The sequence below is a fragment of the Physeter macrocephalus genome, chromosome 17, assembly GCF_002837175.3.
Source record: "Physeter macrocephalus isolate SW-GA chromosome 17, ASM283717v5, whole genome shotgun sequence".
NCBI lineage: Eukaryota > Metazoa > Chordata > Mammalia > Artiodactyla > Physeteridae > Physeter > Physeter macrocephalus.
Window position 1 is genome coordinate 29,396,638 of NC_041230.1, and position 58,918 is coordinate 29,455,555.

At 41.8% G+C, this 58,918-nt stretch overlaps 1 protein-coding gene across 1 annotated transcript; it reads right to left on the reverse strand.

Moving 5' to 3' along the window:
• Positions 1-6,166: 6,166 nt before the first annotated feature.
• On the reverse strand, positions 6,167-44,894 carry CSNK2A2 (casein kinase 2 alpha 2). The gene is made up of 12 exons (XM_024124889.3): positions 44,772-44,894; positions 43,838-43,949; positions 35,360-35,461; positions 33,457-33,507; positions 23,822-23,881; positions 18,861-18,944; positions 17,942-18,052; positions 17,020-17,121; positions 16,043-16,143; positions 14,003-14,151; positions 12,258-12,351; positions 6,167-6,583 (listed from the first exon to the last, which is right to left on the reverse strand). Exons 1-11 carry the CDS (start codon positions 44,873-44,875, stop codon positions 12,275-12,277), a joined length of 1,053 nt encoding a protein of 350 aa, XP_023980657.1. The 5' UTR covers positions 44,876-44,894; the 3' UTR covers positions 6,167-6,583; positions 12,258-12,274.
• Positions 44,895-58,918: the final 14,024 nt, after the last annotated feature.

Here is a 58,918-nt window from a genome sequence, read left to right on the forward strand (position 1 = left end):
CCCCTGCATCGGCAGGCGGACGCGCAACCGCTGCGCCACCAGGGAAGCCCTCATACCTTTTTTTTTAAAAAAAATAAATTTATTTATTTTATTTATTTCTGGCTGTGTTGGGTCTTTGTTGCTGCGCGCAGGCTTCCTCTGGTTGCGGCGAGCAGGGGTTACTCTTTGCTGCAGTGCGTGGGCTTCTCATTGCAGTGGCTTCTCTTGTTGTGGAGCACGGGCTCTAGGTGCACGGACTTCAGTAGTTGCGGCATGCGGGCTCAGTAGTTGTGGTGTGCAGGCTCAGTAGTTGTGGCGCACGGGCTTAGTCGCTCCGCGGCATGTGGGATCTTCCCGGACCAGGGATCGAACCCGTGTCCCCTGCATTGGCAGGCGGATTCTCAACCACTGCACCACCAGGGAAGCCCACATTCATACCTTCTTGATGGAAGTATAAATTGGTTCAGCCACTTTGGAAAACTGTTTGATAATGTCTACTGAATCTAGACATATATATACTCTGGAAAACTGTTTGATAATGTCTACTGAATCTAGACATATATATACTCTGTGACTGAGAAATTCTAATGCTGGGTACCAAACAGAAATGCTTGCTCATGTCTATAAAAGACATGTACAGAAATGTTCTTAGCAATGTCATTTATAATAGCCCTAAACTAGAAACAACTCAAATGTCCATCAACAATACATGGGGACTTCCGGGTGGCGCAGCGGTTAAGAATCCACCTGCCAATGCAGGGGACACGGGTTCGAGCCCTGGTCTGGGAAGATCCCACATGCTGTAGAGCAACTAAGCCCATGCGCCACAACTACTGAGCCTGCGCTCTACAGCCCGTGAGCCACAACTACTGAAGCCTGCGCACTCTAGGGCCCGCGTGCTGCAACTATTGACTGAGCCTGCGTGCTGCAACTACAGAAGCCTGAGCGCCTAGAGCCCATGCTCCACAACAAGAGAAGCCACCACACCACAACGAAGAATAGCCCCTGCGTGACAAAACTAGAGAAAGCCCGCGCGCAAAGACCCAAAGCAGCCAAAAAAAAAAAAAAGGGGGGGGGGCTTAGTTTATTAACCTGCAGTTTGGGTAGAACCATTGCAAGAAGCAGCAGGCAATTCTGTGCCCGGCCCAGAATCTCTGACCATGGACGAATCACAGTCCTGCGTTTAGATACGATATCTCACCTTGGAGGGATAAGTGTCAAAGTACACGCAGAGACTATAGGAAGTGAATCAAATTCATAATATCAGTAATCCATGTCAAACAGAGGAATAAGTATGATTATTGTGATATTTTGTTATTTAAGATATATGAAATAGTTAACTCATTTAGAGGATTAGAGGATATGGTACTTTGAATTTAATTTGAAATGCTTAAAGGAATTTGAAATTAGGTCTGCAATTTTAGTTTTAAAATGCTAAGAAAATTGAATTAAGTTTGTAAACAACGTTTGATTCATTAAATCTATGAGTTTAGACTTAGATATGTTAGCATTTGAATGCTTAGGAAGATTTCAGCTGATTTTAGGTCTTTCATATTAGCTATTGGAAGTGTTTGTGCAAATCAAACAGATTAAATATGTGGTTTACTTTGAAATTGTCTAAGGAAACTAGCAATGTTTATGGTTTAACCCATTAAGTTTTGAATTAATTGAGCATCAAAGATTAACCAAAATAAATGTTCAAATTTACATACAAAACCAACAAGTTTGTAGTTATAACAAGATTTGCAGACACAAGACAAATTAGATTTTTAAACGTACAGCTTTTTTCTTTTTTTAAAAATAAATTTATTTATTTATGGCTGCTTTGGGTCTTCGTTGCTGCGTGCAGGCTTTCTCTAGTTGCAGTGAGTGGGGGCTACTTTTCGTTGTGGTGCGTGGGTTTCTCATTGTGGTGGCTTCTCGTTGCAGAGCACGGGCTCTAGGCACACGGGCTAAGTAGTTGTGGCTCAAGGGCTTAGTTGCTCCACGGCATGTGGGATCTTCCTAGACCAGTGCTCGAAGCCGTGTCCCCTGCATTGGCAGGCAGATTCTCAACCACTGTGCCACCAGGGAAATCCCCAAACGTACAGCTTTAATAACTAAGATATTATATAAAACACCCAGAACTCCAAGAATCCCTTTTAGAGCACAAAAGTCCTGGTTACTTGCTAAAATCCAGTGGACAGCATCTGTTTATGTCAGTCTGAGACCAGAAACTCCAAGCACCTGGCCGCTAAAGGACACAAGGGACTTGCCACACACCGTAAGGCAGAGTATTCTTTTTTTTTTTTTTTTTTTTGGCGGTACGCGGGTCTCTCACTGTTGTGGCCTCTCCCTTTGCGGAGCACAGGCTCCGGACCCGCAGGCTCAGCGGCCATGGCTCACGGGACCAGCCGCTCCGCGGCATGTGGGATCCTCCTGGACCGGGGCACGAACCCGTGTCCCCTGCATCGGCAGGCGGACTCTCAACCACTGCGCCACCAGGAAAGCCCAAGGCAGAGATTACTCTTCACTCCTCCCTGCTGATGGGAATGGGGAGAGGTATAGGAATGAGGTGAGCGGTTGTGCCTAGAGAATCACCCCTTAGCTGGGAACAAAGATGGAAGACTGCCCAAATGACTGGGGTGCTCAGCTAGCAGATGGAGGACCACTGAATCCCAGCTCAGTGGTTATATCCAAAGACATCATTAAAAGAGCCAGTGGCGAGCAGATGAAACTCCTGCTAATCTGAGAGTGAAGTTCAAAGGGGACTGTGTTGGGACCCTGCATGTTATTGCTATTTTTTAAAATTTATTTTTAAACTTAAATACAGGAAAATGTACTCTTTTTGGTATAGTTTTTAAAAAAAATAAATTTATTTATTTATTATTTATTTTTGGCTGTGTTGGGTCTTCGTTGCTGCTCTCCGGCTTTCTATAGTTGCGGCGAACAGGGGCTACTCTTTGCTGCGGTGTGCGGGCTTCTCATTGCGGTGGCTTCTCTTGTTGCAGAGCACGGGTTCTAGGAGCTTGGGCTTCAGTAGTTGTGGCTTGAGGGCTCTAGAGCGCAGGCTCAGTAGTTGTGGCACGCGGGCTTAGCTGCTCCGCGGCATGTGGGATCTTCCCGGACCAGGGCTCGAACCCGTGTTCCCTACATTGGCAGGCGGATTCTTAACCACTGAGCCACTAGGGAAGTCCCTTTGGTATAGCTTTGAGAAAGGTACCAAGTCATATAACCACTGCCACATTTAGGATACAGAACAGCTCCATCACCCCCAAATTCCCTTATGCTATCCCTTTGTAGTCAAACCCCCCACCCCCCAACCTTAACCCTTGACAACTACGGGTCTGTTCTCCATCTCCACAGCTTTGCCTTTTCCTGAATGTCATATAAATAGAATCATCCAGCCTTTTGAGACTGGCTTCTTCACTTAGCACAATGCATTTGAGATGCACGTTATTTTAAAAGTTTGTAGAATATTCTGCAAAGAGTTGCTCATCCATTCCACCACCCAGACCATTCAGGCCAGGGATATTTTAAAACATTTACCAGCCCTCTGCATGGTTACTTTTGAAGGCATCCCCATAGCATTTCAAACATTAAAAGGCAGCCATTTTTCATATTTAAGATAACGTTTTTCCCCTGTAATTTTTCTGGAATTCTCAGTTCACAGGACTGGAGAGACATTTACTTACATTTATTAAATTTTTATTTTGCAACTTTCTTATGTTAGAGCCAACGCCCTTTTTTCAAGTCTCAAATATTCTGTAGGTCCCTGTAAAGCTCATAGACCTTGAACACCATGCCCCAAGTGCCTGACAGAGCCCCACAAGAATTCCATAGCGAAAGGCATCATGGTGCCAACCTACACCAGTGAGAGAAAGCAATGGAAGACTACTTTCTCTGAATTACAACAATGCCCTTCCTAAAAAAAGGAAAAAAGAAAAAAAAGCATATGGCACAGTAATTCTTTTTTTGAAAAGATTTTATGTCACAAACATACAGACTGTGTAAGAATGTATGTGCAAATTTGTTTATTGCAACAATACTGGTAAGCGTCTATCCATAAGGGATTGCTTCAACCGTGGTACATTACACAATGGAATGCTATACAGCCATGAAAAGGGGTGAGGTAGATCTATACATGATAACAGTAAAATTTTCCCAACTAAGTGAAAGCACAAGTTGCAGAAAAAGAATGTAAAATCTGACTACCTGTCAAATAAAAATAATTATAATTTAAAAATGTTAGTAAATGCATAGAAAATAGTCGAAAAATACATGCCAAATTTAACTGTGGTTTCCTCCAAGGGAGGAAAGAGTTTTTGGATGTGTGGGTATGTGGTTAGGGTGAGGCTGTCATTATTTACTTTTACGTAACATTTGAATTTTTTGCCATGAACATATATATAGTAGTACTTTGGCAATCAAGAAAAGTCAATAAATATTACTTTAAACAATCCCAATACAAGCAGGACTACTGAAAGATGTGAACTCATGTTCTGAATTTCCAAGCATATTGTGGATGAGCTTCAGACTGTTCTTGGGTTAGTGGGTTCCTTGTCTCCTTCTCTCAAGGCCAAAACAACCTAAGCAAAAACTCCTCCTTCACCTTCTTCCTGCAACTGAGCACTCTCCTACCCAACAATTATCATCCACAAAACCCAAGTTTATCTTGGTTGAGAGGTTTCTAGAAAATAAGACTTTCCCACTGGTTGAGAAGGGAAATTGGATAAAGCTAGTGTTTCCGTTCTGCATGGCATCTAAAGAACTCCCAAGCCAATCGACCGTGTATGTGCTCTGAAGAGACCCTCCCTGTCAGGGAAGGCCCTCGAACACCAGCGGGTCAACATGGTGATAACATGCTATGTAGATTGATACACACATATGAAGTACCACGTTCGTAAGAGTTTCAGGGACATGCTCATTAAAACAAGGTATTGAGATGCTGTCTCAGACACGTGGGAGACCAAAAGAAGTTTACAGAGCCTTGAGTCAAAAAGGGCCTCATGAGAGAGACCGCTTGAGAATACGAGGCCGGTGATGGAGCTGGAAAGGACCAAGTCCATCCATTCGGTGTCCTGTCAGCTGGTTGGGGGCCTGCGGGCCCTCACTCGCTGGTGTCTGGGGGCAGGCAAAGTCTTGAGCTCCCACACCTGAGGAATGGCTTGGATACAACAGGAGCTGGTCCAAGGGACACTGACGCCATGGTGGCCCTGAGGGACCTCTTTGCTTTCCCCCTATAATTGCTTCAAAAACTGTGAGCGTCCACACCTGGGTTCCCATAGTCACCTGTTCAGGACAAGCAGCAGAGAAGACAGGAGAAGGGATGTTGGGCAGACCAGTGGCTTTTGTGGAGAACTAGCGGGTGCCCCGTCTAGCTGCCCAGGTGTCGGGTCTGCCCGCCACTTCTGCTCTGCAGGCGGTGGGAGGACGCAGGCCTCAGCCAGACACAAGGCTGGGCAGCACCGGGTTGTTGCTTTCACCTCCCCGTGGCACAGCTGTCCTGGGAGAGGACTGAGGGCGCCAGGGAATCTCATTTGTAGAACAGGTTTCGTTTTCTCACTTAACAGACACAGCTGGTGCTTCTATTCCACCTTCTTTCACTTGTGAGTGGGCTGCTTCTCCTCCCATTCACGGGAGCTTCGGGATAATCTGAACCCCAGACCCAACCCCCTCCCCTGCCTCGGGGCAGCAGACTCAACCAGCCTCCAAGGTAAGATGCTTTTTCGGAAGGGGGCATGGCAGGGTGGTGGGCAGGATTGGGAGGTGGAATGGAACACGGTGATGCGCAAAGGGAAGGCAAAGAATGGGGCTAAGGCAGCTTCCTGAGTTCACTAGAGGTGACATTTACCTATCACCTAAAGGTTTGGTTGACTCACCTGCTTTGGAAGGAGGGGTCCAGGGAGACGAACACGTTCAAGGCGAGGCCGAGGCCTGGCTTTCCTGGCTCGCCAAGTCTGCTGGAATCACCTGCGGTCCCCCATTGCCAGGACTGGTTCACATACCTCTTCAACTTTTCATCTCTGTCAAGAGCGTCCTGGAAACGGCCCTCCTCACCTCTGGGACTGGCCCTCTTCCCTCTGGCTAGAACCTGGCTCAAATGCTCTTCTCTCTGTCCTCTGTGGCCACAAGTCTCATTTAATGGCCCCTTCCACACTGAAAACTCTCCATACATTTCTTTTAAAACCTTTTATTCAATAATATATACTTTTAAAATTATAATATGTAACCGCCCATCATGCCATATACGCCCCGTGCCCCCACTGGAGTCTGTGGTCAGCTAGTTAACATGGTCTGCTGGAAAAAACAGGCGGCCACGGGGACGAGCCCGGGGCGCGGGGGAGCAACAGTAACCAACAACCAGTTCGCATACCCTTCACATTTCCCATGCTTTCTGGGTCAGGAGGAAGTCAACAGGAAGCCAAAGGCGTGTGAACCTTTTACATTCAGAAGTGAGGTTTGATATACGGTGGTGGGCTGCCCTTCGGTTGGTCTAGTTCGTGCTCGCCAAACCTGCCACCGTTTTGTGTCTGCTCACGGAACGTGATCTCTCTACACACGTTAAGACGTTTGATTTGGTTCTTGTTCTGCTTATGGAAAAGTGGGAGGAACCGCAACAGACCTGGGGAGAGAGATGGGAGGAGGGGAAAGATGGCGTTAATCATTCTGACCCGGAGTGAGGACAGGCCTCCACTGGCGTGTGGCTCCCTTCTCTTGGGGAGCACTGGCAATGGTATACAAGCCTGACTTTCCCATGGCACTTTGTGGAAAACCAGGTAAGAACTGACTGGTTTCAGGTTTCAAATAGTACCCTTTTTCTTCCTCTTCTGATCACCACTTACAGAGGTAGTCTTGGTCCCAGCCTTACTGTGACCGAGTCCCTCCCCTTTTCTCGGGTTCAGGACGCTGATCTAGAAGCACCAAAGCCTCTTGTCTATTCGGTGTAAGCCAAGCTACAGGTTCAGCAGCCCAGCTCCAGATACCCATCAGACCTGAACCAACTTACTTATGTCTTGGGACCAAGAATCAGATGACTGTATTTACAGAGGGAAAAGGCCCAGTTCACTAATAAAGAGCAAAAACGGAGCTCAAATATTTTTAACTCCCCCCTGGAAGGAGCTGTCTAGCATGGCCTGAAAACCTCGTTCCTCCTTCCATGTCCAGCACGGCGGAGTGGGTTGTGAGATTCCAGCAGAACTCTAGAAGCAGCTCAGAATGGTGCCACCGCAGGGTACCGACAGAAAGGACAATGTAACTGGGAAGCCGTCACACAGAAACATTTCATGACCCAAACTTTCTTTGGGTACAGGAAGGGTTCTACTGCTTAGTATTCGAGAAAGGCTGCCTGGTACGTAAGGTTAAGAAATGACTCTTCAGCAGATGATTTTCAAGCATCCCATTCCACAGAGGGATCAGTGAGAAGCAAGCGCACTGATGAAAGACTCCACCATCTGCCAAACAATGGCGTGTGCCCGCTTGTGTTGCAAGAAATGGGGCTGGGGAGAGGTTTTCATAAATGCAGAACGCTCTGCCACAAGGTAAAGATGTGCAATGAAATGGTCAATCCCAAGCAGGAATGACAGGTTCTAAGCGGTACAATTCAAAAGCAAGTACCAAGAAACAATCCCCACGCCACCCTAGTCCCACCACTTCTGCTAAAGTAAAGTCTTCACACCAAGGTGATTGACTGCAACCACCCACCCACACACTTCACAGTTCAAGGTTTATTCCTCCTCTCCCCCAAGAGACAGGAAATACAAGTTTAAGGTCCTCATAGCAGCGGCTTGTCTCCCACTTGGGAAGGCTGGTGATTCTCAACATGCTGGTGATTATCAACATTTTTATTTATGAAAACAGGATTTAACATGGCATTTTTCTTTCCTCTAAAGGGCAGCAGCACATAAATCATACATCAGTCATCCAGTGATACAAAGAGGGGGTCAATTGTGTCTGAAGTAGTCATTAGTAAAGGATCACAACCCAGGCAGTGTTGCTTTTCTGCAAACAGAAGAAAATAGTCGGCTCCACGGTTCTTGAAGATTTATCCAAGCTTTCCACTGGGTGTCAAGATTTCTGTCCCAACCTCTTAGTCACCATTTACAGCAAGAAAAGCCAGCAAGTGAAAAACTGTTAATTTATTGATTCAATGAATTTTTTTTTAAAAAAAACAATCCCCAATACATGCAGTTCAGGATTAAGTATCACATTTGTAGCACATTGTTGATTCTCTACACAAAAGTATGCATCACCTGTATAATCCCATAACATCACTTCCCCCTGCCTCTACAATACCTGGTTGGGGTCATTTTCACTGACACATCCACGTAGCTCCAAAGCATATGTTATTACTGGTTTTCTTAAGCCAGATGTTTCCTCGCCACTTCCCCTCCCCCTCATCCCCACCCTGGGGTTAGTTTTAATGGCAAGATGTCACTCAGTCTTAGATATATTAAGCTCACTGACAAACTTTGGCTTCCTGTGTGCTCATATGGACCCTGCTTTTGCTTTCGGGTTTATATCTCAATGGCCTTGACTCTGATCAGTTACTATCCACTCCTGTTAATTTATAGGAGGGAAGATTGCTTTTTCCTGTGCGTGCTCATGCAGTAACACAGGTTCCTAAACGAATCATTAATCTGAACTGGCATTAAAGGAGACTGTCAACGGGGCTCTCTCAGATCCATTTCAATGCATATATAAAAATTCTTCCAATTGTTTGTGTCCCCAAATAATTTTGCTTCCATCCTCATCAAAGCAGCACCTGGGAGAAGCTAAGTCATTTCCCTGAGTAGACGCAGACTGAGACCCACGGCCATGGGCTGGCTCTCTCTGGGACTCAGCATCTGCCTCAAGAGCACCACCTTGCAGTCCCACTGGAACCAATCCTGGGGGCGTTCCAGAACTCAGGGCACGTTCCAGAACTTGAACTCTGTGCTCCCTTGCTTTCTTCCCTCAAGAAGTCATGTTCCCCCACCTCAAGATCTACCTTTCAACTCTTTTACTGATTCCCTTTCTTCTTTTAACAGCCCCCTCTCCTGTCCTCTCTCCCTGCCCCCAAGAATTATATATGCTCTTGCATCTCCTCTAATCAATCAGTTGGAGAGCACCTTCCTTCTCTGCAAGGGAATACATATGCTTTGAGCCTCGTGAGTACCAACGTGCTGGAGAATGCCTGTGAGGAGACCCAGCAGAGTGACTGATGTTCACGTGCCTCACAGAACTGGCTCTGGCACTCCTCTAAGTGGTAAGATGACCCGGGAATGCTTGCTCTGTGTTATACACTCATTGGCTTCTCCCACCTGGTCACTTACCACGGGGCTAGGATAGGACAGGGGCAGGCCAGATGATAGGATCACGGAGAGAGTGAACTGCAAGCAAACCTGATGAAAATATTTGCACTTCATCAGTTCTGCTCTTGCCGTGGGATTTCTCAGCTGAAGCAAAACCTGGCAGTTACGCTCACCTGTGGCCAATAACCTCTGATACACCGATCTGTATTTGGCACGGGAACCTTCTGTTCTCACCATACCGGGTCTATGTTCTTGAACACAGGCAGTACCTGAGATGACAGTGTAACACTACCCTGTTCCCCACATTTTTTTGCTTTTCTTTAGGAAATAATAGGTCCTTATCATAGGCACTTTTAACCTGTTACAAGGTAATAAAGCAAACAAAATGTCTAATGAAAATTACTGAGATGAATTTAAGAAATAATATGCTAACCGAAAAGGATATTGGGTGGGTAAATCTACCACAACTTTGTCTAAATATAAGATTAGACTCACTCACACACACACGCTCTCATCCCTCTTTTGGAACTCTCCAAGACTGCCTCCTAACCCAGGTAAATACTCTAAAATCTCAGGGGAGCTAGGTCCATCTGGACACAAAATGGTTTTGGAGACAGGTAAAAGAGGAAAGGTCTGGACGAGACTCAGTTCAGTTTGGGAAAGAACCACCCACAGTCAGTCAGCCAGAAGTTGGGTGTCAAGACCAGACTCAGAAAGGAGTGAGCATTTTAAACTCAGTTATGCTATATGTCTAAGGCATGAAGAGAGGTAAAAAGTATAGGTGGTGGAAAAGTAAACTGTACGCATAAAATGGAAGAATTACTCCTTTGCCAAGCTGCGGTCACAGAACCCAAGGACAGGCAGGTGAGCTGTGTTTGCACCTACTATACATCATGACCAGAGGAGAGACAGAAGTCAGTCACCTGACTCTTCTCCAGCTGCTTTCACTGCCTCTGGGGGGACCCAAGAGAAAGAAATGGGGTTACTACTTCACCAAGACCCTCCAGTAGGCTTCCTCTGCCTGGTCCAGACAGGCAATAAAAAAAAAAAAAAAAAAAAAAAAAGGGTGGGGGGAGGGAATGGGTGACAAAGGAGAAGATGGGTGGGGCAGGAAAGACACACAGTGGCACATCTCCCTGATAAATAATAACCAACAGTTCGGTGTTGCCTAGAAGGGCACATTAGAAGGCTTTTGATAATCCAAAACACTGAGTTTTGCTGCCTGACATATCAATATAGGTTCACCCAAGAGTTCCTGTCTTGTTTTTGATTTTCAGGTAGAACAAATGTATACAATAATATACAGAATGTGCAATGAAGGCAGGTAGCATTGGTATGAGAACCTTAACTGAATGCATTTCCTGGCTTTGGGATCTGTTTTATTTGACGTTCCCACTGACCAAACGACAAAAATAGAATCTACATTTAGAGATAGGACCTGCTACCAATACCAATACGATTTTATTGGGATATGGAATGTAAACAGATATTTTCAAACAACCTAACCTTATAAAAATGTATGGCATTATTAAATAGTAATAAAGAAATCCTAAAGTGTGATGTGGTGGTAGACACCTAGAGCTCCAGCCTAGTGGGAGAGGTCCCCACAGCTGTAGCACGGCCCTGCAGCTGGGGTCAGGGGACTGCTTGCAAACCGTGTTGATGACAAGTCCCCAGAGTGACATCAGCTCTATTTTTTTTTTATTTTCTTAAACAAAATATAGCTTCCTTTGCTAACATAAAGGCTAGCACAATGGATCCCAAGCTTTGATACTTGCCCCAGCAGCTCCACTCCTTTCCCCAAGTCCCTTGTACGCTACTCTCTCCGGTCGCTTGGGTTATCGGTGGGTGGCCCTGCCCACACAACTCCAGTCCCTGCAAGTGAGAAAGACTTATCTCTGCCAACACATTCATGTATTACCTATCAGAGCTTAAAAACGCAGATCACCCTGATTACGGAGGGAAACTGTTTCTCGTGGGGATAAAAAGGGGTAAAGCATGGGAGGGGAGTACTTGTTTCTTTCCCACCCAATCTGTCTTTCCTGAATAAATTCTAATAAAGATGCTTTTTTTCTCCCTCCCTGACCTCCCTGAAGACTGACTTTCCAGCTTTAGTTATGGTTGTGAACAAAAAGTCTTTGTTTCAGAGACGTGCATTAAAATAGGTGCACACACAGGGATGTGCTGGGAAATGAAGTTTTCCTTAAGAGGCTGGAAAAAAAAGCTACATAAAAAAATAGCAACAAGATTTTATGGTTAGGCAAATCAACGAAGGTTACACTGAGCTCCAAGTTATGCACTTAGCATCCAACTTTTGATGAGACAGATGGACCTGTCCATGGCATCAGAAGGTTTAAAGTGATGCCTCCTGACATCAGAGGGGACTCCTGTGAGAGTGACTGCAGTTTGCTTCCAAATGAATACACTTAGAAGAAAACTGCAGGGATGAGGTACATTTCCCAGAGAGCTCATGTCATTAAAAAAAAAAAAAAAAAATACATAAAACATGAATTTGTAAAAGAGCTTAGAAAAAAAATACTGTCACTGTTTTAGTATCTCCTTTTCGTGAATGAGGCTGGTGTGTCACTATAGACTGCTGACATTTTGCTAAAACTTGAGCCTGAATCTCACCAAAGGAAACCCAGACCACACTGGAATAGATAGGAAGTCAGATATTCAGAGCTTGTTGACTTGAACAGGTTAATTCAACAGTGGTCTCCTGTTAAATAAAGGTAATGTACAACAACTCCGAGTCTCTCATCTCCCATGCATTCCAAAGGGAAAGTCCCCTCAGATACCCAACTATGTGCATCGTCAGGCTGCCAAACAGCAGTTCCCTGTAGACTAGTGCTGGGGAGTTTCTTTCTTTTTGACAGACTTTTAGGTCTTTACTCTTCTTTGCGTTTAGAAGGAATGGCTAGAATTTCTTTTTATCACACTGTAGTTTTCCTTCAAGGTTTGTGTTTGGTTGGTTGGTTTTATTGGCAAGCATCAATGCCGCATTACCCGTCGCTTTCCAGTCTTCATCGGGCCGCCGTGAGACCACTGGAAAGTACAGCATTATCTGCACAAGGCTGGGACTGCTCCTTCACCACGGGGTCTGCAAGAAAACAGGAGGACAGTCAGCAGAGGCAGGGCTGGCCAGTGCCAGGGGAGAACACCATAAGAGACCCAACCTTCTTCCACAGTGAGATAGAGACACAGGCTGCCAGGAAGTCAGGGTCAGGAGGGCAACAGAAATTACAGACACTGAGAAATGATCAGGGGGAAATGTTCTCACAATCAACTCGTATACCTCTTCAGAGTACAAGTTCAACTGCTAAGACTCAGGGAAAAGAGAGGCACAGAAACACCCATTTCCCACTGTTCAAAATTTCTGCTGATTTTCTTATGTGTTGTTTTTCCTTGAATACTAACATCATATCCAACTCCCATTTCTGCAAAGTATGTGCGATAGCTAATAAACACTTCGGAGGAAAGGGTGAATAAAAAGAGCTAGTAGAAGAACTATCGATTTTAAGCAACAGTATAAAAATTTTTTATAGAAGTATAGTATGTATTCAGAAAAGTAGACAGATCATGATTTGCATAATATAAACATCAGTGTTTTTTTTTTTTTTTTGTGGTACGCGGGCCTCTCACTGTTGTGGCCTCTCCCTTGCGGAGCACAGGCCCTGGACGCGCAGGCTCAGCGGCCATGGCTCACAGGCCCAGCCGCTCTGCGGAACGTGGGATCCTCCCTCCCGGACCGGGGCACGAACCCGTGTCCCCTGCATCGGCAAGCGGACTCTCAACCACTGTGCCACCAGGGAAACCCCATCAGTGTTCTTAATTCAGTCAAACTCAGAGTGTAAAAATAGCTTTCTGTGACAGAAAGACATCCATTTACACTTGTCTGAGGTCTGGAAGAATGAAGGGTAACACCTTTTAAATCTGCTGTCTACTAATGCTTATGAGTTACCAGGCTCAAGACCACAGAGCAATGTATTCTTCAGGCAAGATTTAGTTAATCTCCAGAGAGGAAAAAAAGGAGAAGGAAAGAGCGTATTGGTCAAGCAAGAGATAGGCTGAACGTTCTCATCTCACTTCAGACAGAAAATTGAGACAGATCACTTAACCTCCCTCACTCTCAGTCTCCTCTGTGACTGGACTAAATGACCTCACACTGCCTATAATGAGAGGAAAGTCTGGGACATACTTTATCAGTGGGGAGAACCATATGCATGCAGACCGATAAGCAACCACATAAACTGAATATACACACATACTTTAAAGTGAGACCTAAGAAGTCTGTAATTCAGATAGGATTTTAGTGAGGTCCTTCCATACCTGCTTTCCTTTCCTCAAATTCCTGGTACTTATTTATCTTATTTCCTTCTTTAAAAATATGCTATGGTCACCTTACTACTGTCAACAAATCACTTTTTTTTTTTTGAGGGGGAAAAAAAAATCTTTGATTAGGTATCCACACAAATGTATATATTTGAAAACAAAGCTTTAGATACTTGTCATCTGTCAACTCAGGGTCATGGGCAATGGTCAAACAGACCAGACTCAAGGGAACTACAGCAGTGAACAAGCAAACACCTTTGAGCATCTAGAAACAGATCTGCAGAGCTGTTTCAAGAGTCGAAATAATGAGGCCAAATCCCAAGCATGATTCATCCAAATACCCAGAATTCTCTTGTCTGGCCTCAAAGATAAAGAGTAGAGGAATTTCCCTTTGACAAGTCAGGCCCCTGGAAACTCACAGAAGTATGGGTGCTCCATGGCCTCTTTGGCAGTCAGTCTCTGTTGATGGTCATATCGCAGAAGTTTGTCCAGAAGATCTAGGGCCTCAGGGCTGACGAGGTGTCTGTTCTCACTATGGATAAAATTTTCCCAGCGTTTCCGTGAATGTCTGAGAAGAAAAGGAAAGCTTTGGTATTCTGAGATTAAATTCAACAAGAATCCTTACATATTAGGGTTAAAGCCAACAAAGTCTTAGAACACTGTGTTGATTACAAGCTCATTAAATCTCATTCTTAATGTTACCTGTCCCACTCCCCCCCTAGTTATGATCACAGCATCCACAAACAAAACAGTGTTGTGACTGATACATAGAATTAATTATAATGTCTGCATCTGATTTAAAATTTGTAGAACCTTTCTAGATATTTTACGCCCCAGACTTTTAGTCAATTCTGGGTGAGACACGGAGGTAGCTGAGTAATCTTTATTGTTCAGCAGATATATTTAAAGAGCTAGCCTCAGAAACATGGAGGTTCCATAAAATTACTGTCTGAAAATTGTCAACACAACATCTACTTTTCAACACTATTGTAATGTATCTGAAAATATGCTTTAAAATTTGCTCCCTTACAGAAAATCCATTACACAGAACAAGAAGAAACTACAAATCTCTTATTCAAAGAAGAATCACAGCTTTCTAAGATTTTCCATTAAAATAAGCCATATGCTGTTCCAGAAAGCTTTTTTCTGTAGCATGATTTTGTCTTCCATTTTCTACTGATAAACAGGTTATCTCTTAGAGAAGAAAAATGATTAGAAGACACATGTAAACAATGCCCACATTTCTCAAGTTAAAAAATATATATGGGGAAAAAAGAGAATATTTCAATTTTGATATAATTAGAAAGGAGAAAGAGCTTTAGAGAAAGTGATTTCAGCTAACCTTTTCACTTCTGAATTGGGTAAATTAAGACCCTCTTTCTTTCTCTTACTTACTGTCCCAGGATATCGTTGAAGTGTGGATCTAGGTCTATGTGATACTTCTTCAGATACCCATACAGCTCATCTGTACCCAGAACCTTGGCAATGCGAACAAGCTGAAACACAAAACAAACTGACCAAATTACTGAGCACAGCCCGTGGGGATGCTGGACCAAAGAATTAGGAGACTTCCACATCACTAAATTTCCAGGCAACAGATACAGATCTGAGCCCGGGGCGGACAGGCAGCAGACTCACAGATTTGAAGTTCACATGAATGCAAATTTCCAAAATGCCTTTAAAATGATAACACAACTTATGACAATAATATTCTAGGGGCTGATGATTATGGGAACATAAAACCTAATGACTAGAATCTTTTTTTTAAAAAAATAAATAAATTTAGTTATGATCACAGCATCCACAAACAAAACAGTGTTGTGACTGATACATAGAATTAATTATAATGTCTGCATCTGATTTAAAATTTGTAGAACCTTTCTAGATATTTTACGCCCCAGACTTTTAGTCAATTCTGGGTGAGACACGGAGGTAGCTGAGTAATCTTTATTGTTCAGCAGATATATTTAAAGAGCTAGCCTCAGAAACATGGAGGTTCCATAAAATTACTGTCTGAAAATTGTCAACACAACATCTACTTTTCAACACTATTGTAATGTATCTGAAAATATGCTTTAAAATTTGCTCCCTTACAGAAAATCCATTACACAGAACAAGAAGAAACTACAAATCTCTTATTCAAAGAAGAATCACAGCTTTCTAAGATTTTCCATTAAAATAAGCCATATGCTGTTCCAGAAAGCTTTTTTCTGTAGCATGATTTTGTCTTCCATTTTCTACTGATAAACAGGTTATCTCTTAGAGAAGAAAAATGATTAGAAGACACATGTAAACAATGCCCACATTTCTCAAGTTAAAAAATATATATGGGGAAAAAAGAGAATATTTCAATTTTGATATAATTAGAAAGGAGAAAGAGCTTTAGAGAAAGTGATTTCAGCTAACCTTTTCACTTCTGAATTGGGTAAATTAAGACCCTCTTTCTTTCTCTTACTTACTGTCCCAGGATATCGTTGAAGTGTGGATCTAGGTCTATGTGATACTTCTTCAGATACCCATACAGCTCATCTGTACCCAGAACCTTGGCAATGCGAACAAGCTGAAACACAAAACAAACTGACCAAATTACTGAGCACAGCCCGTGGGGATGCTGGACCAAAGAATTAGGAGACTTCCACATCACTAAATTTCCAGGCAACAGATACAGATCTGAGCCCGGGGCGGACAGGCAGCAGACTCACAGATTTGAAGTTCACATGAATGCAAATTTCCAAAATGCCTTTAAAATGATAACACAACTTATGACAATAATATTCTAGGGGCTGATGATTATGGGAACATAAAACCTAATGACTAGAATCTTTTTTTTAAAAAAATAAATAAATTTATTTATTTATTTATTATTTATTTTTGGCTGCATTGGGTCTTTGTTGCTGTGCCCGGGCTTTCTCTAGTTGTGGCGAGTGGGGGCTACTCTTCATTGCAGTGCGTGAGCTTCTCATTGTGGTGGCTTCTCTTGTTGCAGAGCACGGGCTCTACGCACGTGGGCTTCAGTAGTTGTGGCTCTTGGGCTCTAGAGCGCAGGCTCAGTAGTTGTGGCGCATGGGCTTAGTTGCTCCACAACATGTGGGATCTTCCCGGACCAGGGCTCAAACCCATGTCCCCTGTATTGGCAGGTGGATTCTTAACCACTGCACCACCAGGGAAGTCCCTAATGACTAGAATCTTGTTTTATTAGACAAGGAGGTACCTGACTTCCTCATAGACACAATTTGGAAGTTGGGCATAACACAGCACTATCTGTCTCTATCTTTGGGGACCACAGACAAGACTTTGTGAAACTCTTTACCCTGAAGAAAAGCTTATATGCAGATACTGGATGATATTTAGTGGCTCAACAACAGCATCCCTATCAAGATGCTATTTTCTTGGCATCTGCCCCCAAATGGATAGGAGCCAGATGATGTTTGCTTACCTGGTCATAGTTATCCTGTCCATGAAAGAAGGGCTCCTTTCGAAAGATCATGCTCGCTAACATACAGCCCAAACTCCACATATCCAGGCTATAATCATACATCTGAGGAAATAAAGACAACCAGTCAGTCAAGGGTGTTACAAATGTCATTTTTCTGATCTGAGATTCTAGGTTTCTAGTCTTCAGTTGACCTCTTCAGATATTTTAAAATTCAAACCCCCCAAAAAAAGTAGCTGAGAAAAGTCCATAATTATCATTTTGGGGTAGAATAAAGACTGGATTTTATTTTATTTTATTTATTTACTGGCTGCATTGGGTCTTCATTGCTGTGTGCGGGCTTTCTCTAGTTGCGAGTGGGGGCTACTCTTCGTTTTCGTACGTGGACCTCTCACTGTGGTGGCTTCTTTTGTTGCAGAGCAGAGGCTCTAGGTGCGCGGGCTTCAGCAGTTGTGGCACGTGGGCTCAGTAGTTGTGACTGAGCTCTAGAGCGCAGGCTCAGTGGTTGTGGCACACGGGCTTAGCTGCTTCGCGGCATGTGGGATCTTTGCGGACCAGGGACGGAACCCTCGTCCCCTGCAGTGGCAGGTGGATCCTTAACCACTGTGCCACCAGGGAAGTCCCAAGTCTAACTTCTTGAGCCAGGTGACAGATTCCTGGGAATGGTACCCAAAAGGTGGCAAACCTTTTCCCAAAAAGTAGTGAGGTCGTGGATGGAATGTAGGCCCAGTTCTGTAGCTGTGTTTTCCTAAATTGTCTCCCCAGGAACCAAGATCATCTACAATGATCCTGGATACCTTTTGTATCCAAGACTGGATTTTAAATGTATCCAAATTGACTAAATAAAAACCAGGAAAAAGAAAAAGCCAGGAAAAGCCCTAAACAAAGGTAAAAAGAACCCAGAGGTGCTTCACGAACATTTTACCTGATAGTCCACAAGGAGCTCTGGTCCCTTGAAGTACCTGGAGGCTACGCGGACATTGTACTCCTGGGCGGGATGATAGAATTCCGCCAGACCCCAGTCTATCAGTCGCAGCTATAAATACGACAGAAATAAAACATGTGAAAGGAGTGTCTCCAGATGCCTGTGTCTTACAACAAGGCCACATCGAATTAGATAACAATTATTTGGCCACATAAAAAAATGTTAGCAAGTGCACTGGCTAAAAAGATACACTTTTCAGCAACTGCTAAGAGGTCACTTCTAGAGCAGAGCACTTGGAATCTTATTTGCTTTTTCTTTTTTTAAATTTAAGTTATCCTGGCTTATCATTCTCTCTAGATCAATAAAGCTTAAGCTTGTCTTCTGCCTCCATACCAGCTGCATGTGTTAACATACGCCCTTCATTACTGACAGATTTCATTATAAGCTCTAGTCATAACAGAAAAAGTTGGGGACACGTGCCCCACTCCAGGATTGAAGCATTGCTCTAGCTTTTCATTAATCTAACACTAGCTGATTCATTTACTCACCAGTCAGGGACAATCAGACTGTGAATAGAAAATAGGAGGGACAAGTATACTTTTAAGGCCAGGCAGATTGGTCTGAGGGTCATTAAGAAAGGAAGTAAAAATCACCAGCTGTAGTTTCTGTCTTGAGGCCCTCCAGAAAATCATGACCAAAGTAAACAAGTGACTACAGTCAGGGTCAGCTGTCTACTCCTCTTGTGTCCTATGCTTATGCGAAGAAGAAACCAACACTGGAGACCAGAGAAATAACCATATCACAAGTCTGCCAAAGAAAATAGCATGGGTCTTCAGAAACTACCTAGGTAGTGGCCAGAGTTTTGATTGGCCCTAAGCCTTCCAATGAAAGGCTTTTCACTGCCTGGCTGTAATGGTACCTTTTTCTGTTGGTGATCTATCATGACATTGTGAGGTTTCACATCCCTGTGCATGATTCCCTTGCTGTGGCAGTAATCCAGAGCCTATTAGATAAGAAAGCACAGAGAAAAGTAAGCATACCCTCTACCACCCCACAATGCAAGCATATTCTTTTTATTTTTTTTGATTCTGAAAGCTTTTATTGAGCATTGTCAAATTTGTAAGCTTCACAGGGATGGACATCATATTTATAAATGCCCTTCTGTGAGTGCTACCATAGATGTGAAATTCTTGCCCTTAATATCATCTTTGAAAATGTTAAACTGAGAATTCTGTTAACATTTTAAGAACTGGCATATTGTATTACTGCAAGAGATTTGATTTTCAGCATCTGCAAGCATATTCTTATTTGTTTGTGACAGCTTGATCTGAATACAGCCTCTCAAGGGGCAGCCTTACTGTCTGTAACAAAAGAGAAAAAAACATGCTTCAGAAGGCACCCCTTGCTCTCTGAGCACACTATGCTGGCAGCTGGTAGAAAGGGGGCTGTGGAGAGGACACCAAGGGCTATGATAAGGTTTCTTAAAAAGGGGGAATGATATACTTCTTTAGGCACTCCTCTCCTACTTGTTGCTGGTAGCAATAAATCAGCCACCTGGATTTAGAAATCATACATTAATCTGTTGGTCTAATTTGATGTGTTTAAAACCAGATCTAGGAACCACACTGGAGTCACTTCTCATATGAGTTCAACGACATGAAAAGAGTACATGTGGACATGAAGAATGACATCCAAATACATCTGCAATATGACTTGTGTTTTAGGTAAGTGTCCCATGTGGGTTTTCCAGATTAACATATATTCTAATATTAGTATTTTCCTTAAAAATAATCCCTGAGCCAGTTGGTCTTTAAGAATTATGTTATGACTCTACAAGTCAATGATTTTTTAGTAAATTCCTCAAGCTGTGCCACCATTACCACAATTCATTTTTAGAACTTTTTCATCATCCCAAGAATTTCCCTTAAGCCTGCCTGCAGTCAACCCCCAATCCCATCTACCTCCTCCCTCCTTCCTTCCTTCCCCTCTCCTCCCAACCACTGCTCTACCAACTGTTGCTACAGATTTGCCTCTTCTGGACAGTCATCAAATGAAATAATACAATACACAGCACTTTGTCTTCTTTCACGCAGCATACTGTTTCTAAGATTCATCCATGTTGCTTTTTTCATTGCGGAGTAGTATTCCATTGTATAAGTATACTAGTTGATAGACATTTTGGTTTGTTTGAACTTTTTGGCTATTGTGACTAATGCTATTTATGAACATTCATGTACAAGTCTTTAAGAGGACACACAATTTCATTTCTCTTGGGTAGATTCCTACGGGTGAAGTGCTAGGCTGTATGTACGTTTACATTAAACTTTTAAAGAATATGCCTAATTGTTTTCCAAAGTGGCTGCACCATTTTACATTCCCATCAGCACCATATGAGAGGGTTCCAGTTTCTCTACATTCTTGCTAACACTTGTTATTATCTTTCTGATTACAGCTGTTCTAGTGGGTTTGATGAGGAATATCATAGTGGTTTTGATTTGTATTTCCCTAACGAGTGATCAAGTTGCACATCTTTTCATATACTTTTGGGCTATCCCATATCTTCTTTGGACAAATGTTGATTCAGATCTTTCACCCATTTCTTATTTGGGTTAAGTTTGTTTTTTGTTTTAAACAATATAAAACTCTGCTCCTAAATCTCCCTTTGCTAACACAGTAACTATTTTCATAAATTTCAATGTTGGGCCCTTTGGCTTGTCTTAAAAAGCACTTAAAGCCTACATGAGGCCCATAATATACTCCTTGAATAATGATAGCAACCCATAATCGTATGGTACCTACTATGTGCTTGACACTGAGAACTCTTGCAAGGTGGAGTTTTCCATGGGACAAGATTAGGGTTTCTTGATGTCAGCACTGTTGACATCTGGGACCAGAAAATTCTTTGTTGTGGGGAGTGGTCCTGTGTATTATAGGATGTTTAGCAGAATCCCCGGCCTCCACCCATGAGATGCCAGTAGTGTCCCTCTAACTATGACAACCAAAAATGGTTCCAGACATTGCCAAATGTCCCCTGAGGGACAAAGTTAACCTGGTGGAGAATCACTGGACTAGACTAGCAAGGGCACTGTACCAGGCATCTTTACGTGGGAGGGAATATATAATCCAAAGAATGATCCATAGAACCAGCATTCCAAGAATAAGCAAATTTTGCTTTCCCCAGACACAAAAGAGTATACAGTGTACAATGCTTTTCATACGAATGTCAAGAACAGGCAAAACTAAACTACGGTGGTAGAGGTGAGAATATAATCTATGCAAGGAGAGAAACAGTCTGTATTTGCACTGTCCTATATGGTAGCCACCAGCCACATGAGGCCATTGAATGCTTGAAATGTGACTAGTGTGACTAAGGAACTGAATTTTTTATTTTACTTAATTTAAATAGCTACCTCCGGACAGTAGCTACTGTATTGGACAGCATAGTTCTGTGTCAATGTGGGTGAAGGTTTCACGCTTAAGTAAAATCAAAAAACTATACCCTTAGGATTTATTCATTTCATCTATGTAGGTTCTACTTCAATTTTTCTCTTTGTCTTGTTTTATACCAACAGTTGTAGCAAGATTCCACAGTGGCTCTGTGGCAGTGCTGTAGAGAACCACGGCTCCTGAAGACACACCTCCCTAAATCTGAATCAGGAGCTCAGACTTGGTGGGAAGCCTCAGCGAGTCACTTAGCAATCACTCTGCAGCCCTCAGCCTAGTTCCTTCCGCATTTTCTACATTCCACCTACATTTCCTCGCTCCCAACCACCGCCCCCCCCTTTTTTTTTTTCTTTTCTATGAGAAAATTTAGCAAGTGTTGATTGTTATTTTGCCTGGTCTTTGTCCAAAGGAATAAACTAATTAGGACCACAGTACCTGAGGTGTGAAAAATACCTGACAAAAGCAGAGGCTGAACAAATACAGTAAGGGAATAAATTCTTTTGCCACTAGTCAGATTCCCTGTGGAGTTATTGACTGCTTTTACATTCCTTGGGGGAATTATTTCAATTTAAAAATCTGATCGTTTCTGACCATTGAGCATGAAAAAAGGTTTTTCAAGTTTCATCTGGGGCTCTGCCTCATTAGCACAAAGTATGCCCCACCGCATAGCTGCTACCCCCAGAAGGCAGAGAGGACATCAGACACTGCCATCGGAACGACCAGCCTGTATCACTGCGATGCTGTTACCTGATCTAAGGACAACTGCACTATGTTATATATCTTACCTTTGGTGTGCTAGCTAACCACAAAATCTTAATACCTTACTTAAAAAAAAACAACAACTGTGAGATTTGGATTGCTGCTCTCACGGAGTGAATGCCTGGGATTTTCTGAGAAGCCCTAGGAAACAGACTAGCCTGACAGTTCACAGCACTGCAAACCTCTGCCCACCAAGGCCTTCCATTCTAGCCCGGAGGGGATATGAAGAAAGGTAGAAAGGTGTGATAAACCAAGCTCGACTTTCTTCATCTTTCTGATCTTAATGACAAAGAAAGACCCATTCGCCATAAAAGTGAATCCACCACCTTGGCTCAAATGATAAGTAGTTTGTGTAAGTGCTTGTAAGAAAACACATTCACTTCACATAAAGCTAGTCCTTCAAATTCCCATTCCTTAAAGCCTAAGCCTTGATTTAACTTGTATTTTCTTCGAGCAGCTATTCATAATCCCATCAAAACTCCATCATGACAATTTTCTTCAATAATACCAATACCTTAGACACCTCTATATTCTTTTACAGGTTCTTAAATTGAGACCCATCCATTCCACCCTATAACTTTATGTAATGCTGTATGTATATTTTTACATGCATTGACAGCGTGGGGGGGGCGGGGTTCATAGCTTTCATTAGATTCTTAGTGATCCATGACCCTGAAAAAACACTGTATTCCATTTTACAAACCTTTTTAGAATTCTTTACTTAAGCGTTTACCTAACCAAATTAAAAAAGATCATTCCTCTGTCAATCAATAACACTTGAAAATTTCAGTCTCCTAGACGGTCCACCCATCACCTCTCCTTGCATGTTAAGGTTAACTAGCCAGGGCTACATGGGTGGGTTATCTCATACAAGAAGGGGACTATGAGAAATGGCAAGAAAAGGATGGCCGTAAAATGCCCACCATCCCTGTATGCATGTCCTTCCACGATGTGACGTCAATGCTCTGCCCATGAAAAGTGGAGTCTACTTCTCCACCCTTTGATTCTAGGTTTGGCCACGTGACTTGCTTTGGCCAATAGGGCATTAGCAAACGTGACACAAGCAGAGGCTTGAAAAGTGCTTACATATATCGAGGTTTGCCCTCTCTTGCTCTTAGGACCTGATGAGACCACCACGGGAAGCAGCCCAGACCATCCTCTGGAGAATGAGGCCTCAGCTATTCCAGCTGCCATCCCAGATATGTGAATGAGGCCATCCTGGACCATCCTGCCCTAGTCAAGTTGACCCAGACCAAAAGACTCACTCAGCCAACCCACTGAATTATGGGAAATAATAAATCATTTTTAAAAAGTCACTAAGTTTGGGGTGATTAGTTATGTAATGAAAACTAGTAGTAAGTATTAATTAAGCAGCAAAAACAAAACAAAATGAAAAACAGTAAACAAAAAACCAAGGACCAACAAGAGTTATGTTCTAACCTGTGGTATAATGTCCCCAGTACCACTAACTTAGCCATTTTTCTCAGTTCCACTGAAGTTTCTAGGTAAAGAGTCCACAATGGAGGCCTCATTGTAAGTTAACCCCCCCAAGCCAAACCAAAAAACACCACTAAATTCTCTGGGTATCAAGAAATATTCTTGAGGTCTCTGTGTCCTCTCGAAAACTTCTTTAATGAATAATCCTGAAAAATTTCATGGTTTATGACTGTCACTTACTTTAAGTAGTTCATACATATAAAACCGGATATCAAAGTCTGTCAGGATCTGGTAGAGTTGCTGAAACAGATTTCAGAAAACATTAATTTAGTCTTATTGCATCTTGTTATCCAAAGTTGGTCATTATTCTCTGTAAACTTAGTGCTTAAGTCACTGAAGAATCCCAGAACTTTTTACTACCTGATCTGGAACAAATGAGGGCAAAGACTAAAGACAAGGGTCTAACACTTTGGTCTTCAGAAGAAAAAACGAAAGGAACTCCAAGGGGAGAAGAAAAAAACCATTTACACCAACTTGGATATTTTAAAAACCTGCGTAATGCTCCATGATTTCAACACCCACAATTACATTATTATGAAGTCCAAGTTGTCCAATTGTCCTCATATTCTTACTGAACTTCAAACAAACTAACCCCACTGCAGCACCACAGTTTACTTTAGAAAACCAAGTTCCGAGCAGATAGCAGAATCTGAAAAACTTCATCAGCCCACATGGTAAAATGGTGGCAAGACAGTCTGTTCATGAAACCCAAGGAAAATGAACTGCTACAGCATTTGGAAACGGCAAGAGACTTTAAATGATTCCAGGCCTAAATGACATACCAATGTAAGTTTTCATAATTGGTAATCCAAAGACCCACTCACCGGGAGTTTTGTTTGTTTGTTTAATTTCAATTTCTAAGAGACGGAGTAGAATTTACACATCCAGGTTCATTTAAATCATCACAAACCCCCGTCAGAAACTATATTATTATTTTAGAAACTATATAAAACTATATTGTTAATCAATTCCAAGTAAATCTCTTTCCCCATCAGTCCAAGCAGCACCTTCTGTAAAATTAATCAGTACACTTTTATTAAACCTATTTTGTTTCTCTCTTTACTGGAAGACTCAAGCCATGTAGGGAATCTCTCCAAGGAGCACAGAGCAGCGTATACAATGTGTTTGTGTAAAAAAAGGAGGGGAAACTAAAACTACACATGCATATTTGTATCTGCAAGAATGACTTTTCACTGTGTACCACTTTATATTTTAGATCCATGTAAACATACTACCTGTTCCAAAAAATTTTTTTACGAAAAACAACAGATTTACCAAGAATCGCATCCAACATTTTCGAACACCAGGACTTAGGCTCTTTCTCAAATTTCCCCTTTTAAGTAAGAGTAATTCTCCCTCCAGCTTAGTAAGAGTGTCTGATTTCACTCATGGCCCTGTAGAAAATGAACACATACTTTCCAGTATACTGGTGGTGGCTTGGAGCTGCTCCACTACTGAAGGCTGACCCTGCTTGGGACTGAACCGCATTTAGGCCCAATGGCATGAAGGTGCCACCACTTCTGCTCCCGAGAGACTCAACTGCATAACAGCTAAACACCCAAGTGATTTGGTCTCCCCCAGCTCTGCATAGCAAGAAAGGCTTCTCAGCAGCACACTGACTGTATGTACAGACACAGGCCGAAGATAACATCTCTTCGGGTGCCAAATCAGCTCTTCCTCTGAGAGTTAAGGCGATCACTCCCAGAGACTGTGCCAAGTTGAACCTCAAGTCAATAAACAGACAATGAAAGTGAAAAGGGCATTTTCTAATAACCCTCAGAGGGCTAGAATATTCTATTTCCAGAAAACAAACGGGCTATTTTATTATTTGGACCTTTATCCGCGGAAGGCTTTCCTCTCATACCATGCGGTATCTATCCCAAGCATCCATGTGAGTATTAAGGCATAAAAACAAATGTCCTTGGACTGCCAACACAGTATTTCTAGCTACTCTAACCAATATCAATTTTATGTAACACAAAAAACACTATCTGACTATAGCGTTTAGGCCTAATACATTACAAAGTCCTGAGTGACAGGCTGATATTCACTTTCATTTTTCAGGAGCTCTGCGAAGGAGGAGCCCAAACTACACCTGTAACATTTTACCACTCGGGCCTGAAATTCAGGACTCACCAGAGTCCAGGGAGGAGCTTCCTCCAACTTCTGTAGCTCTTTCTCCACTGCAGCCCCCAGGAGTTCCCCACTCTGACCAAAGAAACCTGTCTTTGCCACCTCTGTTCTTCCCTTCCCCAAATCTAGAATGCCTGCCCCTCCCCCTTAGCTGGTAAAGTCATAACCATCCCATCCAGGTGTCACAGAGCCCACAATGGTCTCTCTTCCTTCTCTGAACCCCCAGGCTATGCACTGTTCTCTGGGGCGCTCACAGGACACCGACAGCAGCAGCGTGCCTAGAGTTAATGCTCTGTACTCGGGTACTGGCGGTGACCCGAAGTTCTCAGGATACTTTCTCACTCTGCTGTGAACAACAAGAGGCTTCTTCACCTTGCCCACACGCCAAGAGCCCCACGCCACCGCCCCCACGTATCGAGGCATATGCATGCTGGGGAGGAACGGATGCCACAGCTGCTGGCAGTCACCGATTTGGTGATTAAAGATCTCTGAACTTTCCCTCCCTCAGGCATGTCAAGGGTCCACCGTACAACTCTGTCTGTGGACGGCAACTCTGTCCTTGCACAGCAGAATAACATGTTTTATATAGCCCACACCACGTGTGGCAATTCTGTGCTTGTGCACAGAAGGCAGTCAATAAATGTCTTTGACGATGTTCACTAGTCAATGGGACAAAATTAAAACTGTCTTCAAGAAACAGAAGTACTAAGATTCCATGACAAATTAGGAGGGAAATTTCACAAGAAGCACACTTCTCCTCCATTCTTCTTAGTCAGCTACGTGGAGAACATCCTTAACCAACCAACTGCAAAATGTTGTCAGGAAGTTAGTTTTATTTACGTTTTCATAAAGTAAGTGACTTACCAAAAACAAAACAAGCCTATACTTCCCGGAAGATTACAAAGGTGCTGAGAAAGAAACTATTCACCAATCCTAGTCTGGTTCCAAAGCCTCAAACACATTGGCATTTCCCTAGAAGTCAGTTATACTCCAGGACTATTCAAAGGGCCCAAGGTAGAAATCTCCTGGGACTTTTAATTAACCTCAGAAGGTCCGAGAAGAAGAATGGGAAAAATGCAATTTGACCAAGAGAATCAGTGCCTTCTTGGTCTAAAATCAACATCCAGAAAGGAATGGCCACAAGTGGGCCTCACTCACGCTGTCTACACTCAGATAGTTCTTCAGGCTCCAGTCATGGTACAGCTAGATTCCAAGGCCCCATCCCTAACGACTGTAATTCAGGAGGACCTCTCACTTCAAGAAGGTTCCCAGCCAGATGTGGGAATCACCAGCACAGCAAACTCTCACGCTGCACACACAGCTTGCATATTCCCTGCCATACACAGCTCGGTCTATGTCCAGAAACCAGTGGTCCCCACGTAAGGAGAAGAAAAGGTGGGGGGAGTGCAAAATAAAGTAAAAGTGAAAGGTGCTGAATGCAGGAGGCACGCATTTTAGCACTGTTCACACATAACCCCAAGATCCAGAATGAAACCAAGGGCAACATTTCTAGAAACTTAAGGAAGCAGAAAAAATCATTAATCAAGAACATCAAAGTTACTACAAATCACCCAAAAATGTCTTACAAAGAAATGACAAAATAATGTCAGTGATCTATAATCAAAGTAAATTTTGTTCCCCCAATTAAGGAAACTTTAGTCTGTGAATGCACCATCTCCACATCAGACCCTAACAGCATTAACAAGGCCTCAAGATAATCAGGTACTGAGGCCTAATTCTATGTGAATGATATGAAATTTTCTACAGATTAATATGGGTCTACCATCCTCTCAAGATGGGGCCCATTTGGGATGTCTTAAACATTTTTAAAATGCCCAAATGATATATATTTTACTTAAAATGTATACTTATTTTTATTGATACTTTTCCAAAGGCATAGAAAACTGAGAAGCATGTCTCAACAAAAACTCTTTCTACCTTAAAACAGTACCTTAGCTTCCTTGAGACAATTCTGAGTTTGGGAGTTTTCTGTAAGCATTCATTCCAACTTTTAGAAACTGGCTTTTCCTATGCATTTGCTTTCAAATTTTGTCTTTTGTTCTAAGTATCACCATGTATCTTTTATTATCACTTTGACATATATGAAGCATAACTGATGATTTTAAGGAGAAACTGACCAAACCAGTACCACTACCACAAAATAAAATATCAAGGGAAAAAATTATCAAGGCCATAGAAGATCTGAACAAGATTTAAATTAACAACCTTGATAAAAAAAAATGACTGTGTACCAAAACCACAAAGCAACCATCAACAAATTCTAAATAATCAACATTATACAGATCATGTTTTCTGGACACAGTGCAATCAAATTAGGAACCAACTAAAAGAATCATTAAAAGAAAAATAAACAAAAAAATACCAAGTGGATCCTGAATGGACATTCCCAGAACAATAATTACTGGGAAACTTTTGAATATAAACTCTATACTATATATTAGATGGCATTATAATATAAATATTAAATTTCTTAAGTGTACTAACAGTATTGTGGTTATACAGGAAAATGTCCTACCTAGTTCCAGTGATGGCATATTTAAAAGTGAAGTATCATGATGACTACAACCTACTTCAAGATGACTTCAACGAAAAGAACGACAAAGAGGGGAGGGTGGGGAAGAGGTGAGAAATAACTACAAATGTGGCAAAATAATAACAGCTAGTAAATCTAGGTAATGTAAGGGTATTAACTGTGCTACTCTTTCCAATTTTCAGTAGATTTTAAATTTTTCAAAGTAAAAGATTTGGGGAGAAAATCCCAAATCCACAAGTTTGGAATTTGTACTTGTAATTTGGAAACTATATAGAAGTGAGTTACATAGCCATGGAATGTAACTACAATGGTGCTTGGGGTTGTACAGACTTAAAGCACACTTACTACCAATTAAGAAAGACAGAAACAAATCAAATGAGCCAACTTCAACTCAAGAAGTTAACAGGAAAAAACAGTGAAAACCCAAGAAAGAAAATAATTAAGGAAGAAAGAAGAAAAGTTGGAACAGAATAATTAAGACAGGAGCAGAAACAGAATGAAATAGAAAACCTAACATCAACTCTCTGAGCACAAAACCAAAAGGCAATTCTTTGAAAGCATTAATAAGAGATCTCTAGCAACACTGATTTTTTTTAAAAAAAAAAAAAAGAGAAAAGAGAGTAAAGGTACAAATAATATTACAAATGTAAAGGAAAGCATAATTACAGACATATTAAGTTTTTAAGTCCTAAGAGAATTCTATTAACAGCTTTATGTGAATATAATTTAAAGTAGACAACTTTAGAAATAATTATCCAAATAGACTCAGGAAGAGATAGAAAACCAGGATAAAACTTTAACCAACAGTATGTTTTAAAAAGGAAAGTGTAGTTCAAAGTCTCCCCTCCCCACCTCAGAAGATACCTACTACCTAGATCATCCCTATTTTATATAAAACTTGCAAAGAATAGAAAGGAAAAGCTATCTAACTTATGTTATGTAGTATAACCTTGATACCAAAATCAGAAAGACTCTACAATAAAAAGAAATTATAGATCAAAATTTATTATCAATTGTATCAATAAAAAATACTGAAAAGAACAGGATGTGTCACTGTTGATTCACCCCTGATATTTAAACCAGGGACAAACCTTCTCTGGATGATACCTTAAAACCAGTTATTAATACACTGAACAGTAAAATTTAAAAAATAAATAAAAACATCTTTTCCTAATAAGATGGACACAGGACAAAATAATAAGCCTGAAGGACACTGGACACTAAATCAACTGATTTCCCCACTTATGGCCTGTCATACTATCTGGAAAAAAACGTAATTTTCCTGTTATGATTTGCTCTTCCAAAACACACATCTACTACCTGATATTTAAGATATTTTAAGTTGACTAAAATGGCATCGTTTGAACATTCAAAGGGGACCTACAGTTTAATAACATGGCAGAACCAACCCATTCTACCTCTGTTTCTTCCCAAAGCTCCTCTAAAATAACTGTAAGACAGACTTCCCTGGTGGTCCAGTGGTTAAGAATCTGCCTCCCAATGCAGGGGAGGCAGGTTTGATCTCTGGTTGGGGAACTAAGATCCCACATGCCAAGGGCAACTAAGCCCACGTGCCGCAACTACTGAGCCTGTGCACCACAACTAGAGAGAAGCCCAGGCGCTGCAACGAAAGATCCCGCATGCCACAACTAAGACCCGACGCAGCCAAATAAATAAATAAATAAATATTTAAAAAAAAAAAAAAAAAAAAAAAAAGTAAGAGGAACAGGGGATTTACTCACAATGCTAAGAGAATGGAAGAGACAACAAACTTTGAAGCTATAAAACAGATGTCCAGTTGACTTAGCAGACCAAAAAAGCTGAGAATTCTCCCAACATTCTGCCAGCGGAGGGGGCCCAGTAGCAAACACTTCACAATGAAAAACTACAGAAAGGCTCAGGAATTGGTGACCCCAGGTATCACTGAAAAAGGGCAAAGAAATTGAGCTGAAAACAGGAAAATGAGTTTAAAAACACGACACTGAAAAGGGGGAATTAAGTGAAAGTCCACATGGCACTCCCTATAGCTCTCCTCAACTTGAGGCTACTAGGGATGCCGGCAGCCAGGCTTGCACTCTTGAGACAGGAGCTGACAATCAGTAATCAGTAATTTCATTACTCTACAGAGGGAGCAGACATTCAAAAACTGTGACATTTCAGACAACTGTAGCAGAGACAAAACCCAAAAACACCCCCCAAAAAGGAATTTGGAAGGAAAACAGAAAAAGACATGAAGAAGAAAACATAATGGGAAAAAACCCCACATAGTCTCAGTGAGAAAATAGAGGATATTACATAAAACATAAAAGAACAGGATACTATTTTTAAAATTCAGAGAAGAAAATAGAGCGCCAATATATGAAGTCTAACATTCGAATGAGTTCTAGAAAGTGAGAAAAAAGAAAGGGAAAAAAATAAAAGAACATTAAAAATATTTTTTCAAAATGGAAGGACATGGGTTTCTATACTGAAAAAGCCCAGTAAGTCCCCAGAACAAAGGATGAAAGCAACCTGTATGAAAGCACATCACTGTGAAATTTCAGAGACTAAGAATAAAGAGAAAAAACTAAAAGCTTTCAGAAGAAAAAAAAAAACAAAAAAACCAGATTACATATAAGATGAAACCAGAATGGCTTCAGTGGTAATAGTGGTAACAATCTCTTCAAAATTCTGAGGAAATTATTAATTACAACATAGAATTCTGTATCACGGCAAATGTATTAATTGGGAGGATAAAATAAAGATTTTTCAGATATGCAAGCCTCAAAAAACATCAATTTCCCATGACCCTTTTAAAGGAAGCTCCTAGAGAATATATGCCATCAAAACATCCTCTTTGTAAGAAGTAAGATTTCTCTAGGAATTAAAAACTGATCATCTGTATGTTATTAAATCAAAAGAACAGCTGTCAATTTAAGAAACACAAAAATACTGAAGTGAGGGACTTCCCTGGTGGCGCCGTGGTTAAGAATCCGCCTGCTAATACAGGGGACACGGGTTCCAGCCCTGGTCCAGAAGATCCCACATGCTGTGAAGCAACTAAGCCCATGCGCCACAACTACTGAGCCTGCACTCTAGAGCCCGCGAGCCACAACTACTGAGCCCATATGCCACAACTACTGAAGCTCGTGCACCTAGAGCCCGTGCTCCGCAAAAACGGAAGCCACCGCAATGAGAAGCCCGCACGCCGCAATGAAGAGTAGCCCCCGCTTGCCGCAACTGGAGAGAAAAGCCCGTGCACAGCAATGAAGACCAAATGCAGCCAAAAATAAATAAATAAGTAAAAATTAAAAAAAAAATTACTGAAGTGAAGTTTTTACATCTGTGGCTAGATAACTGGTAAAAATTCATTAAGGAAGCAGAAGCACTGAAACCTGAGGGATTTCACTATGAAGTTCCATTAAGACCAGCTTTTAAACTTTTGCATTAGGAAAATGTTTGGTTTCATTAAAGCCTGTTTCTTAAGAAACACATTCCCAATCATGTACATCTTGACAAACCTCAGTTGTTCATAACAAAAGTGTGATCAGTTACGTGTACCAGCACACTACTCTACCAGCTAAGCACTGCTCTGCTAGTTAATGAAAAAATTTACATCCCACTTTTTAGAGTTCACCTTTAAGGACTCACATCAACAAGGAAACTTGTTACAAGTGGGAAAAGCCATCCAACTGTTCCTCCATATTTGAGGATTCAACCAACTGCGGATTGAAAAAAAAAAAATTCCAGAAAGTTGAATTTGCTGTGCTCCACCAACTATTTACATACCGTTTTCATATTAGGTATCACAAGTAGCCTAGAGATGATCTAAAGTATACAGGATGACATGCATACGTTACATGCAAATACTATGCCATTTTTATTGATATATAAGGGACTTGAGCATCCTCGGGTTTTGGTATTCCTGGGGCTCCTAGAACCAATCACTAATCCCCTATGGATACCAAGGGATGACTGTACTGAATATAAAACTTGCTTATTGTTTTATAAGTCATAATATCCACTTTTGCTTATTTTCACTAATTATTTTAGAGTGATTACCAAAGAAAAACTAAATGTGAGGATAAGATTCTTTTATTTTCACCCAAAAGCATCACTCCCCATAGCATCAACTTTCAACTGCTGATTTGGTTTTTTTTTTTTTTTGGTGGTACGCGGGCCTCTCACTGCTGTGGCCTCTCCCGTTGCGGAGCACAGGCTCCGGATGCGCAGGCTCAGCGGCCACGGCTCACGGGCCCAGCCGCTCCGCGGCATGTGGGATCTTCCCGGACCGGGGCACGAACCCGTGTCTCCTGCATCGGCAGGCGGACTCTCAACCACTGCGCCACCAGGGAAGCCCTGCTGATTTGGTTTTGTCCTAACTTCCATCACAACAAAATCATAGGCCTTTCAAACACTGACAGAGAATTATATTCACCTAAAAGTTCTCTAAATGCCCCTAAAAATCAACACCACTATTTGTTTTTATATTGGTTTTCATATTACGCTCTACCATGTCCAGTATGCCTGGCTCCTTACCAGAAGGTTGCAGTGTTTGAACAAAAATAAAAACAAATTCACGAAAAACCAGCTTAAAACCACGCTTTTGGAACACTTTAAAGTCTAAATTAACATGCATTATAAACATAAGAAATGTAAATAATCCAAAATAGGGCTTTCCTAAAGCACAGTGACTCTGTGTCACCTGCTTTGTACACAGTGTGCATGAATACACACGCCATCTGACAGCTTGAATCCACGGTACTATACTGACTTGTTTTCCACAAAAGTCCTGTATCCATTTATCACTTCCTATCAGTAATATAAGATTTGTACGAAAATTAAAGTTAACACCTACCTAAAACTATGTTGTCTACAACAGGAGCGTTATAAATGAGGCATTAACTTAGACCCAGCCCAGCAGCTCTCCCCAGAGTAAGCAAGGCAAAGAGTGATGAGTAATTTCACCTGTGCAAGAACCGAACCACTTTCTGCATTCTGTACTAATGCTTTAAGGAATCCAATGTTATTTCCTGCTCTCACCAATGACCTTTCCCGGCCCCCTTGTGTTCTAGAGTATCAGGAGTGCTTATCGCCACCTCCCCACTCCCCATTAAACCCATGCCAGAAAGAAAAAGCATATACGCACCTTAAAATCTGTATTATTGATATATTCAAATACCAAAGCTGGTGTCTTTGACTGCAAGAGAGAATATTAATGCTTTGTAAGTTTCAAAAAATAAATAAATAAATAAATAAATAAATAAATAAATGTAATTTGCTTCTGTTGTACTGGCCCACCCCCAAATCCCACTTAGATGAAAGAGATTCACTCATCAGGGAGAGCCTATTAAGAAAGAATCCTCTTGAAATTTTAAGTTTGGAATTTGCTTCAAAACAACTGGGGATGGTGCTTGTTTGGAAGTGGGTGGGGTACAGATGAAACAATGTTGGCCACAAGCTGATTAACGTGAGCTGAAGTTGGGTGATGTGTGCAGGGAGGTTCATTATACTATTCATTTTATTTTGTAAATGGTTGCAAAATTTCATAATAAAGGTTTTGTTTTTGTTTTTTAAGAGGAGTTGTATTCTCTGACCAACCTGTCAGTGGGCCTGGCACATTATGTGAAGATTTATACTCTGCAGTGTTCCAGGTTGCCAACTACAAAAGAAGTGTTACGTTTTCATCTTGGGTTAATGAGCCAGATGCATTTTACAGAATTATCATAGGTCTTGGGAATTTATTATTGGTTTTAGGATCCAGAAAAGTCTATAATTATCAGTAAGGTAGAATATGAAATTATTGCCTTGGCTAGGGACAATTAGAGAATGCCTCACTTTACAAAGATATGTTCCCCCCACAAATCATATAAAATCAAGTATTTCTGAGTACTATAATCTTTAATGCAATGAGTACAAAATGTTCAATATTTCCTTGTGTAAATACAGATGTTCAAAAGTCACGTCTACCTAAGTAAGGTAAAATAATGCTAACTGGCAGTAACAAGCTTTCAAAATTGAGAGAAAAGCAGGGGCTTAAACGGTTATAGGAAGAAATAAATAAATTTTATTTATTTCAATTCAATGATACTGTGTAATCTTGGCAAATTACTTAACCTCTGCAGACTTCAGTTTTCTTATCTATACAATGTGACAATGTGGACAATAATGTTACCCACCCCACTGAATTGTTGTGGGGATTAAATGACATGATACCGTTAAACACTCAGAACAGTGCCTGGCACACAGTAAGCATTCAATGCATATTAGCTACATTTTTATGAGGATGTCTTTAGCAGACAGAAGCAAAGACCTACTTCTTAAAAAGCTATCATGGGAGAACAGGGAAATATTTGAGGTAGAACAGGTAAAGAACAGAAATTGAATGGGAAGCTTGGCTAATCATAAACACTTAAGGTTAAGTTACTCCCGAGGGGGAGAGAAAACAAAGTTAAACAGCACATTTAAAATGGCTAAAAATTAAGCATTTTAACAAAAATATTTAAATTGCATCTGCATATACAACGTGAGCCCCGATGGTGGATGCTGAATTAAAGACCAGTATGAGAAACAGCAAGATAGTGACCTCAAGGGGTCTGTGGGGCTGTGATCTGTTCAGCTCTCTATGGCAAGTGTCCACATGGAGACACTTCCTATTTCCTTCCATAAACCCAGATTTTCAAATGTCAGGCCTGTGAGGTAAAATAATGTTAACTGGCAGTAATAAGCTTTCAAAGTTGGGAGAAAAGCAGGGCCATAAGGAAATATTCAGCAAACATTTGTGGGCCAAATCAAAATAATGAGGTAATAAACCTGGGACAGGGATTTTTTTCTACATAAACTTTTAGGTTCCACAAAAGTGGTGGTGGCTATTTTATCATTGGGCCACCATGATTTTTTCTGGTTTTCGAAATCAGTTAGTAGTAAAGACAAACACAATAATTCCCACTATATTATAATGATGTTTCCCATTATTTTCAGGTTTTGTGACTTGACACACACCCTCCCTCCCTCCCCCCCCCCGCCCCGCCCGGCAACCACCAGGCACCTACCACAGGGTCCTTCACAGTGTCAATCAGCTTAATGATATTTGTTCCACCACGAAGGTTCTCCAGAATCTTAACCTCTCGTTTTATCTTCTTTTTCTTCACTGGCTTAAATACACAAGAGTAATCAGAAGTAAGACTCCTTTTGAAGTTAATAAATAAAACTTTAAAACAATGTTTATATCAAATGGATATTGTACTGTCTTGCACACTGTGTTATGCTAAAGGGAATGTCTAAATTAGAAGAAAAAAAAGAAAAGAAAGAAAGAGATAAAATGGGCCTGCTCATAAGAATCAAATAATTCATGGACTCATGCAGCTTATGTGTCAAATCTTAAAGTAGTTACATTTAGGGCAACATAAAATTTTGAATACCCAAGTCATACTTTAAAAATAAAATGCTTACTAGATAACTGCCAAATGGAAAATGTTATAGCTCTGAACAGCTGTCTATCATGCACTCACAAATGGAAAAACTGAAACAAAATGGTGAGACACCTGCTCTTCCAACGGGTTGCATGTAATTTTGTCTTCTAGGAGCGAAGACCAGTTCACTGACATCAAGTTACAAACTTGTTTCCCAGCTGCTGGCTCCCATGTCCTGTCTCTACTCCCATTTCCTTAATATCTAGAATCTGAAATCAGTTCAGAGCTAGTAAAACTTCCCAAGAGATCCCATTCCTAAAGAAAGAGATGATGGGTCAGCAAAGGAGAAAAATGACCTCTGACACAGCAGTGACTGAAAACTCCTGCTACCTACTAACCTTTCAATCTGCTGGATAGAAAAATAAAAAACCTTAATCAGAAATACTAGCATTATACATGTTATTTCTTGTCTTAAATGGGCTAAAGAGTTTGAAGAAGAATAAAAGTAGTTATGGAAAAATAAGCATTATCATCAATCATGCTTTATAAAGTACTTATAAAGTACTTAAACAGTGACTGGCATATAGGAAGCAGTCAATAAATGTTAGCTTTATTATTTTCAAAATTTTAGTTAGTAATAAATCATATTTCATCCTCACAAAATTCCTATGCAGTAGACTCAGGCAAGGTGAGCTACTTGCCCAAGGTCGCACAGCGAATTCTAAAGAGTGGGGGCAGGATTCAAATCTAGACAACCTGACTGTAGGCCTCGCTCTTAGCCACTGCGCTTTCATTTCCCAAGTGTGGTTATGGAAGAAACGTAACTGAGGAAAAGGAGTATTCCACCACTGAGACACTGTTATAAAAGCACAGGCAAAGAGAGTCCAATGGATTAGCCATGAAACAAGACTGAAAAAGCCTGTGTGTATGTGGTGCTGGTGGGATGGGGGGAGATGTAATATACACACATGCCAGAGAAACCTCTTGTTGGTCACCAAGCTACAGCTTTGAACACACAACAAAACAGAGAGATTATGAATACAGAACACCTGCATCACCTGTAAGAGGCTGCTCAACTGAGAGACTGGAATCTGGCTGCATCCTTCCAAGCCAGCTGCCACAATCATGTCCGCTCCACTTTGTCAGGGTTTTCAGTAGAATAGATCTGGCTATTGTGGTTCTTCCCCACCACTTAGGAATTTTACTCCTTACTTCCCTTTTTCATAATTACAGAGTTCAATACTTTGGGAAAATGAAGCACTTGAATATGAAGTACAACTTGGTCAGAAAACAGCCAGAGAAGGATATACTATGAAATAAGTAGCCTATAAGCTTCAAAAATGTCAATGTCATGAAACACACAGACTGAACAACTATTCCAGTTTAAAAAGATATGACAACTGAATATAACACATGGTCTGGGATTTTCCTTTGCTATGAAGAACATTATAAGGAAAACTGGCAAATGAGAATGAGAGCTGTATATTAACAGCACTGCATCAATGTTAATTTCTGATTTTTGATCATGGCATTGTGGGTTATGTAAGCAATTGCTCTTGTTTTTAGGAAATAGAGGAAATTAGGGATGACTGCGATTTCCTCTCAGGCACTTAAGACATGTAAAAGAAATATAATTATTTATATGCACACACATATACATCTATGTGTATATATATATATACATGTGTGTATATGTATGACAGAGTGAGAGAGAAGGATAAAACAAATGTCAATATTTGAGAAATCTGGGTAAGAGATACGGCAATTTTTGCAATTTTTCTGTAAGTCTGAAATTTTGTTAGTAAGTTAAAAGAAAAATAAAAGCTGGCTATCATATCTAAAAATTTAGCCAACGATACCAGTATATTCAATGTAAGAAAATTCTAGAGTCAATAGTCTAGAATTCTAGAGTCACTATTGGAAAGCAGTTACACATCTGTGGGAGCGGCAACAGAGGGAGAAAAACACAACGGCCAGAAGAAGCCTGTGTTCACCCAAATCCCTCTTCTCCCTCTAACAGTGAAGTAGTAAGGCGTAACCCATTAAATAAGTTGCTCCTATGACAATGCCCCATATAAAGCCTTGCTGTGTTCTCCCGTTATTCAGCAACAGATCAGGCAGGCACCCAGTTCCTGGACAACCCAGTTAAGATGAACATATTTTTCATTATGTCTAAAGGTAACTTATAGAGTATGTGAAGCATATTTTGTTGCCCAATTGTCACCTGTCCAATAACTTCCCAAACTAGAGACTGGGGACAGCAGGTCAATTCTGAAGTGGCACAATGGAGTCACACTGCAGCTGGAGTTCTCACATACTGACAAAAGACCAAGAGACTGTAAGAAAAAGGAGAGTGATGTACAGCTCAGGACACCCCTCCAAAGCAGGGGTACCAGGTCTCTACAGGACCCAGGGTACGGGTAACTCCCTTTAGCCTCAAGCTCACTCCTCTGAACCTAAGAGATGCTCCAGAAGCTGAAAAACCAATGAGCTCCTAGCGAGTGAAAGCAAAGATTTAAATTCTATAAAAAGAACTGAAGAGAAAAAGTTAGGATTTATAAGGGAGGATCCTTGCATCCTAAGGAAAACAGACCATGAATTTTTATAGAAATAAGGATGCTCTGACCCTCTAACTCACTGTCTGCATTCATTCACCGTCACTAAAGTGGAGAATACATTTCCATCACAATTTCATCATTTCACATTTCATTCTGCATGCTAGAAAAAGCCTCTGTCTCACCTAAGGTTCATTTATTCCAATTCAGAGAATATCTGGTTCTAACTGAATCAGTTTAGCTGTTTAACAAAACAAAAAAATTTAAACTCAAAGTCTAGTACATAAAATGGCAAAAAAGCTAAAAAAGAAATTAAAGTATTAAATCAAGTTTCAATAATAAATTAATTTTGGCACACACCTAGAGAGAATATTTAAAGGGGAAAAACTCATTTAAAATGTTCTGCGCATGAGCTCTGAAAAGAAAGAAAAACAGATTTTTTTTCAGAAGGTTTCTGCTCACAGGCGAAGAGTCCCAGCTATTCAGGAGAATCTTGTTCAATGTAATCCAAGAGTAAGGTCCTTTTTCTCTTTCCCTATTCACCAACATTAAACATTTTAAAACAAAAGACCAATTTAGTACTGGCTGCTTAGAAAGACAAAAGTTGATAAGGCCAGTAATCTGTACTATTTACTCACAGCAGATTTTTAAAAAGCCAGATCTGAGAATGATTTCAATTACTAGTGTTTAATTGTGACTGAATTTGCAAAGTAATGTCTACCAAAGGCATAAGAATTATGACCTCAATAAATGCCAGCAAATGTTAATAGGCAAAGTCCCATTTTAATTTCTTTGCAAGCATAACTGAACTGATAAATTCAAGGAAGGCAGGAATATAGCTCAGAACTTTCAAATCTGGGATTACTTTTATTCCACTACCAAAGCAACAACTGCCCCACTAAGATTAATTTCATCACCTGCAATAAACAGTTACAATGAACAATCGTTGTCAGGAATGTAGGATAGAGTAGAAAGAAAGCTCAGTCTGGATGACGGCTTTTATTTTATTACCCTGGTAGCATCTCTAAAATCCATTACGACTGACCTAAATATAAACATTATCTAAGCAGTGTTTATTTCTTCACAGCAAATTTGCCCCTAATCTTTCAACTCTCGTCTTCTTAATTACATTATCAACATCTTGAACTGTTTATTCTAGATTAAAAAAATTTTTTTATTTAAAAATGTGAGGCACATAGCAGGTCTTTTGAATCTCATGGAGAGGATGGTACAGTCCTTTCTACTACTGGTTCTGCTCTCTGAGTAAGTGATCAGGATGAGACCCGGAAGAACTGTATGGGTTAAAAAAGTATAAAAACACTGGTTCTTGTGGTATCAAACAAGAAAGGAAAGTAAATTTCACTTACGCATTAAACATGCTGCTGTGGATACAAACCAGAGAACCCAAGTCTGGGTCCCTATAGCTCTCTGGGCTTTCATCTATCCCACACTTCAACCAGCAACCCTCTGATGTCAAATATTTCCCTTCAGAAGAATAACTCCAAAACTCATTGGAGACAATTCCATTTGACTTCCAGTGAGTGTTTGGCCATCTTTCCAGTACAGTTCAGAACATCCAGCAAATGTCCTACTTGTGCCCCTCCCATCTACCAAGACTCCAAAGCAGGGACCGAAGGTCGTGAACCTAGTGCTTCTGCCCCCCACCAGCCATAGGACCCCGAGCAAACTGCAGGTTCCCCTGGGACTGTAAAAAAGAGGCTGGGTTCTAATAATATCCGTGCTCCCCTATCCTGTGACTCTGTTTCACAGGTTAACCACACTCTCAATGTCTGACCCCACAACCACAATATTAGAAACTGCACTGACTAGTTCACAATTTTTAATATTTGTATTTTTTTTTTTTTAAATTTATTCATTTATTTATTTGGCTGTGCCAGGTCTTAGTTGCAGCACGCGGGATCTTTGTTGCTGTATGCAGGATCTAGTTCCCTGACCAGGGATCGAACCCAGACCCCCTGCATTGGGATCGCGGAGTCTTAGCCACTAGACCACCAGGGAAGCCCCCAAATTTTTATTTTTAATACTTTAATAATACTCTTTTTAACACTTTTTATACCATGAGACGTGTGTAGAAACTAGAAATCACCAAAATATTTAGATAAATTAGTATCAATGTCTTGTTTCAGAACAATGATGTCTTGACACACTTGCCTAATAAAGTAAATGGAGGGTAAAAAATCTAGCAGCTGATGAAGTAGAAATAAATGAGAAAGCACAGAGCAAACATCATTTTGATATAACCTAAACAGCCACCAGCCCACTATGAAGTAACTAAAAAAATCTGTAATCAACAGTCATCTCATCCTTCTTTTAACACTACCTCCTGCAAGTACAAAAATTTAAATATACCTACAAACAAGCAGGCTAAACATGCTGAAAAAATAAACTTGTATTACCATCATTCTTTGTTTGAAGTTTGATAATTAATTTCTGGGGGGAAAAAATGGACAGCCAAGCTCTTTGTATAAAATAAGACTACCAACAGGAAACCTAATATGAGGATTTCCAGTCCTTGCAGCATGGGTCCAAAAGCCTGCACATTTGTTTTTTAAAAGCTGGTATTGCTCTTAACTTCTACTTAGAAAATAGCAGTTGAATTTGAAGGATCTCAAGGACTCTAAGAAGAGATGAAATCCATACATAGGTGATACTCACAAAGTGCTAAAAGTTGTCCAAAATGGCCAAATGTTTTTATTTCTGTCTATACCTTCCTAAGAGGTACTACAAAGGAACTGAAAAGTTGACTTTTCAAAATCAAGATGAAACCTCAGGCACAAAAGTGGTTTTCTGCCCTGCTATATTAACCCTTACCATCCCCGCCCCTCCACCTCGGCCTTTTCTCCTCAAAACAATTTCTGTCAAAAAAGATATAACCTCCCTATTGATTGGAAAGTTTTCTTTGAAGATTTCAGACTCAGGATCTCACTTCAGCATAGACAGAAACATTTTGCTCACCAATTTCTAAATTCCTAAAACCTCTTAATAGCCCCAATATCTTTTGAACACAAAAATATTGAGAAATCTACTGATGTAAATTAAATGATATAAAATCCCTCTGTGGTCATTCATCATCCAACCATTGTCATATATTGAAAAGGACTGGATGGAATGTTCGCCAAAAAAGCAGGCAGCCCCTGTCCTCAAGGAATGTACCCTCTGAGTCACAATGTGCACATCAATATATAATTCCTTCCTGAAGTTGAAATACAGTACGCCTAGATGAAGAGAAAGCTTTTTCTGGATTCCTTCAAATTATGAGCAACTGGCACTCTGTTAAGGAACTAATTTCCTGTGGCCAAGCACCACAACAGTAGGTATTAGTCATAACTTTGACTTATCTGAATAGGGACACTTTACTGAGTAAAGACCCTATTCTTTTTAAAAAACAATACTTTTAATCTACTTTAATTCAGCCTGTCAGAACGAGAAAACCCGACAATACCATTAATAGTTTCTTACCCCATCCTTCAGACAAAACAAAATCTGGACAGAAATGTCACAGGGCTTTGAAAAACAGAAAGTGTGTGTAGTTTTCACCAGTGGAAACAAGGTGGTTCAGGCTGCACTCTGAGAAGAACTCATGTGGAAAAGATACAAGAAACAACACTTCATTAGCTAGAGCATCAAGGGGGCCTCCCAAGTCTTATTCGAGAACACTGGAACATACTCTGTGCTCAACGTTAAGATCTTATAACCCAGTGCTAAAATGAGCAGTAAGAGACAGGAAGAAATGAGAAACAGGAGTTCTGGCTAAGGGTTATTTCAACATAGTGATGTTAGATATGTTTCTTTGTGCCTACATTTCTTGTCGGTTAAAAATAACCTTCAGCTTCCATATTGGGTTCCCTAAACATATCCTCCGAATCTTTAGAGCAGGGGAAAAGCTATCCAGCAAGGGAGGCTATGAAGCTCTCTACAAGGATGACTAAAGGGCAACGTGATGCTTCCCTAAATGAACGTGCTGTTATTTACACGTACACCTGAATGCTGTTCCTTTTCAAAAAAAGACACTACAGGAAGTTGCACAGTTACTCTAAAAATGCTACCATCGCACTAATGTTTAGACATTTTTCTGGAATTGCTTTAGAGTCAGCAGTTCCTTCTTCTGAATGTACAGCAATGGAATGTGGATATTCCTAATTTCAACTTATGCCTTGCTTAAAATTTCCTGAAGAGATTTTAAGCAGCTTATATTAAAAACATTTACGCTAATGTATAAAGAAAAAAATTGTATGCCTTTGCCAGGTGATTTCTCTGATGAGAACATTTCTTTAAATATTTATGCTTGTGAAGAAAAACAAACAAAAAAGATCACGTGACTCTGTAGATGCAATTCGTATTTAGGGAAGAGGAGAGTCAAAAACTCCACATCTTCAATATCAGTTCCTCACTTCTTACCCCAGTGTTTCTGACAGCACAAATAATTTGCCTATTTCTCTCAACTGCAATCCTGCCTCTTCATCACTAGGCCAGGATGGTACTGCATAATAGAGATGATCACTTTTTGGAAAGGTGATTTTCAGACAGTCTAAGCCTGACCCCTCTTTCTAAATAGGGACACAGCTGCCCTAACTCTACTTAAGATACAAAACAGCTTTTCAATCCCACATTCTTATTCACAAAGCCTCTTCAAAATGGCTACAATGTAACTCTTGTATATATAAACGTGCTTATATTAACTAACTCTTTGGTCATCTCAAGATTTCACTAAATGACATGCACACATATTAAATAATCTGGCAATGATGAATACCCTTCACAGATTCTAAGAATTACTTTTTAGTACACCCTATAAAACATTATCAAAGCTACACAATCAGTTACCTGGAAGATAATTTAGCCAACTCTCCATGCTCATTAAGATCATGCCTTCATTCAAGAGTTGACAAAGGTGTATCTTTAACAAACTCAGGCTACTAAACCAGATTCAGGCTGTTTTGTTCCCATTATTATTTAAGTGATTATAAGTGTATCCTCCACTGCTCCCAACTTCACTCTTACTAGCTGAAAAGCAACAGTGAACCTTCCTGACACTATTGGTTCACTATATCCACCCCACCTGAAACTTTTATCACCAAAGGAGGAAAAACAATGATTATCCACTGAGGTGTTTCCCTCCGCTCAGGCTTCAAGCTCATCTTTGAAGCTACTCTAATTGTTCCCAACTTTCTCTCTGGAATAACAAACTCAGTACTCAGGGAGCTCCTGGATTGACAGGATCTTCATGAAAAGGCTCGTCTTGCTCCTGAATACCTATTTATTTTGTAACAAATGGAGCCCCTTTGGAATTTTCACTTTGGGACCCCATAATTACATTTCAGAACAAGAACGTTCCTGAACTATCATGCTTAGATTTGAAACAGGTCTGCATATTTTCTTGAAAGTTCACAGGAAAACGGGGTGGGAGGAGTAGCAGAGAGACATCAGGCAGAAGATATGTAAAATGTGAGCTTGTACTACTCATTCTAGAATGTGGCTGGAGTAGTTTATATCCTCCTGACCTGTGAAAAAGAAATTTTAACGCCACTCGTAAGACACTCACCTTGAGAATTTTTACAACCACTCTCTCATTGTTGGTGATGTTAATGGCCTCAAATACTTCACTATACTTTCCCCGACCAAGTTTTCGAACCAGCTGGTAATCGTCTTGATTACTGTGAAAGGCAAGAAAGAGCGACACGTAAATGCCAGGACTTGGGATTAACTGAGCCTATGCCCACTACACACCCCATCCAGCCGCTTCCATTAATCAAGCACTTGGAACTGTCTATATACATCATGCCACGACTCACTACCTAAATGAAAGCCACAACATAAACTTGGCTCCCTTCACTGGATGCAGCTCCTAACCTAACTGGTCCCTCATTAACTTGGGAGAGATGAGGTAGTAAGGCAAGGGCCTGAGCCAATCTAGAGAGGTGAGCAAAGCATCACCATCCTGGAGGCTCAGAAGTGCCCCTCTGCCCACAGAACCTGCCTTATACTTCACACGCCGAAGGTAGACTGCTCCTCCTTTGAGAATCTGGACGTCTTTAAAAAATTTCCTCCCACCCAGCCTCATTTCAAAAAACTAAAAAGGCAGATAATTTTAATAGCTCAAGAGTACAGCTGCTGACTTCCCACCCCAACAGAAACCCCAAAGCGTGAGAAGGGCCGCTCCCTCACTTCCACCAGGCTGTGGTCCCTGGACCCCTACACTTGTCAGTAAGAAAGCATTCCCTGGGGTGAGCGGGAGAGAGGGGTGCGCACAGCGGAGAGGAAGGAAAGAGAAGGGGGGAGAGGGAGACGAGAACATAGTGTGGGTGGGTTGGTGGGGGGGGGGTCTGCCGCCCACCCCAGACCCGAGGAAGCACGGGCCCAGCGGGGAAACAGATCGCTGGGGGACAGATCGCGTGGAGAGAGTGCGGTCTGCGTCTGGGGGCGGCCGGGCGGGGGTGGGGGTGAGAGGGCCCGGCGGGGGACGGCGGCGGCTTTACCCCCAGCTCGGGACGTGAGCCTCATAGTCCCAGTACTCGCGGCTCCTCAGGCTGTTCACCTCGGCGTAGACCCGGGCCCTGCTGCCCGCGGCCGGGCCGGGCATGGCGGGCGGGACCGGCCGGCCCGGCCCTGGAGCGGCCGGCTGGGCGGCGGGGCGGGAGGCTCTCGCGCTCCGCGGCGGCCTCCGCTTGGCTAGCGGCCCCGCGGCGGCGGCGGCGGCGGCGATGGCTGCACCAGCAGCGGCAGCCGCCGGCCGGGGAAAGGGTAGCAGCGGCGGCGGCGGTGGCGAAGAAGGAGGAGGAGGAGGAGGAGGACACCCGGAAAAGGGACCGCGCTCACTAGGAGCGGCCGTCTCCCGGCCCGGGGGCCTCCTGGGCTCACAGCGCCCCCTGCTGCGCAGGGGGACCCGCCCGGCGGCCCGGCCCCGCCCTCCAAGGCTACCTTCCAAGTCTCCCCATCCTCGGTCTGGCCTAACGCCCTCATCACGGAGTCTCGTCCACCCACAGGCTACTGCCCTAGAGGCTTACCCCTCGTATACCCTTTTAGGACTCTCCTAGAGACCCCTACCCAAAGCTCTCTACTACTCTCTCGTCATCCAGAGTTTACCCATCCCAACCTCCCAAACGGACCCTGTTGTCACCTTTTTGTCACACAAAGTTCCCATCAAGTCCCTCCCTAATGACTCGCTCTTATCTCTCAGAACCTCTCCAACTCAAGAGAGTTCCCCATCCCTCCCAGAGACACCCCGTCTTCCCCCAATGGACCCTGCCCTGTCACCCAGAGACTCTTGAACCTCAAGACTTCCCCTTCCCTCCTCATCCAGAGCCTTCCTCACGAAACCCTTCTTTTACGCTTTCCCCCAAATTTCCTTCCAGAACCTTCCCTAAGAACCCTCTGTATGTTCACTTCTGTCACTTGGTTAAGTTGGAGTCAGCTGGGTTTCTCACTGTGACGTTCCTATTTTTCCCTTTGTAATTAATGAGCAATTTGTGGGGAGATACTTTAGGACCATGTAAGTACCCTGGTTTTGTTTGGGACCACAGAGAGCAGGAGAAGAATTGTGAGAGTCCTGCCGGCAGGGACAGGCTAAGGGCATGGACTGAGGGTGGGGTAGCCAACCAAACTTTGGCCTATTTTATTATGTTGTCTTCTAGCCCTGAACACTCTTCTCTCTTAGATCTTCTGGGCCTTTCTTTCGTCTTGCTTTCCCATCCCACATTTTTTTTGGTCAACAGAACTTCCTCACTCAGTCCAGGTTGCTCTGACTCCAATCCTTTTTCATATTCTGTTTTCTAAGTGAGACCCTGTTTCCTCCTTTTTGATATAGTTAAGGGCACAGACTGTGGAGTCAGATCCATCCCAGGTCTGAATCCCAGCCCTGCTACTTACAAGCTGTGTGACTTTGGGCCAATAACTTAATCTCTCTGTGCTGTAGATTTTACAGCATAAAAATAGTAATGGCACCTACTTCACAGGGCTATGGGGAAAATTAGACAAGGTAAGCCATGTAATACACTTAGAACAGTGTCTAGCAGATACTACATGCTCAATATTATTATTATCAGACCAGAGCCTTCCTCCTATCACTCTTCTGTCCTTGAGATCACCACATGCCCATCTTTCGGTTCTTTTCTACCCTCCAAGCTTGGCCAGGGCCACCTCCACCCCCTTCACTCCCATCTTCCTATGCCTGACTCCTTTTTCCTCTTCAAGTCTCTCCTTTAAGTTCACTTTAAATGTTAGAGTTGATACTGCTCTATCCCAGCACCCATCCACATTCTTCAGAAAACTGCATATTTTCTAATTATTTGTTTCCTAGGTTATTGTCTGTTTCCTCCACTGTAGAAACAGCGTGAGAACAAAAACTGAGTCTGGTTGCTCACCACTGTCTCACCCAGCATCTGCCACAGCTCAAGGCTTTCAATGAATACAGTGTTACCCTAAAGAGCATGTATTAATTACAAAGGGCAACCTGGAGGTCATCACGCTAATCATGAATCAAACTTAACATCATCAGTAAGGGACTAACTGACCCTCTGATGTGATGCATCAAGAAGGGACACAACATTTGCCCCCAGATTTTACCTTTAATCAGACAAATCCAAACTGGGGAGCATTCTGCAAAACAACTAGCCTGGACTCTTCAAAAAGATGTGTCAAAAGAGAAAACAAAACAAAAAACCAAAACTCTGGAGTAGTGCTCTTGATTAAAGAGCCTGAGAGATATAACTCAATGAAGTGTAGCATTCTGGATTCGATCCTGAATGAAAAAGGTAGGAAGGAAAGTAAAGAGAGACGGAGGGAGGAAGGGAAGGAGAAAGAATACAGCTAAAAGGACACTACGTATTGGGACTACTGAGGAGATCTGAATATAGGATGTATATTACATAAAAGTGTTGTATCAATGTTAAATTTTATGAGTGTGAGGGTTATGTTGTGGTTAGGCAGGAGACTCTCTTGATTTTAGGAGTTATATGCCAAGTGTTTAGGGATGAAGTATCATAATATCTGCAACTTACTCTCAAATGGTTCTCCAGCATGCAAGGCAGAGGGCAGAGATCAGAGAGAAATGTCGACAGTTGGAGAATGTGATTGGACTACATGAGCTCCCAATTTTTTGGTACATTGAAAATTTTCAAAATAAAAACTGGAAAGAAATAAATAAAGCATTTATGGAATAAGTGGGCTTTGGAATTTAATTCCCAAATCTGCAAACCTCCCTAAATCTCTGTTGCATGAGAAGACACACACGTTCTCAAATTCTTAATGCAGCCTTAGGATTTCTTTCTGACAAGTCTCTGTGAACTAGTCTAGACCAGAGGTTTTCAATTCTGAGCCCTGGATGAGCTTCCTAGGTTCAAGGAAACCTTGACACTGTGCAAATTTGTGGGTCAGTGTGTGTGTGTGTGTGTGTGTGTGTGTGTGTGTGTGTGTGTGTGTGTGTATGTGTGTGTGTTTATGCATATGGGTGTGTGTGCATTCTGTCCTTAGCATCCATCAGATTTTCAAAGGAGCCCATGACCCAAAAAGGGTTCCAAACTACTGGTCTAACTACTAGGTCCAGTCCCAGCTGGGGTTCCATTCCTAACCTCCACCCTCACCCACCTCTGACCCCCACCTACCCTCCCTGCACCTTTCTCTCATCCCTCACCATCTAACCCACACCCATCTCACGTAACCTGCTCCCACACCTGCCGGGATGCCTGAGGATTTGCCCACACATCACTCTGGTGCAAAATGCCCTTGGATTTGCCTGACGCTTGGCTAACTCAGCCCTGAAACCTGCAGTCAGTCCTCCCACGGCCAAATGGAGTGTGCTTTTGCCGTTTCTTGGTAGGTAGGTTAGGCACTCTGTGGACTTGGTAGAGACCCACCTCCTCTCCCTCCTGCCAGTCTGCCATGCAGTGTGCTTGGTGTGAATTAAGATGGGCGACTGGAGATGGTACCAATGCAGCTTTCACTGAAGGAGTAAGATTCACTTGGATATGGAGAAGGACAGGCCAGTGGCTCTGCAGGGATGGCAGACAGGGTAGGGACATTCAGTGAACCAGAATCAACCTCCTCTAATTACTCTGTGTGGGTTTGAGGATGAGCATAATTCAGGGTTACACAAGGGAGAATGAAAGAGGGCATCTTGAGTCAACTGGTCCAAGAATTTAATACCAGCTCCTCCTATGCCCCCAAATTCTATCCAAATACTAAAAAATAACCCCAACCCCCCTCCCAAAATTAAAAAACCCTCACAAGAACACCTTCTATCTTTACAAGGCCTATTTCCAAAACATTTGAGAGGTTTACAGGCTTTTATGCTATATGGCTGATTCTTAGAACCTAGCCCAAGAAAATGATGACAATTATGATCAAAGAATTATTAATGGTAGTGACAATTTGTGTGTTCAATATCATTGAATCCTGCAAAAACTCTGAGGCTAAAAACCATTGAATTTACCCCTTAACTGGGTGGATTGTATAGTATGTGAATTATATCTCAAGAAAGCTTTTTAAAAATCCAGTGAGGTTGGAGCTATTGTAAGGATCTCCTTTTTGCAGTTGTGGAAACCAAGACTCCAATGACATGGATAATTGAAGCAGAGCCTGGATTTGAACTCTGGTCTTTCTGACCACCAAGTCCATTTCTGATTCAGTATATCCCCCCAAAGACCTAAAGGTGTTCATCGTGAAAATCATCATCTTTAAAATCATGAAAATGTAAAACAACCTAAATATCCCAGATTGGGGGACCAGTTAAATAAATCGTGTATCCCTACAGTGAAATATTAGGCATCATTAGAAATTATGATTATCAGGAATTTTTAGTGATGAGAAAAATTTTATTATATGAGGTTTTTTAATAAGTTTTTAAAAAATTACACAAGTAATTGTGGTAAGCAGAATAATGCCACAGTCTCCGCCTTGTTCCCCAGAGATCTCTACTTTCTAATCTCTGTGACCTGTGAATATGTGAATATATTACTTTACATGGAAAAAGAGGCTTTGCAGATGCAAGTAAATTAAGGATTTTGAGATGGGGAGATTATCCAGGATTAGCCAAGTGGGCTTAATGTAACCACAAGGGTCCTGATAAAGGAAAGAGAAGCAGGAGAGCCAATGAAGTAGATGTGAAGATGGAAGCAGAGGTCAGCGTGATGCAATTGCTGGCTCTACAGGTGGAAGGGGGCCATGAGCCAAGAATTGTAGTCAGCCTCCAAAAACTGGAAAAGGCAAGGAAACATTCTCACCTAGCAGCTCCAGAAGGAATGCAGCCCTGCCAACACCTTGATTTTAGTCCAATGACACCCATTTCGAACTTCTGACCTCTTGAACTATAAGATAATAAACCTGTGTTGTTTTAAGCCACCAAGTTTGTGGTAATTTGTTATAACAGCAACAAGAAACTCATACAGTAGAATATAGTTACTAAACATTCTTCAAGAAACTCAGTCAGTGAGGTTAAAAGTGAAGAGTGTTCTTCTTTCCCTTCGACATTCCCACAGTTTGGTGTGTATCCTTCCAGGCCTTTTCCCCTGCAATAAGAACATATAATACAATAACATATAATACAATGTATGTTCTTTTGCTTTGCTTTGCTTTGTACCAAAGTGTATATACATACTTAGTAGATGAGTTCTCAGGCTTGTAACAAATGTATAGAAAAAGAACTGCAAGGAGATACATTAAGTGCCTTTGAGTCTGGGAATCACTTGATTTTTCTTTTGTAGTTAGAAAAAATAACCAATGTTTAGATGCTGTTTACTGTCTTGGCCCTTCTCCCAACAACCTATGGGTTAGTGGGGGCTTTTCACCAGTTGGGAGGTTGTAGAGGGTTGGGGAGTAAGGTTTTAAATTCTCTCTGTAATCAGAGGAATCCACAGGGAATGCTGGGCTCTCATTTCTGTGTGTCTTTGAGGCTCCAGACAGGTGAATAAAGTGTGTTCATTAGGGCTGCGCTGGCGGCACTCCACCTGGGTCCATTCCCACAACTTGCTTAGGGATAACACGCTTTGATTCTTTTTTTCTTAATCATCCTTAAAGTGTGACCCACTCCACCCTCCACCCAGCAGGTGTCCCCACTGAGGGGCAGGAGCAGATGTGGCACAGCCTGCCTAGACAAGAAACAGAAATTTTCTGCTGGTGCTCCAGTGGGGTCCTCTTTTATTCAGCCTTGTTTTTTTTTGTTTTTTTTTTTAATTAATTTATTTTATTTTATTTATTTTTTATTTTTGGCTGCGTTGGGTCTTCGTTGCTGCGTGCGGGCTTTCTCTAGTTGCGGCGAGCGGGGGCTACTCTTCGTTGCAGAGCACGGGCCTCTCACTGCGGTGTCTTCTCTTGTTGCGGAGCACGTGCTCTAGGCTCACGGGCCTCAGTAGTTGTGGCTCATGGGCTCTAGAGTGCAGGCTCAGTAGTTGTGCCGTGAACGGTCTTAGCTGCTCCGCGGCATGTGGGATCTTCCTGGACCAGGGCTCGAACCCGTGTCCCCTGCATTGGCAGGCGGACTCTTAACCACTGCGCCACCGGGGAAGCCCTATTCAGCCTTGTTTGACTGCAAAAGGGGGCACACTTTTCACCCCTGTCCCCCATCACCCATCTTTTCTGAGAAGCTCAGTGAACTCAAACTCTATTATTCTCAGGGAAAGAGATAAACTCATTCAAGACTAAAATGTCAATAACAGCTCTCTAAAGGGGATTTGCATTTGAAGGAGGGTCTGGACTCAGAAGTCCTGCAGAATGGATCCTTCATCTCGCAGTTGTGAGTGGTAGGTGGAGGGGTTATTTTGAAGGGCAGGCGTACCTCCCTGAGAGCTGCACCCACCCCGAGAGACTGAGGTGGGCATTTGGAGGGGCATGGGCTGAACTCTACAGTAACAGGCACCACAGCCCCTGGCAAGGCCATTGTACTTCGCAAACATTTATCCTCTTCCGGGCAGACCAATTGCTCTTCCAAATTGTCCACAATCACCATCAACTCTCACCTCCCATCCATCACCAAGTCCAGCTGGTTTTCTGTCCAGCTGGCAGCTCACTTCCACCCCCCTGTCTTGATGCCCATACAGTTGGCCCTGACTTAAGCCTGAATCATTTCCTCCTTGGCTTTTCTGCAGGTCCTTTTCTGCAGCCATTTCTGGGCTGTCAGACTCACCACGTACTAACCCAGGGGTCCTTAACCTGGGTCAGTGGCTAGAACTCATTGGGTTCATAACCTTGGGTGAAAAAAAATTACATCTTTATTCACTAACCTCTAAATAAAATTGAGCATTTCCTTCCATTATGGATGTAGTAAATAAATAAATAAATAAAAATGAAAACAAACAAAGCCCAGTAGTATTAGCAGCCCCTGCGAGTATGTCACTAGTAGAAATCCCAGATATTTGCTTGTCACTTTACAGTTGGTGTTATTTTTTTTTTTAAGATTTTTTTGTTTTTTTGATGCGGACCATTTTTTTAAAAGTCTTTGCTGAATTTGTTACAATAGTGCTTCTGTTTTATGTTTTGGTTTTATGGCCCCAAGGCATGTGGGATCTTAGCTCCCTGACCAGGGATCGAACCTGCACACCCTGCATTGGCATGTGAAGTCTTAACCACTGGACCACCAGGGAAGTCCCTGGTGTTTTGTTTTTTTGTTTTTTTTTTTCAGATTCTCATGTTTTATTGCCATATCTTCATAAACATTTAAAAGGGAAAAATATCATCACTGCAGTCTTGACAAGTAAGATTTAATCCTTAACTAGATTGTAATGGATCCCCTCAGAATTGAAGAAAATGGTTAATAGAAGCATAAGGTGGCATTTGGTGCTGGTCATTCAGTTCCTGAGGCTGTAGACTGGAGCATGTGGTCAAGTGTGAAAGCTTGGCAGCCGGATCTTTCTGCTTGGTCCATTTCCCAGCCAGGTTAAACCCTTGTTCAAACTTACTAGCTGTGTTTCTGATTATAAATTGCTTAATCTCACTTTGCCTCAATATATTCCTGGCACATAATAAATATTCAATTAATGTTAGTTCTTATTGTTAGGGATCCAGAATAATTTCAGCACAAACCCAAATATTAAGATGCTGTTTTAGATCTGCTTCTTTGGGTCACTTCTGATGAGCTTTCTAGTTAGTTAGGCTCATGATAGATGATGGTTGACCAGCAAAGATCCAACTGATTCATAAGATAGTTCCAAACCTTGTCTGTAGATTTTCCTGGAGGTCTCAGTTTTCGTCAGAACTTTGGAGATCATCTTAATACATCAGAAGGATGCCAATGCACAAAAGGAAAAATGTTCCGTACGTACTATACTAAAAGCCATTGCTGTCCAGAAGTACCAGCTGCTCTGATTGCCGGAAACAGAACGATACAATGGGACTGTCCCTCCTCCGGACTGTAAGGCATCTGTTTAGAAGGCTGTGAGGCTGACATTTGATACTTTTTATTTCCCCCAACAGATACTAGGGGATATACCTTGAGGAGTAACAAAAAAAACATACAAAATATCAACAAAGAACCAACTAAACTAAAAGATGTTGCACTTGCAAGGTCTTTTTGTTTTAGGAAGTGCGTCATTTCTGGATGCTTGCAGAAGTCTTCCTGTTTGACTGGAAGATGACATGGAGAGCCCAAGTGCTAGTGATGGGCCGGCCCTATGACTGCAGGGGCCGGCCAGCTCCGCTGCTCACAAAAGCACAAAGTACAACAGAATTTCCTGTGGATGGCCTGCTGTCCCCAGAAAGCACAGTCTAAGCCCAAGAAGAAAATGAAAACTCCACAACCCTAAGTGGGGACCAATCCCTTCACTGAGAAAATGGAGGAGGAGACATAGACCACAGTGACAGAGATGGTTGGGAGAAGATAGCCCTGGTGGCAAGCAAAGTAGACACCGGTGGCATTGCTGGACTCACCCTAATTAGCGCAAGAATCGTGTCATTCTGCTGACACCGTAATCCTTAGACCCTGTTCTAATTTTGCCATTTGCCCAGTAATGTCCTTTAGAGCAAAAGGATCCCCTCCAGAACCACAAGTGGCATTTAGTTGCCATGTTTCATTTTTTTAAAAATTGAGATATAATTGACATATATTAGTTTCAGGTGTACAACATAATGATTCCATACATGTATATGTTGTGAAATGATCACCACACTGAGTCGCGGTAACATCCATTGCCACACAGAGTTAGTTGTGGCTCTTTACTCTCTCTCTCAGTTTAGAATAGTTTCTCAGTTTCTTTTAGAAAATTATAGACCAGTACTTTTGTAGCCTGATCCTCAGTTTGAGGTTATCTCATATCTCTTCATGATTTGATTCAGATTATGTATCCTTGGCAGAAATATTACAGAAATAATTCCACGTTCTCATAGCGTCCTGTCAGGTGACGTACAATTTCTATCATCCTGTTACCCAAAGTTTTGATATTAACTTCAATCACTTGATTATCAAGGTAGTGTCTGCCACATTTCTCCACTGTAAAGTCACTCTTTTTACCTTTTTAAGGAATATGTATTTTATGGAGAAGTGTTCTGAAAACTGTGTACTTATCCCGGTCTTCATCAAATTTTCTATTTATTTCTTTATGTTGGTATGAACTCATAGATTACTATTTTATTCAATGAGTTATAATCAATTCTTGTCATTAGTTATTTTGATGTTCAAACTGTCCCTTATGTGGCTAGTGGGAGCTCCTTCAAGCTGGCTCCTGTATCCTCTCAATGTTCCATCATCCTTCAAGCACTTTCTTATTTTTTGGCACAAAAAAAATGTTCTTAGTTCGTCTTGTACTTTCATTTCCCCAGGCCTGGAATCAACTATTTCTCCAAAGTGTCCTGATTCCTTTTAGTGGAGAAGAGTATTTAGAAACCAAGATCTGAACACAAGGTATGCTCACTCTTTCTGGACTATTGCTGTTCCCAAGCCTTCTCCAGTCGACTGAGCTACAGAATATGTATATATGTACATACAGAGACACACACACACACACACACACACACACACACACACACACACTTCATTTTCCTTCTATATTTATTTCTCTCTCTATCTGTGTTTATTGGAAACCGTGAGTTCACTGCATATCTCCAATTCCAATCTAACACCATAGAATTCATTCTAGTTTTCTCCCTCTCTATATTTGTAACCCTCTTTCCTGACAGTGGGCAATCTGGCACACGCAGGCTCTTTTAGATGGCAGAGGGAGTGGTAAGAAAGGCCTCTCTGAGGAGGTGACCTTTAAGCTGAGACTTGAAGCAGGTGAGGGCATAAGCCATGCAGATTCTGGGAGAAGAGTGTTCTAGGCAGAACGCTGCAGTCCTTGCAGTGGCCCCAGCAGAGGCACGCAGGTGTGTCTGAGAAACAGCAGGAGTCCTGTGGCTGAGCCAGTAGGCAGATGGCGTCAGCCAGGTAAGAGGGGCTAGTTCAGGTAGCGCCTTGCATTGTAAAGACTTCGGTTTTTATAGTGACCGAGATAGGAAGCCACTGGAGCATTTCGAATACAGGAGAGACATAAAGCAGAAACTAACACACCATTGTAAAGCAATTATACTCCAATAAAGATGTTAAAAATAAAATAAAATAAAAGGGTTGCTCTGACTGCAAGTATGGAAGCTGGGAGACCAGCGGGAGAGACCTACAGTAAACCAGTGGGTGAGCACCCCGGCTAGGAAGGTGGTGAGAAAGTGTCAGATTCCAAAATCATTTTTCAGGGAGAGCCAATGGAATCTGTAATAAATTAGAGGTAGCGGGTGGAGTGTGAGAGATTCGTGGTGGCACACAGTGCTACATAAGTGTTTGTTAATAAATGAATAAATAAATAAAATAGAATACTTATGTCGTGCATGACATGGGGCATATAATACACTAATCATGATCACTGTTTATCAGTTGATGAATGGAGGTGAAACCTTTCCCAGCAGGCTCCTTATCCCAACTCTGGCCCTGTCCTAGCCTCCTGCAATGTTACCTCCTGAGCAGAGCTACCCCTTTTCAATCCATCCCTCCCCCATTCTTCCCAGTGAGTCAAAACTCCAACTTCCTCTGTCTCTGCCCTGTCTCTGCAGGATGTGGGTGACCATCTGATATGCTAATTCACAATAAGGTATTGACTTCTTGCAAGATGCCGACTCCTCCCAGAAGCATTCACATTTTTGAAAAGGCAGCAGCTTATTTACTTAGCTCTGGGAAAGTGGTGGAATCTCTGACGGTGTGGCAGCGTGTTGAAGGAGGTCATTTCGTTCTGGGCAGTAGTCAAAAGACAGCTTACAGAAGTCTGGGACCTCCTGGAAGGGGTCCAGCCCAGGGCAGGCTGCATTCCTCCCCTCCCTTGCCTCACACAACCTGGGTATTTACATGATCCACACTTGGCCAGAAGAGCACGCATTCTAGATGCTTTCCCCAAGATGGGCAGGGCTTGGCTTAGCTGCTCTGCCCCTCTGGGAGCCCCCATCCGTGGGATGGCTCAGCAGGGCAGTCTTCACTCATCCATCAGGCTCAACTCACCAAGAGAGACTTAAACCTTGAGGCCACTGGGCTGAGGACCTTGACTGTGTGCAAAATTCGTTTCTGTGCAAGACTGGTTTAAGAAGCAAAGCCACCAAAACACAATGAGACACCGTTTCACACCCACTGGTGAAACTGTGGGTAATCAGGAGTTAAATCCATTACACCTGTAACCTGCCTTCACTAATCAAGGTAGTTTTAACTGTTGCTACAAAATACCTTGCATGTCCTTCAAGTTGCACATAGCCTAAACAATAGGAAGTTTGCCAGAGCTGTTTCCCAGCAACTCGGAGTCAGCTATGTCTAATTAGAGCTGAGCAGGTTAAGACTGGATAGGAGCACTGACCCTCCAACTGGGCATGCGCGAGTGTCCGCCTGGTGACCTTTTGATATCAGAGGGCCGAAAACTCCACCCTCAGGTCATGTTAAATGCCTCCATTTTTTCTTTTACTTTTCTTTTTTTCTTTTCCATTATGGTTTATTACAGGATATCGAATATAGTTCCCTGTGCTATACAATAGGATCTTGTGGTTTATCCATCCTATATATAATAGTTTGCATCTGCTAATCCCAAACTCCGGATCCAATCCTCTTCCACCCTCTAAGCGCCTCCATTTCTGAACATGCATCCCATGAAGAGGCATGTAACTCAGATATGCCTGAGCAGAATACCGATTACTTCACCTTTTCCCTACCTCCTTTCCCCATTCCTAAGACCAACCTACTTCCTTATCCCATAAATATCCCAAGCCCCTCACCTTCGAGGAGGCAGATTTGAGACTTGTTCTCCCATCTCCTCACTTGGCTGCCTCTTAAATAAACCCTTTCTTTGCTGCAAAACTCGGCGTCTCAGTGTTTTGCACGTTGGGCAAATGAACTTGGTTAGGTAATATTAGGATGGCTTTAATCCAAAAGACGGATAATAACAAGTGTTGACAAGGATGTGGAGAAATCAGAACCCTCCTACCCTGCTGGTGGGAATGTAAAATGGTGCAGCCACTTTAGAAAACAGCTTGACAGCTCCTAAAAAGTCAGATATAAAGTTACCATATGCTCCAGAAATTCCACTTCCAGGCATATACCCAAGAGAAACCGAAACATATGTCCACACAAAACTTGTAACTAATGTTTATAGCAGCATTTTTCATAAGATCCAAAAAGTGGAAACAACTCATATGTTCATCAACTGATTAAAATGTGATATGTCTATCCAAGGAAATGCAATTTGGCAATAAAAAGGAATGAAGTTCTGATACATGGTACAACATGGGTGGACCTTGAAAATATTATGCTAAATGAAAGAAACCAGACACAAAAGTTTCACATGTTGTATGATTCCATTTATAGAAAATGTCCAGAACAGGCAAATACAGAGAGATAGAATGTAGGTTACTGTTTGCCAGGAGCTGGGAGGTAATAGGGAGTGACTGCTAATGGGAATAGGGTTTCTTTCTGGGGTGATGAAAATGTTTTAAAACTTAGTTCACAACTCTGTGAATAAACCAAAAAACATGGAATTGTACACTTTAAATGAGTGTATGGTAAGTGAGTTACATCTCAGTAAAGCAGTTATATATTTTTTAAAATGAAAGAAGTAAGAAAGGAAGAAGAGGGAATTCCTTGGCGGACCAGTGGTTAGGACTCCATGCTTTCACTGCTGGAGCCTGGGTTCGATCCCTGTTTGGGGAACTAAGATCCCACATGCCATGCAGCGCAGCCCCAAAAAAATAAAAGCAGCATATTAAATCAAAGTATAGGATGATACGATTTAAAAAAAAAGAAAGGAAGGGGAGAGAGAGAGAGAGAAAGGAAGGAGCAGGGCCATATTGAATAGGAGATCTTGCCAGATATAGCAGCTTATTGGAAATACCCAGGTCCCTGGGGACTGATCTCACCTTCCTAGAATGTGGGTAGAGGGAAGGAAGATGAGAAGATGAGAGATTCCAAGGGGACCACAGAAACCATGGCTACTTTCCCTTAGGGAAATACTGTGCAGAATTTGCTTGGGGAACCAGAGTAAAGAACAGGGATATTAAGAAAAATTATCCCAAACTTGGAAATAAAGCAAAAGGAGGACTGCATCTCCTTTCAGCTTATGCTGGAGCATTGTCTAACAAACCACCTCTGAATTACTATTTCATTATCTGGGGGATGTACCTTTGTTCGACTTAAACTTTCTTATTGCTTGGGTCCCAGATTCTGTAAAGTTGTGTGTTAGCTTGTAGAACTTTGCTCGGTAGAGATGCAAATGATTTTTGTCTAGTAGAAAAGATAACCCCAAAGGTTACAGTTTTATTGCCCTGTAGAATAGTAATTAGTGTTGTCTCTAAACTGGCAAACTGATTTAAGCATGTCTTTTCTGATGGACTATATAATCCCTTTTCCTCTAATTCTCTTTTGCACCACCTTTCACTGTCCTGCTGGTTCCCTCATTAACAAATTAAATATATCTTGGGTGCATTCTCATTTGTATGAGAGTCATGTTTTTATTTAAATTAAATTTAATTTTTTTTATACAGCAGGTTCTTATTAGTCATCAATTTTATACACATCAGTGTATAAATGTCAGTCCCAATCGCCCAATACATCACACCACATTCCCACCCCCCGTGGCTTTCTCCTTTTGGTGTCCATACGTTTGTTCTCTACATCTGTGTCTCAACTTCTGCCCTGCATACTGGTTCATTTGTACCATTTTTCTAGGTTCCACATACATGTGTTAATATATGATCTTTGTTTTTATCTTTCTGACTTACTTCACTCTGTATGACAGACTCTAGGTCCATCCACCTCACTACAAATAACTCAATTTCGTTTCTTTTTATGGCTGAGTAATATTCCATTGTGTATATGTGCCACATCTTCTTTTATCCATTCATCTGTTGATGGACACTTAGGTTGCTTCCATGTCCTGGCTATTGTAAATAGAGCTGCAATGAACATTTTGGTACCTGACTCTTTTTGAATTATGGTTTTCTCAGGGTATATGCCCAGTAGTGGGATTGCTGGGTCGTATGGTAGTTCTATTTGTAGTTTTTAAAGGAACCTCCATACTGTTCTCCATAGTGGCTGTATCAATTTACATTCCCACCAACAGTGCAAGAGGGTTCCCTTTTCTTCACACCCACTCCAGCATTTATTGTTTCTAGATTTTTTGATGATGGCCGTTCTGACCGGTGTGAG

What these genes read in the sequence shown, in the direction of transcription:
- CSNK2A2 (XM_024124889.3), bottom strand. Translation starts at nt 44,875, where the DNA reads ATGCCCGGCCCGGCCGCGGGCAGCAGGGCCCGGGTCTACGCCGAGGTG. An exon ending in TCAATAATACAGATTTTAAG is followed by an intron (nt 23,882 to 33,456) that starts GTGCGTATATGC and finishes AATCTGTTTCAG; the next exon opens with CAACTCTACCAGATCCTGAC. An exon ending in CATGGAGCACCCATACTTCT is followed by an intron (nt 12,352 to 14,002) that starts GTGAGTTTCCAG and finishes GTTTTCTTGCAG; the next exon opens with ACCCCGTGGTGAAGGAGCAG.